At 41.3% G+C, this 52207-nt stretch overlaps 2 protein-coding genes across 2 annotated transcripts; one reads left to right on the top strand and one right to left on the bottom strand.

Annotated features, from left to right (window-relative positions):
- Positions 1–2783: 2783 nt before the first annotated feature.
- Positions 2784–12674, bottom strand: PPAN (peter pan homolog). Its single transcript, XM_070938194.1, has 12 exons — positions 12594–12674; positions 11650–11820; positions 11028–11129; positions 9793–9843; positions 9114–9284; positions 8108–8184; positions 6714–6821; positions 6273–6396; positions 5667–5745; positions 4142–4271; positions 3832–3992; positions 2784–3278 (listed from the first exon to the last, which is right to left on the bottom strand). Exons 1-12 carry the CDS (start codon positions 12609–12611, stop codon positions 2854–2856), a joined length of 1617 nt encoding a protein of 538 aa, XP_070794295.1. The 5' UTR covers positions 12612–12674; the 3' UTR covers positions 2784–2853.
- Positions 12675–15344: 2670 nt separating this feature from the next.
- KIF17 (kinesin family member 17) lies at positions 15345–50100 on the top strand. Its single transcript, XM_070935212.1, has 14 exons — positions 15345–15575; positions 16654–16800; positions 18395–18496; positions 20250–20439; positions 21522–21974; positions 27425–27534; positions 28675–28837; positions 32364–32446; positions 34358–34491; positions 39588–39819; positions 40363–40621; positions 44094–44167; positions 48582–48702; positions 49904–50100. Exons 1-14 carry the CDS (start codon positions 15345–15347, stop codon positions 50098–50100), a joined length of 2496 nt encoding a protein of 831 aa, XP_070791313.1.
- The last annotated feature ends 2107 nt before the right edge of the window (positions 50101–52207 follow it).

Genomic DNA, 52207 nt, shown 5'->3' with positions numbered 1-52207 from the left:
TGTTAGATCTCTCAGCGGCTTTTGATACCATCGACCATGGTATCATGCTGCACTGGTTGGAAGAGTTGGGGGTGGGAGGCACCGTACTACGGTGGTTCTCCTCCTTTCTCTCCGACCGGTCGCAGTCTGTGTTGACAGGGGGGCAGAGGTCGACCCTGAGGCCCCTCATATGTGGGGTGCCACAAGGATCGGTCCTCTTGCTCCTTTTGTTCAACATTTATGTAAAGCCACTGGGCGAGATCATCCGTGGTTTCGGGGTGAAGTACCATCAGTACGCTGATGACACCCAGCTGTACATCTCCACCCCGGACCACCCCAACGATGCCCTTGAAGTGATGTCCCGGTGCCTGGAGGCCGTACAGATCTGGATGAGGAGAAACAGGCTCAGGCTCAACCCATCCAAGATCAAGTGGCTGTGGTTTCCGATGTCCCAATATAGTCAGCTGGTGCCATTGCTGACTATTGGGGGTGAATCATTGGCCCCCACGGAAAGGGCTCGCAACTTGGGCGTCCTCCTGGATTCATGGCTGTCTTTAGAAGAGCATTTGACAGCCGTGACCTGGAGGATTTTTCATCAGGTTCGCCTGATTCGCCAGTTGGGTCCCTTTCTAGATCGGGACTCCCTATGCACAGTCACTCATGCCCTCGTCACCTCCTGTCTGGACTATTGTAACGCTCTCTACATAGGGCTCCCCTTGAGGAGCACTCGGAGGCTCCAACTGGCGCAGAGTGCGGCCGCGCGGGTGGTTATGGGAGCGTCGTGGCGTTCTCATGTAACACCTCTCCTGCGCGAGCTGCACTGGCTCCCGGTGGTCTTCCGGGTGCGCTTCAAGGTTTTGGTTATCACCTTTAGAGCACTCCATGGCTTAGGACCTGGTTATTTACGGGACCGCCTGCTACCACCAATAGCCTCCCACCGGCCAGTACGCTCCCATAGAGAGGGTCTCCTCTGGGTGCCGTCAGCCAAACAATGTCGACTGGTGGCCCCTAGGGGGAGAGCTTTCTTTTTGTTTTTATTCTATTTTAAATTTTTGTATTTATGTTTTATTCTGTGGCTGTTCACCGCCCTGAGTCCTTCGGGAGTAGGGCGGTATATAAATCCAATAAAAGAAAGTCTATAGAATAAAATTATCAGTTCAGAGAACGCCATGTTGTGTATGTGTGTTGTCTAGGTTTGCAACCATCTTTATGATAAGGATGTTAAGATTCAAAATTCAGTAGTGGCAATCTCTAGATTTTTTTCTTTTACAATTACATCACATTGCTTTGCTCACAAGTGGTTGCTAAAAATTCTTTTTGTTTAGGGGATAAGTTTTGTGTTGTTCATTTTATTGATTTTATTTTTTATTGATCAATGACTAAAATATGGTAGTCATTGTTTTAAAACATGTTGAAAGTAACATGTTCTACATCTCAGAAATTGTAATCATTTTTCTAATAGTAAAATATTCATCCTGTATTTTTCCACAAATTAGATGTATTAGCAGGTTTGATTTTTTTTATTTAGTTTTAGAAAACTGCATTCTACAGGTATATCAATCTTTATTAATCATGACTTGATTTACTAACTTAAAACTGTCTAAAACTCAATCTAAAAGCTTAGTTATTACATCAGATGTCAATTTGCCATATCTAAACTATAAAGTTTTATAATGCTAGAGGGCCAATATAGGGTAGTGGTTGAGGTAACAGGCTATAAACCAGGCAATTGCGAGTTCTAGTCCCACCTTAGGCACAAAGCCAACTGGATGGCTTTGGGCCAGTCACTCTCTCAGCCTAGGAAAGAGGAAATGGTAAACCACTTGCAAAATCTTGCTAAGAAAACTGTAGGAACTTTTGTCCAGTCACCTGGAGTAAACACTGACCCTCCCCCACACCAAAATCCTTCTATAAGTAGTGCTCGACTTATGACAATTGAGCCCAAAATTTCTGTTGCTAAGATAGTTAAGTAAGTTTTGCCTCCTTTTACCAGCTTCCTTGCCACAGTTGTTAAATAAATCATGCAGTTGTTAAGTTAGCACAGTTGTAAAGTGAATCTCGTTTCCCCAATGACTTTGCTTGTCAGGTCACAAAATGTGATCACATGACCCCAGGACACAGCAAAGCTCATAAATATGAGCCAGTTGCCAAGTATCCGAATTTTGATCAGGTGACCATGGGGATGCTGCCAGTCATAAGTGTGAAAAACAGTCGTCACTTTTTTCAGTGCCATCATAATTTCTGTCACTAAACAAATGGCTGCAAGTCAAGGACCACCTGTATTTACTTCCACTGATGGAATCATGTAGATCCCCCTAAATACAACTAGGATGTATTTCTGCAAACCTGCCCCTACATTTTGGATGAATAACAATTTAGCCAGGGATAATTATTTTACAAATTATTCTTTTTATGAAGAGCTGCAGCTGCCCACAAGGAAGCCAAATATATTTGGTATCTTTTGAAAACCTCTGTGGGAGAACCAGGAATTTAAAAGTGTAGAGTATTATTGCTAAAGAAAAGAATCCTGCGTATTAAAATTGGCAGGTAGAGATATATCCATTTTTGCCACTTTTGTTCTACATTATCAAACGGAAACTATTTTCTTAGAAACCTGCTGCATTGCAGTAGAGAAATTTTAACCCTCAAAAGAAATGGCCATCTGCTCCTTATTTCATCTCCTTCCAAAGTGTTCAAGTCCTCTTAAAAAAAGTTTGATCAACTGCCCTTTCCTTTTCTGGCACTTTCAACCAACCCCACATCAAAGCATATACAAGTCCAACCCAAAAAGAAGAGGAAGCAGATTGTGGAAGTCAATATATATTTTATAAAACCACCAGTACATTACAAAGACTACGCAAGTGTTTCGGGACATTATGCTGACTTTTGCTTCCTTGAATGCCTTGCTTTTCGGAAGGTGCTTTTTCCTTTGAAGGCCTGCTTCTGCCCCAGTCTAGATTTTCCCTGCCATCGTGACCCTGGAGGCCTAAAGCCAGTCTGTCTTTTGCCTCTTGGCTGTCCTGCAGCCCGGGGTTGCTTCTGCTTTACATTCTGTGGCTTCCTGTGCTGCCTTGTATTCCTCTGCTGCTGGCTCAGCTTCCCCTGGCGGTGTTGAGGAGTGCCTCTTTGTGGCTGCCTCTGACCACCAGGCTGTGAAGCTTTCTTGTGTTTCATTGTGGTTTTGGGCCCCGTATGCTCTTGACTCTGATCTCGCGCTGAATGCATGTATTTGCATTTTTTCTTGGGAGTGGTGGATTGGCTGAGCCTTCGTTTTCTCTTTGTGCTTTGTGGGAACAAGTCTAGAAAGAGTGGAGCACAATAAAAGCAGCAATTAAGAAGAGTCGTTTTTATACTCAGAACTTTTTTTTTTTAAAGAATGATCTTAAGGCAGCAATTTAGATCGTAAGGTCTTCAAGTAGGAAGTCACAGCCCACCCAGAAAGAGGAAAAACAGCTTCAGAAAAAAGACACAGCTTTTAGCATTATGAGAACCAAGAGGAAAGCTTGGTATGGGATTGTTGGAAAATCTAGCCCTCCCCAAATTCTCCCTCCTGCACCTGTATTTGGCCCATGAAAGAAGAGAAAGGACTGGACACCTACAGTTAAAATTGCCATGGCAGCAGCTCTTGCTGAGGATCAAATGTGAATTTGCCAAAAGAAGGAATGATGCTGCTTCTTGGCTCAGATCTTAACAATGACTGCTAGTCTCAATTGAGCTGAGAAAGCGCACGCTCCTCCTTCTCCAGGACAGATGCATCAGAGGGTTACTTTAGAGAACCAGGGTTCAGGTTGTGAGCAACTACGCCCACCTACAAATTGTTTTAATTAAAAAACCTACTAAATAGGCACTGACCTTCATCTGGTTCCTCCCCAACTTCCTGGCGGTAGTATTCCACATCATCATCGGAGGGCTCGTCTACATTTTGCTGCCCCTGCATTCCAGGGTCCTCAGCATCACTGTCTCCTCCTACTGCTTGGTCCGTCTTCCTCTTCATCCCTGCCAGACTTTTCTTCCTGTAGCCGAAAATAATTTCCATGAGTGCCCAGAGTGTCAATCTTCTCAATCCAAAGGGACATTCCCTGCTCCCACTTAGGCTCTGGAGAAACATACGCCTGGAAAAGAAGCTTTTCTGGCTTGGGTGCCTGCTCTTCCCGCCTCTTACCGATGAGCTTGCTTTAGTGCTTTTTTGTGGGCCACATCTGCCTCTTGCTTCTGGCGCCGTTGAGCCTTGAGTTGCAGTTTTTCTTCTTTTCTGGCCAGGGCTTCTTGGATCTCTTCTTTAGTCTTGTGAACTGGGCGAAAGCACAGGACATTAACCAATGGGAATGCACCAATGCACAGGGAAGAGCCACTAAGGTCAGGTCGCTAGCTTCCCCCCTACATTCACTTATGTGGGCCTTGAGGCACCCAAGGGGGCAGGTAAAACCTATTTGCCATGATGAGCAGCAACATGTACAGCAAAAACTAAGTTAAGTCTCAGAAATGTTTTGACTGCTGAAAGACAGGATCTATTTAAAGGAAGACAGGGAGCCACCTTGCAATGGTAGATCATTCATTCATCTAATTCATTATATTGACTGATAGCGCACTAATTCTGTAGTGTTTCAGGAAGAGTTTTATTTGCCCAACCTGGAAATGACACAGCAAGTGTTCTTTATAGAGTAGCTCAACTAGCCAGAGGTGTGGTAGTGGAAGAGTCTTCAGTATCTATATACAAATAGGTTAGAAATGATTTGTCTGGGATTGTTTAATCAGGATACTTGTGCTGCAAGTATTGCAGTATTGCAAATTGGTGCTTGATGGCCTAGATCACTCTGTCCAACTCTAAGATTCGATTAATGTACTTGCATAAAACTAGCTGTGCCACAGATGGCATTTTCTTAAAGATATACCGTGTTTTCCCAAAAATAAGTTCCTTATATTTTTTGAACCCCAAAATAAGCACTTTGCCTCATTTTCGGGGAGGTCTTATTATTTTGGGGTGCATGGAGCGAGACAGAGATCGTCTTGCCATCTTACCTGATTCCCAGCTCTGTCTCCCTAACCCTAACCAGAGGAAATGGCGGGGACCAGCTGTGCATGTGTTAAAATATTTTCAGGGCTGACTTATTTTCGGGGGGTGGGTTTCTTTTCAGGGAAACACGGTAGTATACAATCACAACATCTACACCCCAACTGCATCTGCCTAAAACTTTACAACCCTTTAAATTACACATTCTTCCAGGTTGAAAGTGATCAAGCAGTGGACCTGTTTTAAACTACAAAGTGCAGGGGGGCTATAACACTGAATTTGGCCTTGAATGTTTTGGAGGCCTAGGTTATTAGATCCAGGTGTGCAAGAGGTAATTAAGCTGTTCTTAGCCAGTGGGTCCAGTTCTCCCTCATACGCACAGCTTTGAAAAGTGCAAACATCCAAGGCTAGTCCTCTCAGGTTTCTAAAAACAGGTTTATGATATACGTTCATCAGTTCCTCCAAAGCACAACACTGATCTCCTCAAAACTTTTGCTCCAGGTGAGAAGAGTCTTGCAAAAAAGGAGAAATGTTTGCAACAGTAGTGGACTAATCACACTATCCTCCAATTATCATACAGTACACCACCATAGGAGGAGTGTTCTTTAATATGTCTCTATCAATACTCTGGTTCTGCTCTTCAACAGAACTAAAACAGAAGAGCCACAATACTTACTGAAGCTATGGTAGAGCACATTGCCTTGACCTAGTCCTTCTTCCACCTTGATGAGCTGCAATGTCATGCGTGGACCAATCTGGACACGGAGACAACACACAAGTGACACAGAAATTCAAATTCAGGCATCTTGAGCAGAAAGGAAGAAAGGCTGCAGCTCTCAGGTGGGGGTGGGGGGCATTGCAAACCCAAATGATCAGAGCAAATCATCTGGAGGAGCAGAAGAGCTGTTTTCTGCTATACCTGGCCCCATGCTACATCCTTGTTCATCCAACGTTTTTTTAGTAAAATCATTAAGAATTTTTACATAAGTAAAAGACTAATGTAAAGGGAAAAAAAATACAAAGAGCAAAAAGCAAAACCTAGAAAGAAAATAAAGAATGAGAAAAACTAAGCAGCTTTGACCTTCTTTTCAACTGTTATAAATAAATTCATCATCCTTCCTCCCTCTTTGGTTTTACAAAAGAATCCCTTCAATTTTTTACTTAGTCTTTTTTCAGTCACATCCATTTATTATCCCTTTTTATTTTCAGTGAAAAGTCCATAAAGCGTTTCCAGTCTTTTAACACTCTCACCCAACTCTCAAGTACCACATTCCTCACTGACCTCAGTGAGTCGGACTGCACTCTGCTGGGCCTTCATGTTCCCACGGCCAGCGCAGGCCTGAGGCAGCTCTGTGATATTGTGACTGCCATCTTGCTCAGCTTCACTTTCAGAGAGATTGATGTCTCTGCAGGTCAGGGCAACAAAACAACACATTTTTGTTCTTTCTAGCATGACTATCATCAGCACTCAAAATAATTGCCACTCTGGGATGTATTAGACTACGAACCCCACCAATCTCAGTCAGCATGGTACTGATTGGAGTTGGGAGGGGAAGGGGTAGGATTGGTTGAGCAAATGAGTGCACATACTGTAAAATGAAGACCCAACCCCAGCCCTGCCTTCAAACTATCCCTTCTCACACCTCTGCAGAATTCCCCCAGGTTTCAAAAGGAAGCTAAATTCTAGATGGAAGGAGCAGGTAAACAGCTTTCTCTTTCTCACCTGACCAACAATTCACTGATGTCATCCAGGCGGTTCATGTTAGGAAATTTCTCTTGCAGGAGCTTCTTCAACCCTTTGCTCATGCCCACTGGCACTACTTTCAGGCTGCTACAAAATACAGAAAATGAGCAGATTTCATCAGGGAAAAAAAGCACATTTCACTACAACTATGTTGGGACAGTGGGGGGACACAGGAGGAGAGGTAGCCCTGATATCTCTCCAAATGAAGGTTCTGTGGTATCAGGCCTGAGAAAGGAGCTTGAGAACCACAATTAGAGTAGATCCCCAAACTGATGTGGATGTTACGTGTTGCTCTACAATTGCTAATAGCCATGCCAACTGGAAATTCTGGGAGTTACAATCCAACACATCTAGTGTATAAGGCGGGGAAAGGCAATCAATATTAAATTAATGGTTTAATTACCAGCATTATGGAAGACAAGAGAGGATTACATAGCACATCAGGAAGGTCTATTCTTGTCTTCATATTAACAAGAAACAATGTATATACAAACTCTGAAATAAATAAAACCCTTCAGCCATAAGTGGAGAACCCAAGAACCTATATAGCTCTCTGACTTCATCTAATGAACCACCCCACTGTTGTTTAAGTTTTCTAACTGATGTGGTTCTCAATGTGACTGGGTCATCTGAGATAGTTATCTCACTTTCTTTCCCATTTACTTACTATTTATATTGTTCAGTAAACCGCCTTAAATGTTAAGGAACAGGTACTAGTTATTAATTCAGACACAAATATTTTGATGAGTTTCCTTCTTTGTTTTGTTGACTTTTTAGGGGAATTCTGGGTTTGTATGATAAAAAGAGGAAAGATTTCTGAGCTCATTGGAGAAAACATTGCACCCGCCATCATTAAAAAAAATCCATTTCTAACTGGCTTGGACACATCAGAGCGTTTACTGAAATATAAGATCAGAGACACATCAGCAGACTATACTCTCATCACCTGCATCCAGCTTAGACAGGACCTTGTTCGTGTCTGCAATGGAATCTGCAGTCATGTTAGAGCCACTGTGGACAGAAGGAAAGCCTTGCCTCCATACACTGATCTATAACTATAACATCTCCTCCTGAGGATGATGGGGACCGGAATTCAATTCATCTGGAGAAACCAAGTTAGGGAGAGCTGGTGTGGGACAGGAACCCAGAGGTAGCATGAAACTAACAAAGGAAACATAGGTTCCCCTCAGCTTCCAGCTTACCAAATAGTACTGAAGACCCTGCAAAGTCCTCTTTTCTCATGTTGCACTGTAGAATTGTGATCATTTTAATGAATATGAATACAACATATTTCACATCAGGAATCCCTATGCAGTCTATTTCAAACCATCAGAAACAGGAGTGGCACAGAGCAGAAATTAAAACCTACTTACTAGTGACGGAATTCCATTATCTGGGTGTCAGGATTGTAATTGACCAGGACACAGCGTTTGATGGTATTTAAACTGACCTGATAGGTAGGGAAAAAGAAAAGCACATATGGTGAGATTGAGGGTTCAGAATAGGGCTCTAGCCCTTTATTGAAAAGCAACCCGAGATTAAGATCTTCCAGCTGCCAACAACCAGTACTCAAACTACTTCCCAATGATCGAACTTCCAAGCACAAGAATTCTTATATCCAATTCTAAAATATCACTGATTTAAAAATTTCTGGGAGGGGGGATAGAGGAAAATTGGGAAATCCCTATTTTTTTCACTGAACATTTTTGAAAATGTTTCTGGAGCATCCTATCTCCATAGTTTCCAACTCCAGGTTCTCAAAAAGCAATTTTATTTCCATGTTGACTAAAACCGTATTTAACCCAAGCAGTGGGAATGAGCTTTATCCTATGTCTCTCCTCTCCGGTCAGAGTCAGAGACGACCACTAAATACATTTGAACAATATCTGTGCAACTCAAAGGGGGAACTACATTCAACTTGGGAAGAGGAGGTGGAGAAGGAAGATTCAAAACTAAATAACTCTTCCATTTCTGCATTTATAAAACTTGTACTCCAAAGTTAACAAGGACTCAGTGGTAGAAACACCAAACACCAAGCAATATGGGTGATAAAGGGATGATGCATCAGTGCGTTTACTTTGGAAAGAAATCACAGAGAACTGTCATCCAAGATACGCTATCATCACTTGCATCTGGATCAAAATTATCCCCAAGAAGTTGAACCATATCTTAAATAATTATGCCAAAATTAGGTTTCACCTACCACTGCTCTACGCCTATTAGAGGGATGAGGTCCTTCTGGATGAGATTTAGCTCTATCCCCCATGTCAATTTTTAGGCAGCAAAGTTATCACAAGGGCAGGAATCAGACCAGAGGAGTCTGAGCAGCAAACTAATCATCTAATTAGCTTCCCAATCTCCAAGCTTGAATATACTTACTTTGTGAACATTGATGGAGGGAAACATGTTCTGGAACATAGTGGCCATGACCTTGATGTGCATGCCCTCAATGCCAAAGTTGTTCAGCACTAGGAGAGGAGGATGGGTAAACTGTTGTTCATGCATCCGATGCCGCTTCAGAGATGACACAACATCTTTGATGAGTGAATACTGTTGCAAACAACAAACACAGACAAGTGAGGCATACATTCTTTTTAGAGGGAATGTCACTATTTTGAGGACTGCCTCAGATCTCAGCTTTTATTTAAAACAACCTACATAAAGTCTGTATTCTTCATGCTAGTAAGTGGGAGTTTGAAAATATATGGGGTCCTCTCTATGAAATCTTAGAAACCAGATGACAATGTGCAGCAGTGGCCAGAATAACTTATAGAAAATAAATTATGCAAGGTCAATCTATATGAATACACAAAGCTTTCAAATTTCAATTATCTTGTTACAAAAGGAAGGGGAGGAGGAAGAAGAAAAGAATAAGAATACTCTGTACCCAAGCACACAACAAACATACTAAGGAACAATCTGTGATTCTGTATACTATCCATAGGAACTGCAAGCAGTTAAAATCATAAACATAGCATCTCCTTCCATGACAAATTCGAGAGACAGTTCTAAATCTACTCAGCCTATCCCACTGTAGATAATATAATCCTTCTGGTACCTGAGTGACTCTGAAGGTCAGTGTTGGTCCACCAGGGAGGCGCAGGAGTCTCTAAGAGAGAAATCACCAGGAAGGAGCATTAACTCCCAAGTACTAATACTGCAGGATTCAGCAGCTTAAAGCAGGCCCTAACACTAATAGTTTATAGATCTTACTTCTGTTTAATTTCCAATAGTATGGAAATTCTTTATACAGATGCATCAGTGCGTTTACTTTGAAATAAGAATCACAGAATTAAATCAGCGAGACAATTGTCATCATTTGCACCTGATAAGCAGACAGAATTAAGATAATTCACTGGGCAAAGAAATTTAAAACTGTTTGTTCCGGGAAGAAACATGCTTAACATTCAACCACTGTAAAAGCAGGAGTCTTCAAACAATGTAATAGTGATTGTTAAATATGTTTGGTTCAACAATTTTATTTCTTCACCATTGTTGCCATCTGAATGTCTTAGGAAGCCCCAAAGCAGAAAAATGACCAGTGTCTTCCTGCTCATATTTCACCATATTCAGCATTTCCTCCAATATTAATATGATTACAGATAGTTCTCACCAACTGCTGACTCAGCAACTGTTTAAAGTTGATAGTGCTGAAAAGAAGGATTTACAAGCAGTTCTTCAAGTTGTGGCTGGCGCAGCATCCCAATTTAATAGATTAAAGACCTAGTGTAACTTGTGACTTCAAAATCATCTGCTCATTAGATGCAAGTTATGTATGAATGAATATAATAAAATAGTGTGCATTTGGTATGTTTAATTAAATAAGGGCCAATTTCTTTTTATATTGCAAGTCACCTATTATTTGCCTTTTTAAAAAGCAAAGTCCTGAATGTTGCATATATCCTCATGTACATACTTGTCATGAAACTATTTCACCACAGCTCCGAGGTCTTTTTGCTGCTCATTTATCAGAAGCTATAAAATTTTATTCTGATTGATTCAAGAAGACGATTAATGACAGTGAAGCTTTCCTATTTTTACTATTTTATTTAGATATAACAGGGCTGATTTGCCACACCAACCAGGGAGATGTAGGTGTATCTCCTCTTCACATTGGGTGGCAACAAGATGTAACAGTATTGCATGAAAATTGAACCTATGTGCCAGGTCAGAACATGCTCCAAATCCGCTCCAAAATACATAATTGAACAGAGGCCCAAATTAGACCAGTTAGCCTAGACAACCAGGGTCATAGGTTCTTTAAAAAGAACTTTTCCTTAATATATCACTTACAAGGTTGATGCTGGTGGGGTTTTTTGTGAAGACCAGGAAATGAGTCACACCCAGAGGCCCAGCTATCGTCACAAAATCTTTCAAAGAATTCTTCTTCCGTACCTAAAAAAGACACAACTGTGACTAGGGCCATTCCACCGTCTGGCATGTTTTGGGGACAAAATCTACGATAAAATATATTTAAATTTTACTTCATTATTAGAAGTAAATAGCACTGCAAAAATGGACTGAAGATTAGATTGGTCTGCCTAGTTGCCCTTGTGATGTTACAATATTTAGCCAAGTTTTTTCCTCCTCCTGTTTACAGCCTCTCATGGTTTTAACTGCTGTCCCCACCTCATTTTATAGTCTGCTTTGAAAATAAAATGCAAGCACTAGTAATTATAACTTGAATAAAGCGTGAAAATGTTTTGTACAACATGATTGTTTCCATAAACATGTAAATCTATGTAATTAATATTTGCTTTTGGAAGTATTATTTTCAACTGTTCAAGTGGAATTTAGAAAATGACTCCAATATCAACGATCAACATTCCAGTCCCAATTGTGGTTGTTAAGCAAGCATTACCTGTAAATCAATTATTCCCATAAACCACAATAGCCTGAAATTTAATTATTTCACCTTGAGGCTGGTAGCAGAAAAGGGCTCCATCACTCGCCGAACATCTTGGATGAGTTGCTGTATATTCTTGCCAATACGACCACGATGAAACACAAAGGAGTGAGGCACAGAGCCATATTCCTCCTGAGATCGATGCTGGGCAGATGCTCGCTCCTTCTTTTGATTCTTAGTCTGAAACGGAAAAATGAATTGAATGAAGAATAACACTAGTAGGGTTCAAGATATGCAAAACAAATATCCCCCTCCATATCAAATCTACTTTCTTATTGCAGGGTACTTTTCCATAGCCTCCTAGGATAAGTTTGCTCTGGTTTCCCCCACTCTTCTTAACAATCTAAAATATACAATAATGGAATATTCCCCTAAAAAACTCCACAGCAGCAAGGAATTTTAACTATTTCAAAACCAAGCTGGTCATAAAAGCAATTTTACACTATTATTTGCAGCCCATTTGTTTGGAATTACCCAGGTATCAGGAAGAGTAAGTCAGTTGGGGGGGGAAAAGATACTAGGTGAAACGGTTCTATTAATATGCGTGGAAAAATACCTCAGAACCTCACATTAAGAAGCAGAGGAACTTTATAATCAGGAGGGATTTCAATCAAGGACGAACAATTATTAGTTCCTCACAAAATAAGACACATCCATGTCATTTTCTTGGGCATACATAGGTGCATCACAACAATCTCGCAGCAGGCCAAATCTTTTATAAATCTTTTCTAAATCTTTTATCACTGGCTAATCGGCCTTTCCCGATTAAGACTTCGAATCTTGCTTCGTCCTTCTATCGTTCCCCAACTCGGCCGCAGCAACCCATCCCGGCCTCCATTTGCCTTTCATTCTCCATTTTCACCACCCTCGTCACCAAACCTGGGTTGGGCCCCCAAATCCAACATCTCCCAAAGTCTTTCAAGGAACTCTCCACCCGCGTCTCCAGTCCTCACTTTGCTGGGCCTCCCCATAACACTCGCGCCCTCCTCGGGGGTTCCTCTGGCCGCGACCACGCGGGACACGCTCACTTCCGGTCCCTGGTGCACCGAAATGCTTTCCCCCCCTCCTCTCCGCCTCCCCAGATGAGGAGTTCCGGTTTCCAATCGCGCAATGTGTGCTACCAAAATAATCATCCGGCGGGTCTCTTGCGTAGCTTAATAAGTGATGGGTGAATCTCGATAGATAACCCATGATGTCTCAGACGTTTTTAATAACACCCATATTAAGTTAGAGAAAGGTGCTGTGGAAAATTAAGGGATGATGATGATGATGAAAGCTATGATTTGACCCGCAGGCGTGCTTCTCCCCAGCGTCAATTAGACCAGCCAGAATTACATTGCAAAAATCCAGACCGCCACTAAATGGAAACAGTGAGGTCTAGTTTGTGTGTGCCTGCCTTCTGGATCTTTGGAGACCAAGTTGACGCTGGTACCATAAACTAGCGACAAAATTTGAATGTGTCTTTTTTTCTCTCTCTCTCTAATCTGGGGTACATTAAACAACATTTGAATATCCCTTTCCATTTAGAAACAAACTACCGGTACAAACAGCCAAGGCACAAGGCTTGTGAACGCAACGGAACGCTGAAAAATGAAGAACGGTGAAGCTGTGATTGTGAGGGTAGAAAAATGGTAAAATCATAGGAAAAGCATACTATGGGCATATATATGAAACAAATACATATATATATAGAAACTTTCAAGGATCACACACCTCAATGAGTTAGACGCTTGGAGTATAATCCTGAGACAGGAGAAAATATATATATACTCCAAGCGTCTAACTCATTGAGGTGTGTGATCCTTGAAAGTTTCTGTCGCTATAATGCTGAGAAACTTCAAAGCGCCACAAAGCTTTTTCCTCCCTTTTGCCACAGCCTAACAACTCGCGCCTTTGCAATTTGTCTTCAGGAGACTTTGTTTTTCCTCCCCAGAACCAGCAGAGTAATTGCGCGACATTCCCCGCCCGTTGCCCCGCTGATCAGCCCCAGGGATAGAAGCGATGCTCCCTAGTATCCTAGGCAACGGGGACGCTGCCGTCAGCAACCCCGCAACCTGCAAATAGAAGCTGGAAGTCGGTGGCGCCGGGCAAGGGTGCAGGCGGGCAAGCCAGGACCCGCCTGGAAGGGACGGTGAGAGGCGGGCACGAGGAAGGAAGGTCCGGGGACAGAGGCCGCGCCCTGGGTGTTGCTCTCCTTCACTGCCCCATTTTCTCTCTCACCTCCCCCCCACACCAGCCAGCAGGTTTTTTGCATGGCAAGCTCTGCCCGCTTCTAAAAGGGAACATTGCTTCCCTGCGCTTCCTACTTCGAGGGGCACCTCTGTTGCACTCGCTAAACTTTCCTCAACTTCCCCATTCATCCATTCATCCATCATTCTGCCCCTTTTCATTCAAATAATAAATAGGTTGTAGTCTCTGCTTTCCCCCTCCCCCCCCCAGTTCATCCCAGGTTAATAGAGGTGAAGTGGTTTTTAAGCCACCAACCCTCTGCCCTACATGCAAAACAGAAATACCTTTCCAGGCACTTCTTTGGTACTGGAACATGTCTTAGCATAGTTCCCTTTTGTGTGTTTGTCTCATGCCATTTTTCTGACACTGCTCCAAAGCTTCTCCATTCACTCTCTGACCACAGATTGCCAAAGTCAAGGTGGCACTCCGAAGGGGTGTTTTATTCTTTCCACTGCCATTTATCTGTTTTGATATCCTGCCAAAGAGCAGCGGCTGATGGAAGAGCTAGGTCTATTGCACCAGGCTTGAGATGGGACTGTACTTGACTTAATGCATCTTCCCACATTCCTGTTTCTGAGACACAGTGCTTAGTGATCCTTAGGGTCAAACTGATCAGGAAAAGTGCCTAATTTCTTGCCAGCTACCCTGTTGAAACCCTGTGCTCTTTCCATGCAGGCATAATTCAGAGTCCCTAATAACATTGAGGTCTCTTTGGGGGGCGGGGGGCAGCAAAGCTACATGGTTTCTGAGCCTGAAAGCCCATTTTTGAATCAGCTGCAGTCAGAGCGGTGGAGGGGCCCTGTATTCCTTTCACTGCTACAACATCAAAGCCTTGGATGAAACAAGCAGAGATCATTTGCTGGATGCCTCCCTTCCACTGCTTGGCCTTCTATGCCTCTAGGAGGTATTGTGAGGTCATAAGTGGGTTCTAGGTGTGTCCCATAGAAAACTGTCCCCAGAACCTGTACAAATTCACAGCCTAGTGGGAGATGGAAACCTGGAACATTCTGCTGTAGCATATCACTACCTCTCTCACAGCAAGACCACGGAAAATCAACTGCCGCTTTAATTCGGATTCCCCTTTACCATCCAGGCCCAACATTGCCTTTGGGGTGTTTTTTCCCCATCCTTGACATTTTTAAATTGATGTTGGTTCTCCCTTCTTTCTAGAAAGGTCATTGCCTTTTCCAATCTTGTTCAGGCACATCTCTTTGCATTGACTGTACCCATAAGGGAGTATTTGTTTTCCAATTCTTACACTGCCAGGCAAAATGAGCCAGATTCCAAGGCCAGTTATATCTGAATACAACAGCTGCCTATAACTTGCCTCTTTTATCACTTTGCTCCTGACATCCACAGAAGTGAGTAGGAACTTCATGCTCCAGAATTAATTTGACCTAGTGCGTGCGTACACACACACACACACACACACACACACACACACCCCAACAAGCCAGAGTTGATGAGTTTTTGCCATGGCCTCAGAAGCAGTGAAAGTGATTGTGCGTTGCCGCCCTTTGAATGAACGTGAAAAACAGCTTGGCTGCAAGGTAGTAATTAATATGGACAGTGCCCGTGGTCAGTGCTTCATCCAGAACCCTACAGCTGAAGATGATCCTCCCAAACAATTTACTTTTGATGGGGCATATTACTTGAACCACAATACGGAACAGATCTACAATGAAATTGCCTACCCAGTGATAGAGGTGAGTGAAAGTGATCAGATGATGTTGGTGTCAAACAAATTAATTACAGTACATAAATATTGCAAGTATAGGCAAATCATGGTAAATTGTGGCTGGATTAATATGATTTAAATTGGATCAATATGGTTAAGGTTGGCTGGGAACACCCAACATTTTAAGTTATACCTATGGTTCAGAAATTACATTATGTCTAGTTCTGCACAATATACTTGACTATGCCAAGAATGGGATAACCAATCAACTGTGTTAAAGTTTTCAATTAAAATGGTCCCTAGCTTGTTTTAGGTTAAACTGACTTTCCCTGATCAATTGTGTCACATAAACTCCTAAACTCAGTTAACTCCTACCCAGTCATCTCCAAGAAAAAAACCCTTGGACATGAATACTTACAAATAGTCCCCTTTAATTTCTGTTCCCAGATAGAAATATGACTGCAAATGTTACTTCTTTACCCCCGTAGATTATCAGGTTTATTTTCCCTCACACTTTCTCGTTCTTTCACCTCTTACTCCGATATAGAATTTTGTCCAATCTTGTTGAGGATAATGAGAATTCTAGTTCCAGGTTGGAGTAAGCTATGCTATTCTGCTTGTTTAAAATTTGTCAGTTGTAGAATTTACATGAAATTAGGTGATATATTTCTGGAAGCCACTGAATAATTTTCCTATTAATTTGCATCTTTATTTTTGTTGAAACACCTGTCCAAAGATGCTTAGATAATGGACCTCAATGTTGACCTCTCAATTTATGTTTTCAGATTCCATTTCTGTCTCTATAAGAAGAGGCTGCTGAAACTCTATGACAGTGTTTCTCAACCTCAGCGAGTTTAAGACCTGTGGACTTCAACTCCCAGAATTCCCCAGACAGCTGGCTGGGGAATTCTGGGGATTGAAGTCCACAAGTCTTAAACTCGCTGAGATTGAGAAACACTGCTCTAGGACAAGTTTAGTCAAGCAATTATGTGTCTGATGAGGTTGCTAGAAAGAGGATCCAGTAAGACAGGACAGATACTGAGATAGAAACACACAAGTCCAAATTGTTTATTGTTATTCTGATTGATCGATTTCTTCTTTTTCAGGGAGTTACAGAAGGCTATAATGGGACCATTTTTGCCTATGGGCAGACAGGCAGTGGGAAATCCTTTACCATGCAAGGGATTCTGGATCCACCTTCCCAGAAGGGTATCATTCCCAGAGCCTTTGAACATTTGTTTGAGAGTGTGCAGGTATATCACTGATAAAAAATGTACAAAAGTGTATCTAGTTGTCGTTTAGACAACTGACTCTTCTGTGTTTCTTCTTCCAGAAACTCCAATTCAACAACTTTGTATGCCTCATTAAGAAACTGTCTTATCTCAGCCATTATAGTTTAGCTGCTGTGGGTTGATGTGCTCTTATTTTCTCGTGGGTATGCCGATTTCCATCACTGCATAATATTGAGATTCTATCTAATAGACCAACCAGTCCACCTGCTCTCTTACAGATAGGTGTTACCAGTCTTTCACTGCAGAAACATTAAAGAGAGCTCCTGAACAGCACAAGCATAAGTTAGATTTAGTAACATTTAATATAATTCCTTTTTATAAAAGAGACTATTATTTATTAGTGATGTTCCCTAGTGATATTCATATAACTCTGCTCAAATATGACTGAACTCATTCATGCAACAGAGAAGGCTCAGATATAATACAATTCTCCTAAAGTCAACAGTGGCATTATGTGTTTGTGTTTGTACACATAACACACACATAAGAGTGTGTTTGTATATGTATAATAACTAATATAATATGTTGAGTGATATTTGTGATAACATAAATTAGAAATAAATCTCAAACCCTAATAATCATTGTATGATGAAACACTTCAACAATAATAATCATTGTATGATGATACACTTCAACAAGCAATTTTAGCTGTAACTTCTGACGTTTGTACGGGTCTTATTGAAAGAGAACTAACAAAGAATGTTATACCATGCTCTTGTATTTGTGTATAAGAAACCTTCCTGAAAGGTTTTGCTCCATGTTAGTTCACATGAAATATCCTCTTTAGATGTTGTTATCTGACATGTATTCCATATTTTATTCTCAGTGGGTGCTATTCTTTTTTATTTTCAAAATTTTAAGGACTACATCTTGAGAGATGGTGGATGAGCTTCAACTTATTAAAAATATTCTTCCAATATATTTTTGTGCATTTCCAAATCATTTTTTTACTCTTTTATTTATACCTTTTCTTTGAAATTAGATTTTCTGCCTCAGTCACCTTGGACTAGGGTTGCACTACACAATTCACTACACAAAATAAGTAATTAAAATTCTAGAAGTAAATGGTGACTAAAGGTATGAGGATATCTTTTCAATGATAGCAAAAGGTAAGAGCTCTAATAAATGAACTTCCTCCCTACAGTATATTTTGATAGAACATATTAATGAAGACATTCTGATTTTATATTAGACATTGGGAGTTCAAACTATATCAACAGTTTTGAAGATTCCTTTAAAATATTTTTTCCAAACATGCACACACACCCAGTGTGAGCTAACATATTTTAGAAGGTAACAGTAATGTATGTTACCCTGGCAATACTGGAATAAGTCATGAATAAATAAGAAAGTAGTATTAATAATTGTGTATTTATAAGCCGTTTTCTTGATATCCTGCGTGCATAGTTGTAGATAGTTGGAGTACAACAGTTTCAGATGTTATTAAAATAGGATCAACCTATGGACCTATGGGAAATAAATCCCCCTGCCCCTACCAAATAAATTCTCAGACTGGAAATCTAAGAAATATTTTTTTCCTTTTATTTTTTTATAGTGTGCAGAAAACACCAAGTTTTTGGTGAGAGCCTCTTACCTGGAGATCTATAATGAAGAAATCAGAGACCTCCTGGGTCCAAACACCAAGCAGAAACTGGAGGTGAGGACAACAGACTAACAGGGCAAGAACTTAGTATGAAGTAAGTCAAACAACCCAACAATGCCAGAAATTTAAGCTCTGACAATTCAGTATGAGCAAAAGAAACTATGTCAAGAATGTATGTTATACAATAAAAAAATTATTAGTGACATGAAATCAAAGATCAGACAGGTTAGGCAAATAAGTAACACATTGAATTAAGCAATATATATCAGGGTGATCAATTTCTCTGTTCTGAAGGGACAAATTCTTGAACATTCTGGGTTCTGATATCTCTCCCCATCAGTTAAAATCAAGATAGACCAGATTTCTCGGTATCTATGTCGATGTATGTTTTCCTAGAATGCGGAAATGGTTAGTGAAGATAAAACAACTTGCTGATATGGACAAATTGACATGTTGGTTAGAGAAACGACAATATCTATGTTTATTGCTGACTAGAAACCCCTTATAGACTTTTGTGTAAAATAGAAAAAAAATGAACTTATAATTAAAATCAGTTATGGCTAACCTTTTCCGGACCGAGTGCCCAAAGCATGTGTGCGCACCCATGAATGTGCATGCGTGCACCTGAACCCCCAAAATGTAATGTGTGTGCAGCCCCGTGGATGTGCCCTATGCACGCAGAGACCCGATGATTAGCTGGCTGGTGGGAGCCGTGTGCGCATGCGCACCAGAGCTGAACTGGGGCGACAGCTCACATGACCACAGAGAGGGCACTGTATGCAATCTGTGGCACATGTTCCATAGATTCGCCATCACGGATTTAGATGATTAGATGAGATATTGAAAGAAGAGTCATGATGTAACTTAGAGAAAGAGATAAAACTACAATTGTACTTGTAACAGCTGTAAAAAAGATCAGAAACCACTTTTTTGTGTCTTTTTTCTATTTTTCTTTTACTTTTTCTTTCTTTCTTGCACTTTCCTTGATTTCTTTTTCTTTTCCTTACATGATATTAGTTGTATTAGTTTTTGCCTTTGTTTTTAAACGATTTAATAAACTTATATAAGAAAGGAGAATTTATCCCTTCGGATATTCAGTAGCAGGGCATTCATTTAGCAATAAAGCACCATTATACTATACTGTATTGTATATTCAAGATCTTCCTTCCTACTCCTTGAGCCTCTAGTGGCAGTGTGGAAGACCACTGTTATTTTGATGAGTTTGGTGACTTGCTTTGATTTCTCCTTCCTAAAAAAAAAATAGTCTAAAAATGCAGAGCTCATTTTGAGCTAGCCTGTTTGTTTTTCACTCTTGCTGACTGAACGAAGGTGAAGAGATAGCTTCAAAGCTTTTCCCACCTTGAAAATCTCAGACATTCAATTCCCATCCCAGAATCATGTCCCGGGCAGGTCCTGCAGTCTCCCGACCATAGCAAGGCCATGAAGTCAAAGTGCCAAGCTTTGGAGGAGTTGTTGTTTGTTTGTTGTTGGTTTCCACATGAAACCCAGTAGTGTGGTATTGTGAAAACTGGACACTCTTGGAATATCTCTGCTGGAGCTCCTGGTAGCTTATAAGAGAGTTGAATATCACCTTGCTTGGTATATGTGCTTTTTTATGTTATGCTTGAGCTAATAATAAAACCTAAATCCCTTTATTCACTTTGTGCTTATTGTATTCTGGATCCAAAATATCCAGTTGCCTGAACACCTGATTACTGCCCTAAAACTTGACAAAACAGCTTCTGGCCACTTCTTAGTCTATACAGTTCTCTGCAGTCTTCATTGTAATTGTTGACCCTCCTTGCAGCTGAAAGAGCATCCAGAGAAAGGGGTGTATGTGAAGGGTCTTTCACAGCACACAGTACATAGTATCACCCAGTGCGAGCGCATCATGGAGACAGGCTGGAAAAATCGTGCGGTGGGCTATACCTTGATGAACAAGGACTCCTCCCGTTCCCATTCTATCTTCACCATCAATATGGAAATCTACGTTGTAGGTAAAAATGAAATGTAGATGGGTAAGGAGGTGGATTGGGATTGCATAAAGCAGAGTTCTGGATCACTGTTGGTGAATCAGGGAGAGAAGAATCAAAAGAAAATTTAATTGCTCCACAATTGATCTGTGGAAGTTGTATAAAGGTTGGGCTGCCACAAGACCATTTTCTTCTAAGCAGTAACAGCTACCTATAAGGATATTGCATAGTGGAACATATGAAATCTTTATGGAGATTATTGATTACAAATCTTAAAATCATGCTCCTGGTTCTCTGATACTATCATAGATGATTGTGCATAGCTGCTTCATGTCATTTATTCCTAGTCAGGTTATCATTTGTTTCACATAGTTAAGGCAAAATTCATTTTAATCATAGTTTGTTGAACAACTAGCAGAAACATAATTCACATGTAATACTAAATCAAAATCACTTTGGCTGATGTGTGTTACCAAGGAAACAAAATCATATTTTAACTTAACTTTTTGAAGCACAAGCTGCTCAGTTTGCCATTTCACACATCTGAGTTATTTTTAATGATATGTAACTTTTTAAAAAATCTTGTTTAATGCTCATTTTTGTTCTATACTTCCCAGAGTCACATTGGTTGAGTTGGACAGCCATATAAATGTTTAAAATAAATAAATAAAAAATAAAAACATTTCCCTTATACATTTTAATGTAGAGGAACATTGTAATAGAGGAATGGAGTGGGCTAGTCCATTCGAGCACTTCATCACTTTATTATCATGTGTTTTTATTCTTGAGTAGATGTGATCCACATGGTTCAGTTTTTGAAATGCCTGAAAATGTGCTTTCTGACACCTGAAATGAACAGAAATAATTTTCTTATCACTGGAAATACACATTCCTCAAATTTTAGAGCAGCTTTTCTGAATCTGACACCTGTTGGATGAGATTGGATTGTAATAGATGAGCTAATAACCTTATTAGCTGGGAAGTCTGGGAGATACAATCCCAGGTAGCCTGAGGAATGTCAGGTTGCTAAAGCTATAATGTACAATTTAAGAGTTACTTTCTCTTTCAAGAACTTTGATCAACCCAGATTCATTCTTTTTATGCAGATGAGAGAGGTCAAGATCATCTGAGGGCTTCAAAGCTCAATCTGGTAGACCTTGCCGGGAGTGAGAGGCAGTCCAAAACTGGAGCTGTTGGTGAGCGCCTCAAAGAGGCCACCAAAATCAACCTGTCTCTCTCAGCACTTGGCAATGTGATTTCAGCCCTGGCAGATGGAAGATGTAGGCATATCCCTTACCGAGACTCCAAACTGACTCGGGTGCTGCAGGACTCTCTTGGAGGTAACACCAAGACACTTATGGTGGCATGCTTGTCTCCAGCTGACAACAATTATGATGAGACTCTTAGCAGTTTGCGCTATGCCCACCGAGCCAAAAATATCCGCAACAAGCCTCGCATCAATGAAGATCCTAAAGATGCTCTCCTGAGGGAGTACCAGGAGGAGATCAAGCATTTGAAAGCTATCTTGGCTCAGCAGATGAACCTGAATAACTTGCAAGGTAGGGCCCATTTAGATGGGGATGGTACAATTGCTTTAAAATACTGATGATATCGCTTAGTTTGGATAATGAAACAAAAAAGGAATCAGGCTCAGAGAGTACCAAGGACCCCTCAATTGCATTAGTTCCTTGGGTCGTTTGCTTGAAAAAGAGTTTATCTGCTTCAATAATGACAGTCATAGCATTATTATAAAGGGGGGGCACCACCCACTTTCCCATTATTTGTCTCACAAGTGAAAGGAAAAATTAAGAATATGTTCACACAAGTTGCATTCAATGACTAGAGATGCAAGGGCTCCAGAGGAACAAAATGGAAAATGTTTGTAAAGGAATAAGAACACTGGGTATACTTTCTTATTTATTTCCAAGGAAAAGATCAAATCAAATGATATTATCCTGATCTTGCCACTCTAACAACACAAAGCTAATTCAACAAATTTCATTGAACCAACATTTAGAATCTGCTACACAAACGTAGTACTTTTTACACTGATATCCAGGCACAATTTATCCAAAGATCTTTATACATTGATAAATCCCAATTTTTGGAATACAGTTCAGTAATCCTTTAGCTTGTTTCAACTTTAACTTTTTCCCAAGAAAATACTGTAGTTCACCCTAGTAATAACATCTAACCAATAAAAAATTCCCAGTGAGGGTAATCTTAACGTGTACTAGAGTTCCTTTGTGTTTATTGCATCTTAAGCATGGAAAGGATAATAGCTAATTTCTTCTTTAACATACTTTGGGGAATCTAATAAACTTCCAAAAGGATGTTTGCTAACTTTTTTCTTAGATGGCCTTAATGCTGGCAAACTATTTTTCCATGATGCATAGATACTTTTAATAGTTTCTTAAAATGGTGGGGAGAAAATGGCATTTTCCCAGAAATTCAGTTCTTGTATTATAAATTCTGGGAAATCATGTTTTTTCTTCAAATTGTGGTTACAAAATTTAGATTGCCTGTCATAGCTAAATACAACCATATATTTCCCACGCTAAAATAATGAGAGAAACAAAATGTTGAAAGTTCATCTATCAGGAGTTAATGTGGACAGTATCCAACTCTTAGAAGTGATGGTAGTTTCAATCATTATAAAATAATTAGTAGAATAAGCTTGCTGCCAGGACCATTTCTGCACTGTGTGATTACCTGGTTGCCAGAATGGACCAGCAACCATTTCTTAAGTCAACACCAAGCAATGTCACTCTAGTCTATACTATCTCCTCCCATTACAAATTTGACCTCTTGAAGTGGGATTTTTCCCCCCTGCAGTTTTAAAATACTCCATTTTCCCACATAGTATTTTGAATGCTCCTTGCCATTCTACTTTCTTACAAGATAACTCCAGCAGCTCATTGATTACCGTATTTTCCGGCATATAAGACGACTTTTTAACATATGATTATACGCCGGGTATAAGCCTACGATATCTACCTTGACAGACTGATGGAGGCGGTAAGAGCAGCTACTACCATCTCTAGTCATTGCCAGAGAGCCTGGCTCTCCAGAGGAAAGCCGCCAGTGCTCAAAGGGGATAAGCCCGCTCCCTGTGTTGTCTTTGGGCAGCTTTAAGAGAAAGGCGGTAACCGTCCCACCAGTGAAATATAGCCTCTGAGGCTGTACTAGTGCACACGCGTAACCGCTGCATAATCAGTAAACAGCCAGCCTGGTAGGCTGTTTACAAGGGAAAAACCCCCTTGTGCGACTGCTATGGCGCCGTCGCTGTCACCAAATTGTCTCCTGTAACCAGGCAGACCAGCCCGAAAGGGGCGCTCCTGCCTCAACTGCCGTTATTCCCTGGGGCTATAGCCGCTAAGGGAAGGCCGAGTAGCTCGAAGAGCTGTCCTACCGGGGGTGCCCTGGCACTTGAAATTGGCGCCCACACCATTTTTTTTTTTACTTTGTCCCCGTCAACACAAGGCAGGCAGTCACCCAGGAAGCCCCCCTGTCGTGGGTGCCATGAAGTTGGGTGCCCCCTCTCGCAGGCCCGTGCCGTCAATTCCACTGTTACTCTGATGCAAGGCAGACCGGCTCGAAGGGAGCACACATCATGGCGCTTGTCGCCTAGTCGACCGATCCCTGTCAATTACAAGGTCGACTGGCCCAAGAGGGATCTGCTGCCATGGCTTTTCCAGGCGCCTGGAGCTGAAGCCGACCGCCCATAAATGCAAGGCAGACTGACCGAAGGAGCTGTATGTAATAGCCCTGCCAATAGCTGTGTGACAGGAAAAAAACCTGGTACGAAATAGCCCTCTTGCCGCTACACGTGGCCCGTTACCTTGACAGATGGGCAGCCTGGCTTGTAGGTATCTGTACCAGTTCATATAGTACAGCACCAGTACATACAGTACAGTATACAAATGGCTAACAGTCAAGACCCCATCCTGGCTCCACCAGCAAGAAGAAAGAAATATGAAGCCAGTTTCAAACTTAAAATTGTAAACTTTGCCATGGAACATAATAACTGTGCTGCTACAAGACAATATAGAGTAACAGAAAAGATGGTTCGGGACTGGAAAGCAAATGAAAAAGCATTAAAGAGCATTAAGAAGAGGCACCCCACATTGGCCAGAACTCGAAAAACATGTAGCAGACATGGTGAATGAGCATCGCCAAAACGGTTATGTAGTGACTCGAAATAAAATACGTCTGTTTGCACTTCAGTGGGCCAAATCTAACCCAGATCACAGCAACAGATTTAAGGCCACTGTATCCTGGATTCTTGGAAAGGCATAATATGGTACTGAGGCAAAAGACAAAAATTGCACAAAAATTACCTGCAGATCTTGATGCCAAAGTAAATAGTTTCCATCGATATGTAATACAACAGCACAATAAAGCGTTAAGTAGTATCGGAAATATGGATGAAACTCCAATGAATTTTGATATGGTTGGAAATAAAACTGTCCATCCGAAAGGTGAAAAAACAATTTTAATTAAAACAACAGGACATGAGAAGTCCAGTTTTACAGTGGTACTAGCATGCACAGCTGATGGCTCCAAACTGAGACCAGTGATTATTTTTAAAAGAAAAACAATGCCGAAACTCAAGTTCCCTGTTGGTTGTTTTGTACATGTGAATGAAAAAGGCTGGATGGATGAAGAAGGGGTAAAGCTATGGCTTGATAATGTATGGAGCAGGCGACCAAGTGGACTTATTCAAAAACGTAGTCTACTGGTGTGGGATATGTTCAGGGCTCATTTAACTCCCAGCACCAAGCAAAGATTTGCAAGAATAAACACAGATGCGGCAGTTATTCCTGCAGGATTGACATCGTTGGTACAGCCACTGGATGTGTGCCTAAACAAGCCATTTAAAGATCGCATTCGAGAACAGTGGAATGAATAGATGGTTAGCGGCGAAAAGTCATTCACAAAAAGAGGAAACATGCGTGCTCCACAGTTGGATGTTTTGTGCAAGTTTGTCATAAAAGCCTGGAATGATATTGATGCAGAAACAGTAATCAAGCTTTTCAAGAAGTGTGGCATAACAAATTCATTAGATGGTATGGAGGACGACTACTTGTGGCAAGATGAAGAGGAAGCTAAAGCTGAGACCACACCATCTGATACGGAATTAGATCCATACGATGACTGCCTTACAAATGTATCACAAGATGTCATTGATGTACTTATGATATCAGATGACGAACAGGAGGATTTTGAAGGCTTTTAAAGGGAAATTGTCACGCCAGCAAAACCTGTAAAAATAGCTTGCAGTTATGATGGGCATTGCTGACTCGCCAGGGACTTGCCGGGCACTGGCTCTCTATTGTTATCTTCCTCCTATCATTATCAGTTCCAGTTTGGTGGACAGCTTAGAAAACAAACAGCATGGCAGCTCCCATGAGTTTATTGTCTTATCCTTCCTTTCAGCTTTAGAGTGAATTAGGAAAAGTTTAATCCAATTGCACTGTTTTATGTTTACATGTTTGATGACAAATAGCCTTATGTTTATAAGTGACAGTCTTCCTGCTAAGTACCTGCATGTCATAAGCGTTTGAATTAAAATTACCATATTGAAATCAAATCTGATGTTTTTTAATTTTTATTTGTTGTGCGTTGGAAGAGGGGTAGTCTTATACGGTGAGTATAGCCCAAACCCTATATTTTAACAGGAAAAGTAGGGGGTCGTCTTATACGCCCAGTTGTCTTATACGCCGGAAAATACGGTAATTAACAAAATTAAGAATGCCCTCTGAACTGAATCAGGGATTACAATGATCTCTAATATCTTCTAGAGTTACTTTTACCAGGAATGTTATAACAGCACAAAGGTTAGAATCCTTGCCTTCTGAATAGAAAGTCATTAGGTCAAAACTCAGCAGAAACCTAAAAATAAACTTACTATTTTTCTTTGGGTTATCTTGCTCCCATGCTCATGAGCTGGATTCATGTAGCATGAATTCATGAGTACATCATTTCATTCTTTTTAAAAAATTCACTGTAGCTCATGGGGAAAAAATGAAATGTTTGCTTAAAGCAAATTTCTGCCGAGTTTCAAACAACCAGCCAATTAAAAGTTAAGTGTTATAACCATTGTACTATTACAGTAATCCTGATAGCTGTAAAACTCTAGAAAACATAAAGACAACAACAGGGCAATAAAAAGGCATTTTAATTTTCATTGATTGTTGTGCTTACACATATGTACACTTCAGGGGTGGGTTCTAAATTTTTTTACTACCGGTTCTGTGGGCATGGCTTATTTTGTGGATGTGGCTTGGAGGTCATGTGACTAGGTGGGCGTGGCTAGCTGGTCAGAGTCATTTCTGGAAGGTCCTTGCACTTACAACCAGTTCTCGCACTTACGACCCGACTCATTTGTTTGCTTTTAACACTGATCAGCTGTAAGACGGCCCTTTGAAGCCCCACGGCAAGAATTTAAACAGTTTTTTTCCCTCTAGTCATCAGTTGGGACTCAGGAGGCAGCAATAGATTGGGGGTGGGACCAAATAAAAAGTAAGAATAACGTGGGGAGGGTGGGGGGGTGGGAGGGCGGAGGGGGAGAAATGGTTCGGTGACGTCATATCGTCACCGCTACTGGCTCGGCCAAACCGGACCGAACCGGGAGGAACCCACCACTGGTACACTTCAATGCTTTTAATTCTCACTATTCAATTCAATGGTAGACATATATAAATATACTGTAAATATGTCCTAGAAGACGTGCTCTCAGGATCAGGAAGTATCATAAATTGATTGGTAATTGCTTTCCTGAAACAGAAAAGTGGGATGGAAGAGCAGTGGAAGAATTATGGAGTAGGAGGACATAGCAACTTGCCATTCTGGCTGAATTCCTTACAAACTGTTGCCCAAGTGTCTCAATGTCAAGCCAGCATGAGCACAGGAGAGGAGCAACTGAAGGGTTGCTCCTTATCCTGCAGTATGGATAAGCCTCTAAAACATACTGCTTTTTAGTTACAGTATTTCCTTCCTTCCTTAGTGGAATGTCCTCACTTGTTACCTCCTGAGGCTGTTCAACCTGAGGACAAGCTAGAACTTGCTCCTGAGTTCCAGCCAGATGTTGAGAAAGAGAAGCAACTAATCCGAGAAGTAAGTTGGCCATGTCCTCTGAACACTGGTACAGGAAGGAAATTCTACGCTGAAGTTTTCCATAATCTGATCTTCCAGATAGGTTAATTCACACATAAACCCTAGCCAGCATGGCAGATTGAGAGCCATAGAGGTTTCCTAGTACAGATAGCATGTTAACTGACTTTTAGGGAATAACAAAATCACCCAACAGGGAAGCTGAATCATGAGGCTCTTTCCCTTTGAAAACACATATTTCAAATTGATCCATTAAAGAGGGGTGTGGGTGTGGATGTGCATGAGGCTTCTACATGAGCCTGAAAAAAAGATGCTGCTACTTGACGAGTTTCTCATTTTGGGGGGGAGCCTAAAGATAAAAATGATGGTGTTAATAAATTTCCCTGGGAAATATTTTCTGAAGATGGCATTATCTCTGAAAACAATTGTCCTTTAGATCTCAGCTATCTGTTTTTGTTTGTGAACTTCAAGATGTGGCATTTTGAGAAAACAACAGGCACAACCAAGAAAGAAGGGGCTTCTGAAAGATTGTTCACTGTTTATTTTTTTTACTGTTTTAACATAATTAAGGCATTGTTAACTATCTGTGGACATTGACTGATGCTAGCTTTCCAGAAATAACTTATAATTTATAGCCCTGGAAAATCAAAGTGGTTTCCATCCAAAATTAACGAGGGCTAATCCCACTTAGCTTTCTAGGTTAGCCAAAACAGCATCTGCCAAGGCCACAAAATTGAGTTTCTATAAAACCCTCTGCAATTCAGCCCCCACTAAATAAATTGTAATGCAAGCCTATAATTCCTGTTCTTTTCCTAAAAGATTTAAAGTCCCTGTCAGTCACAAATATTCCCTAGAACAGTGCTGTCAAACTCCCAGCACATGTGCCGGATGCGTCATGCGCTGGCCACACCCACGCCTGGTTTAGTGAAGGAGGGAAAAGTCCCAATACATCATGTGATGCCACCATGATGTGAGTTTGACACCCCTGCCCTAGAAGATAAGGTAGTTTAGAGGGTTTTTTTAATTATTTATTTTAATTAAATTTACAGTATACGCCACCCATCTCTTTCTGCAAAGCAACTCTGGGTGGTTCAAAGATGTATTACAATAGATTGCCTTGGCTGATTTTCCTGACATTTTCAGGAGTATGAGGAGAAGCTGGCCCAGCTGAAGGCGGAATATGAAGCTGAACAAGAGTCTCGTTTCCGGCTCGAGGAAGATATCAGTGCCTTGAGGAATGCTTATGATCTGAAGTTCCACACTTTGGAAGGAAGTGTCAGGAAAGAAGTGGATACAAGTGGAACAGGTACATGTGAAAGGTTCTGTAGGTAAGGTAGGAATCCAAAACTTGATTCTGGTTGCAGAATGTAGTCTGATTATAACAATTATTATATCATAATTAAAAATGTAAATAGTTCTTAGTTAGAAAATATGCATAATTATTTATTACATGCCTTGATCAAGGCACAGTACCAATCCAAAGAAAAATAAAATACCCCGTTTCCCCCAAAATAAGACATCCCCTGATAATAAGCCCAATTGGGCTTTTGAGCGCATGGCAATAAGGCCAAGTGCTTATTTCAGGGTTCAAAAAAAATATAAGACAGGGTCTTATTTTTGGGAAAACACGGGTAGTTACAAAATTTCAACCATTAAAATGAGTTCATAATCTAACAACCAAACTAGTAAAATCAATATTTAGAACTAAAACAAATGCAACAACCGTATATATTAAAATAATGTCCCAAAGTATTCCAGAACATGTGTGCATCCATGATTAATATAAAACTAACAATAACCTGGAAAGTACTCATATTACTCTGAGTAGGGAAAAATAACCAAGCTCCATGCTAATCCACTAGTCAAATGAAAAGGGTCTTTAAAAACCATCACATTCAGTGAGATGAAGACAAGGATAGAGTTGATTTCTAGATTTTCAGGCTTGCGACCTGAAATCCCAGAGCCTAGAGATTGCAATCCTGGAATGGCAAAGTAAAAGACAACCTTGCCCCCAGGGAACACAAAGAACTAGCAGGAGAAAACAAGGCAGACAAATACAGATTTATGAATGAGGGAAGGGGGCAGTCTGATTGTAAGCATCCATAGTTTGAACTAGACTCTGACTCATGTAGGGAGCCAGTGAAGAATCTTGTGATGGAACAAAACACAAGAAGAGCATGAAAACCTCAGGCAGCCTGAACATCACTGCTGTGGACTAAATTCAGGGATGGAGAGAGGAACTGAGAACACCTATCAAGAAACTATAGTTTCTATACTATATTATAGTAATTCTATACTATAGTAATTTTACATTGAAACACCCGAAACGGATATAAATAAAGTCACAGTGTCTTCTGTTGAGCTTCTCTTGCATCCTATGAATATTATGAAATGAAAATTTGTAACTGTTTTACTGTAAGATCAGTAAATGGGTGTCAGCTACTCATCTGTCAATGGACAGAGGAAGCTAGAGAATTGTCCTGAGATGAACAGGAAAATAACGGAGAATGAGAAGGATAATGAAGCAGAAACTCAGCTGTCTATACCTTGTCCCATTCAGCCTGAGACAATAAAAATACATCCAAGGCAAAACTTTAATAAACATTCTATCATGTATTGTCATTAGAGATGACAAAAGGCTGCTAGACTTAAGTATCATCATCATCATCGTAGTCATATTGAAAATCCTAATCACAAATCAAGACACCCAAGGAAAATTTTAAAGGGGCCAGAAGGGACTGCAAGGTGACAGCTTCTCGGGATTTTAATGACAGAGGATCTGCTGGATAACATTGAACATTCCAGGAAATTAGAGATTTTTTTGGTGGTGTGTGTGTGTCTGAGAGAGAGAGAGAGAGAGAGAGAGAGAGAGAGAGAGAGAGAGAGAGAGAGAGAGAGAGAAAGAGAGAGAGAGAGAGAGACTTTGCCTTCTTCATGACTAGCAAAAACCATAATACATTAAGCAAAGTATTAAAATTGAAGAATATTTTATGCAAGTAGAACAATATGCACACTTCCTCCAGACCAACTGGAAGAATATAAGATTACTTAGATTCCAGAAAGTGATCCTAGTAGACGGTATAGTCTCTTCTTAGATTTAATAAATGTAACAGCAGAAAATTCCATGTCTGACATTTTAATATCTGTTCAAAAGTGCCAGAGAAAATTGATAGGGCCAATGTTGTCTTGAGGCATGGCAAAACTCTTTATCTTGGGCAATGAATGGTAAGCTTATGCATATGTGTGTTGCAGCCCCCAAGTAGATTCCCTGTGATATTGCAGAAGCAGATTATGCTGCCGCCTTCTTGTTTTTACTTATTGCGGTTGCCATCTGCTAACTGCTGAGTACTGCCTTTGCCAGCTGGGGAACATTCTCCCTGCCAACAGGAAGGTGGCTAGCTGACTCTGTGGAGCAGTAAGCCCAATGCCCTTCCTCGGATTTTAAACAGTGTTCTGGGGAGATCCAGTGGGGGTTTTCTTGCTTTGGCTTTTGGAAGAGATGAACAGTGCAGTTTTTGGAGTAACCAGTTGCTCCAGTTAATTTTTTTACTTCTTTTACTACTGGGATCTTGTGAATCAAGACCATTCAGAGTGAAGTGCTGATGCCTAAATAGCACCAGCTATGCCTTTAATTTTTAGCCTCAATCTTAGAGAATCTATGGCAACTGATGTCTTGCAGGAGTTATATATTAAATTAGACTGCACATAAATGAAACAAAATGTTAAAAGTTATGATATTTATGTAGTTATTTATCAAGCACATCTAAATTATATTAAAGTAATTAAACTATCTTTAAAATCCCCAAGGCATGTCCAAGCTTTTGAGCATCCTTAATGTTTGGAGATTGAAAGCTAAAAAATTTGACGGACCACTTTGACAATTCCAAGTATTTGAATTAAGAATCTAATACTATTTTTTCATTAATATATAAAGTAGAACACTATATATTCTGTTGATGACAAAAAGTATATATGTAGAATGTTGTGTGGGTTTTGTAGGTGGTGGGGGTTTTGTTTGTCTTTGTATTGTCTTTATATTTTTGTTTATATTTAATAATAAAAAATTTTAAAAAATAAAAATAAAAAATTTGACACACCTTAGACTGAGCAAATAAGCTAAACAAGATGGAAGTGCTGCTCTTTAGGTGGTTGAAGCTCCCAAACTTTAATCAAAAGCACTCATATAAAGCATATTACAATGTCTAAAAGTCACCTGGATATAACCAGGATAGACTCTGGAAAGATGATCTAGTGAATCAGTGAGAGTTGTTAAACAGCATCACCATCTGTCTCTTCATAGAGACCTCAAAGCAGTGAGGGGGCCCAAAGTGTTTGCCTAGCCCTATGATGGCGAACCTATGGCACGTGTGCCAGAGGTGACACACAGAGCCCTCTCTGTGGGCATGCGCGCCGTTGCCACTGCTCTTCCGGGTTCTGTTGCGTGGATGCTTGTCTGGCATGTATGAGCACTGGCCAGCTGCTCTCTTCCAGCATGCGTGCGCTGGAACCCAGAAGATAGCAGCTAGCCAGTACACATGCGTGCTGAACTAGCTGTCTGGCATGAATGCTCGTGATGGAACCCGGAACAGCAGGTGGCCACTGCAAGCATGCGCACTGGTCAGCTGCTCTCTTCTGGTTTCCGGTGCTCTGGCGCATGTGCGTTCCAGTTTCGGCACTCAGTGCTGAAAAGGTTAACAATCACTGGCCTAGCCCTTCAGGAAGCTTAGCTGCCTTTAAAAAATGCCTCTCTCAAATCAATTCCAACCGCAAAATGTTAACAGATCTTTCTCCTAATGTCTTCTTATTTTATCTCCACCTCCTGTTTGTTCTAGAAATGGCAGAGTCAGCTGAAGCTCTTTCTGACCAAGCTCCTTCACCCCTCATCCCTGCTGCAGATACTGAATTATTAGCTAAGGTATTCTGCCAGATGGAACTCTATGTCCTCATTATAAAACAGGAAAGGAGAAGTGGAATTATTTTTATGTCATCAATACCAGAATGTTCACAAAATGCTTTTAAGTCAGATGGAGTAGATTTAGCAATACTGCGTTCTTTGAGGAGAGAAAAAATGGGTTTTCTAATTTGAGGGTAATCTTAGAATGCATTTACTGTATATAAGAATTACTTTTTTTTTTACAATTCATATTATTTTACAAGAAAAATTTCCTCAGAGTTCTATGTCATAACTGCCAGCAGAATTGGAGAGTTTTCTCAAAACTACATCCAACAATGCTAAATTATTGCATTAAACTAGTATTAATTAGCTACTGATTTCTTGATGTTGACAGTTGGTCTTAAAGATAAGAAGCTGCCCATCACTTCAGTATCTTTCTTTGTCAGTTCTAAGGATGGTGGCAGTACCTGCTGTCATTATTTTGATCTTTTTTATATTTAATCATAGTAATTTCTTCCTGGACTCCTCTACTTTAATTACTAGAGCTTGTAGATGATTTTTATTTTCTGCTCTTGGAGTAGAGCCATCAGCACAGTAAACAAGTTATTGTTGTTTCTTTCTCCAGGCTTTAAACTGTGCACATTTTCCACCAATACCTTTAATATATATTCAGCACATAGGTTGAATAAATAACCAAATAATACAGTCTTTACTAACTGTTTTGCCAATATGGAATCTTTGTTTTAACATGGTCTGTCTTGGCTGTGGTTTCCTGTCCCGTGTCTAGATTTCACATGAGGACAGTGAAATATTCTGGCACTCCCTATTTTGCTAAGCATATTCCTCATCTTGACATGGCAAACCCAATCCTTGTATTAATAATAATATTGGCAATTTGATTTTGGGGTAGTTTGGGAATATCAATGCATAGGCATCATTTTGGTTATTTGAAAGCTATTGAATATTAGCATCCTTTGATCTGCAGAAAGTAATAAGTTATTCTCCTCCATCACTTCTGTATGTAAGCATATAGTTCAACTAGGTTTTTCTCTTAGTTAGTTAGTTTCTAACTTTGGCATTGTAGTCTCCAACCACGAGCAGCACATCTTGCTTACAAGTCTATTTCAGGTTGGACTTGACTATAAAATCCATTAACCATTTTTTCTTCTGCATCATTAGAGCGTAAATTTGGACAGCCATAATATTGTACCCAAGGGCTAGCTTTGCTATATTCTTTCCAACTGTGAAAAAAATTCCAGTCTTTCTGTGGTTTTTGTGCCTTCAGTAGTAAATTGTATGATTCTTTGACTGAAAGTGTCGAAGTCCACTCCACTGATGCATAAGATATTCATATCTAGCTGATTCATTTCATCTTTTACTGTGTTAAGCTTCTTACACTCCATGTAAGAAATATGGTAAAGTATAAGTTTACCAGTGCTTTCTCCCATATATGTAATTAGTAGCTCTGAACTGACCTAGTTGGCAGAAGGGGAAGACATGTGTATCATACATTGCATATGTAGAGGGGAGGGGCAGGGGTCTTACACATCTTGAAAATGCTCCATCTTAGTCTGATTCCAATTATATGAGCATTGTGAGGTCAACAGCTGAATGGCTTTTCAGTTTGGAGCATCTTCAACACACACAGAGTGAATTCTTTGCTCTTGCTTTCTCCTTGCAGAACATTTGGGTGGGGCTGAAGTCTGACAACATCAAAACCAAAGATAATAGGAAGCAGCTGCAGTATGCTCATGTTCCAATCAGCTTTGATTTTAGACTTAATTCTACATATTTAGAAGATGGCCACTCTTGATTCATTTTGCCCCAATTTCTTTTTGGAGGTACTTTGAAAATATAGGGTTACCCAGATGTTTGTCAACCAGATCCAATGTATATTCCTAATTGCTGCCTCCCATGTTCTCTGGTGCTCAGGAGTGCAATATAGAGGAGTCACCTTCTCCCCCAGAGGACCAGCAAGTGAGGAAAGTTTTCCGACCAGATACACCTGGGACTGATGTAATTGAAGACGTTCTTATACCTATGAACCAGCAGGAAGTACTTGCAAGGTCAGTAACTGAGAAGACAGACAGAGGCAAAGGAATGGTGTTTATGAATGCCTCTTGTTGTTATTTGAAAGGAAAACAATTCAGCTTTAAAAAAAAAAAAACTATAGTTTTCACAGTGAAAATAAATGAGACAAATTGGGGCAAATTAGAATCCCACCCTAACTATACTGAGACTTGATTATTTTGAAGTTGTGCAATATTTGAATTTGGTATATTTTCCCCAATCTCTCTAGGTATTTAGTATTCTAACTTGGAATTAGGTATCCTAGATTGGAATCAATGCTGGGCAGAAGAGGTGCAACTGATATGAACAAGGGTTGATGCTAGCTATCAGCTTAGCTGTTTCCAAGAAGGGTTGGATCAATTCAGGGAAATCATGGAGATAAATGATTATTAGATTTGATGGCAGCATGCCTGCCTCTGAAGGTCGTCTGTTGAGCTACGGTTTCCTTGTGCAGCTGGCTGTCCATTGTAAAAGAAGGTTGCTGGACTAGATACAGGGCCGGATTTTCCTATAGGCTAACTAGGCTTCAGCTTAGGGCCTCAAGATCAAGAGGGGCCTACATTCAAATTGTTAGCAAAATTAAAATTACACTTTCACTATAGGTGAAAGGGCCTCATAAGTGGAATAGCCTAGGGCCTCTTTTCATCTAAATCCGGCCCTGACTAGATAGGCCAGTCATCCAATCCAGCACAGCATTGCTTAGGTATTTATGTTCTCAGGAAAAATTAAGGACCCTCACATTGGTCTTGGTTTGCAATGCAGGAGGCTCCCAAGTACATGAGGTTGACCTCTTTTCCTTTGGAGCTGGGGAACGCTCTCTTGCAGATTTTCTCTGTAAATCTAGAATGTTTCTGAACATTGACTGAAGAAAACAGGCAAGCATATGAGAAGATTCATTCTACTTACAGCTCAGCCAGTCTTGGGGTCCTGGCATAGATATTACTTTTAAGGACTAGCATGTGAGCATTCTCAGCAATCCAGATTTATGCCAAAGTGTTGGTCACAAATAGATGTGCATCACCTATAAAAGGTGTTTCTTAGACCTTCAGCACCCTTTATGGGGAATTGCTGCATCTTTATTCACATGATGGGGAGCATGAGGTTCTTAACTGATAGTTTTTGCTCAGGCTTCAGTAGAGGAAAAGAGGAGGGAGGCTGGGCCTCCTTCTCCCTTGCCATGTTCAGAGTTAACAATTCACGGCTTTCCTCTGATTCACTACAAGAGGAGCTTTAAAAATCAACAACAACAGGGGTAGACATACTGCAGTTTGAATGAGATATGCACTTAATTTCATTGAGCAATTAGGTCAGATCTCTAGTTAAAAAGAAACTTTTCTTTCTCTAATGGTAGAGAGAGAAGAGGAGGATGAGAAGAAAAAAATAAGAAATGGGATGGTAGAAAAAAAAGAGGGAGAAAAGAAGCAGGGGCTCCCATTTTGGGCTCTGGCTTTTCTACTGCTTATTTTAGCTCTTGCCTTAGAGTACTGTTTGACCTTTGAAGGATTATAGATCTGGGATTAAAAACCGATGCCCATCCTTAGCACCTTTTCTCATTTGCACCTAACCACAGCATAAACATACCCTGACAGAATCTATTTTCTGTAGCATCCCCATGATGTTATTACGTTTGTCTCTTTCTCAGTCTATGAGTGAGGCAGACTGAAATCATTCTTAGCTGCACTAATGCTAAAGCAGAGTTCCCCCTTATTTTGCCACCATCCAAGGGCAGCCCCACAATGTGTAAACCCATTATACTTTTAGGTGACTGTAGTGATTTGAACAAGCAGTAGAAGCAGGATAAAGGATGGCAACAGATACAGTCAATTTCATGTCAGTATAATTTTCTGCCAACTCGAAGATGAATGGGTAGCACCTAACTCTGCCTTGGTGAAATGCTCTTACACTTCCAAGCTATCCATTTGGAGTTGCTGAAATATTTTATGGTCTTTATCCCAGTCCACTATTCCATCTTGTTTGAAGGCTTCCACCATTGTTCCACTGCCAAAGAAGTTCCTTATCAATAACCTCAACGATTAAAGACCAGTGACACTCACTCCTATCATCATGAAGTGCTTTCAGAAATTAGTGGTCTGGCACATCATTTCTGGTCTTCCGCATACATTTGATAAATTCCAGTTTGCATACAGAAGAAATAAATCTACAGAGGATGCTATACTGCTCTTCACACTGCTCTGACTCATTTGGAACAGCAGGGGGAGGGGCTATGTGAGGATGCTTTTTGTAGATTTTAGCTCTGCATTTAACAATAATTCCACATAGACTAATGTTTAAACTTATGGGTCTTGGGCTTTCTTATTCAATCTATTCAAGCCCGACTGGCACAAATCCGTGCCCGTCGGGCTTCAGGGCGGGTTACAGCACGGAAATGGCATTGATCGCATTGGTTGATGATCTCTGGAGGGCCCAGGACAGGGTTGCTCCTCTGTCCTGGTCCTCCTAGATCTCTCAGCAGCTTTTGATACCATCGATCATGGTATCATGCTGTGTCGGCTAGAGGGGGTGGGAGTGGGGGGCACCGTGCTACGGTGGTTCTCCTCTTTCCTCTCTGACCATATGCAGTTTGTGTTGACGGGTGGGCAGAGGTCGACCTCAAGGTTCCTCACTTCTGGGGTGCCGCAAGGGTCAGTCCTTTCGCCCCTTCTGTTCAACATTTATGTGAAACCGCTGGGTGAGATCATCCGTGGCTTTGGGGTGAAGTGTCAACTGTATGCCGATGACACGCAGTTGTACATTTCAACCCCAGGCCACCCCAATGATGCCCTTGACGTGATGTCCCGCTGCCTGGAGGCTGTGCAGATCTGGATGGGGAGGAACAGGCTCAGACTCAACCCCTCCAAGACTGAGTGGCTGTGGCTCCTGACAGCCCGATATAGCCAGCTGACACCATCGCTGGCTATTGGGGATGAGATCTTACCCCCCTCGAGGGCTCCCAACTTGGGCGTCCTCCTGGATTCACGGCTGTCCTTGGAGGATCATATGATGGCCATGGCCAGGGGGTCTTTTTATCAGGTTCATCTGATCTCCCACTTTCGTCCCTTTCTGGATTGGGACGCCCTGCGCACAGTCATTCACACCCTCGTCACTTCCCGGCTGGACTATTGTAATGCTCTCTACATGGGGCTCCCCTTAAGGAGCATTCAGAGGCTCCAGCTGGTCCAGAATGTAGCTGCGTGAGTAATAATGGGGGCGACTCGTCGCTCCCATGTAATACCCATCTTGCGCGAGCTGCACTGGCTCCCGGTGGTCTTCCGGGTGCGCTTCAAGGTGTTGGTTACCACCTTTAAAGTGCTCCATGGCTTAGGACCTGGTTACCTACAGGACTGCATTCTGCCACCGATTGCCTCCCACCGACCAATACGCTCCCACAGAGAGGGCCTCCTCAGGGTGCTGTCAGCCAAACAGTGTAGGCTCGTGACCCCCAGGGGGAGAACCTTCTCTGTGGGGGCCCTGGCCCTATGGAATGAACTGCCCCCGGACATACAAAGGATCCCCGACCTCCGTGCCTTCCGTCGGGCTCTGAAGACCCTATTATTCCAGCAAGGATAAAGGTTTTTTAAATTGGGTTTTGATAGGGGTTTTGAAATGATTTTAGTTGGATATTTTAAATTTGGCCGAATGATTGAATTATTTTAATAAGTTTTTAATTTTTGTTGTATATTGTTTTTACCATGGCTATTCACCACCCTGAGTCCCTCGGGAGAAGGGCGGTATATAAATATAATAAACTAAACTAAACTAAACTAAACTAAACTAAACTAAACTAAACTAAACTAAACTAAACTAAACTAAACTAAACTAAACTAAACTAAACTAAACTAAACTAAACTGCCTTTGGATTATGGATTTCCTGTCTGACTGCTCTCAGAGGGTCAGATCAGGTAATCATATCTCTTCAGCCCTTATTCTTAACACCGATACACCACAGGGTTGCGTGTTGAGTCCCTTACTCTATACTCTTTGTGTGCATGACTGCATTTCCACTCACGCTAATAATACTATTACTAAATTTGCAGATGATACAACAGTGGTGGGACTGATCTCTGGGGGGGGATGAGCCTGCCTATCGAGATGAGATGAAATGGTTGCTTTCATGGTGTGGAGACAATAACTTGGTTCCTAACACAAATAAGACCAATGAGCTTATAGTAGACTATAGAAGGAATAGATCAGACATCCATCCCCTGCTTATCAATGGAGACCGAGTGGAGCAAGTGGCCAGTTTTAAGTTTCTGGATGTTATCATAAAAGAGGACCTGACCTGGGGCACTCACATTTCAGCACTGGTAAAAAGGTCCCAGCAGAGATTATACTACCTGAGACTTCTCAGGAAACAAGAACTGTATGAAAAACTGCTGGTGGCCTTCTACCCTGCACCATAGAGAGTATTTTAACTTACTGCATCTGTGTATGGTTTGAGAATTGTACAGTGGCAGATAGGACAGCACTCCAGAAGGTCAATGTCATTGCCCAGAGGATCATTGGTTGCCCTCTCCCCTCTTTGGAAGAGCTTTATAGTTCCTTCTGCCTTAAGAAAGTTCAAAACATTCTTAAAGATCCATCTCATCGTGGGCACCCTTTTTTGGAGCTATTACCATCTGGCAGATGGTACAGGATAATAAAAACAAGGACAAATAGGCTGAAAAACAGCTTCTATCCCAGGGTAATAACCATATTTAATTCTACGGTATATTGCAATATCGGGTTTTCAATTTCAATTATATAGAATGTAAAGGATGTATGTTTGTGTTTTTATTTTTATAGTTATAATGTACACTGAAGACGGCATTTAATTTCATTGTACCATGTGCAATGACAATAAAGTAAACTAAACTAAATTTTGCGGGCTCAAGATTAGTAACAAAAGTCACTGAAATGACAAAATAGCTTGCCTGCCATCTTCAACTGTTTTCTGCAGCGGGTGGTCCAATCCTAGTGGGTTTTTCCATCGCATAGCACAGAGGCCACAGACTTCAGGGGTTCTCAACAGGCCCTTTATGGTGGAAGGATCCCTGAGTTTAGAAATGGTTTTAAAAGACGTGCCTAAAGTTAAGATGACTCTCTGGCCTCTTAGACTGCAGATGCTAGAGCAACAGGTGGTTGGAGGAGAACAGGCCAAGAACAAAGATCTGAAGGAAAAGCATACACGTCGAAAGAAAATTGCAGATGAACGGAAGCAGCAGTTGCTGGAAGCTCTGCAGAAATCAGATGAGGACAGCAGTGATTGGGTCCTACTCAATGTCTATGACTCTATCCAGGAGGAAGTGCGAGCCAAAAATCGATTGCTGGAAAAGATAAAGGAAAAGGTGATCTATACTTTTATTTATTTCCAGTCCATTTCCAGTATGAAATGGCTGGAAGTGCACAAGTTTAAAAAAAAACACATAGGTCATGACCCAGAAGCTGACTTCATTGGTCCTGATCCATGTGTTGGGCTACATCAGTTGCACTGTCATTCTTCTCTATTTAGGCTTTGTTATTTATTTGTTTGTTTGTTTAAGAAGCATTATGTTTTTCATGTCCATATGTTCCTGATGCCTAGTTGTCAAGTACAAAACCATCCAGCGATGTTTCTGTATGTAAAACCAATCTTCTGATAGCTTTTGATAAGGACAGCACATCTGTACTGTATTTTCTTAAACCTTGCAGTTCTTTTCCTGAGAAAAGGCAGCCATTTTGATCTAGATACCTAATTGATATAAAGATGCTGTTAGTATTACATTCGGGTGTTTATCTTTTGGCTTTTTACATGATGCTGCACCTCCATTGCCTTACCCAGAGTGGAACATATATTAAATTGATTATAAAATAATTTCTATACTTTTACCCAACGATTCTCTCCTTTCCAGCTGCGGGCAGCTGAGACTGAAATCAAAGATCTACAATCAGAGTTTGAGCTGGAAAGGATTGATTATCTGGCTACCATCCGCCGCCAGGAGCGAGAACTCCTGCTCTTCCAGCAGCTCCTGGACCAAGTGCAGCCTCTCATACGACGGGACTGCAGTTATAGCAATTTTGATAAAATCAAGCGGGAGTCCACCTGGGATGAGGAATCAAGCTGCTGGAAAATCCCAGAGCCTGTTACTCAGAAGACCAGCCTCCCTGCAGGTAAGAGAAGCTCCAGGCACTAGAGGGTCACCTGGATAGAATTGTTCCAGGCTCTCAATGCAGGCAAGAAAGAACTCGCTAGACTAGGCAAATGCATTCCACTAACTTCCTGGCCTAATTCATGTAGTATATGTAGTCCTCGACTTACAACACTTGATTTAGTGACCATTTGAAGTTACAACGACAGTGAAGAAAGTGACTTATGAACGTTTTTCACACTTATGACCATTTCAGCATCTCCATGGTCAAATGATCAAAATGATCAAAATTCAGATGCTTGCCAGCTGACTCATATTTATGACGGTTGAGGTGTCCCAGAGTCACATGACCACCTTTTGCAACCTTCTGACAAGCAAAGTCAATGGGGAAGTCAGATTCACTTACTTAACAACTGCAGTGATTTACTTAACAACTGTGGCAAAGCACACAAAATGGGGCAAAGCACACAAAGCACACGTAAAATGGGGCAAAGCATACTTAAGAAATGCCTTACTTAACAACAGAAATTTTGGGGTCCAATTGTAGTCATAAATCGAAGACTACCTGTATGCTAATCCCAAATATGAACTGCCTGACTTTGGCTTGGTTTACTGGATGAATGTAACCACTGAAGATTGTAAACTGTGATTTAAGTCAGTTTAGTCAGGTAGGATTTATAACAACAACAACAACAACAACAACATATTAAGACTTATCTAGTGGCGATGGAAACGGTGAAACGTCACTACTTCGCCGCCCTCATTGCATCTGCAGAAAACGGCCCAGCGGCCCTGTTTCGTGTGACCCGCTCCCTCCTCAATCAGGGAGCGAGGGAAGACCCTTTGCAGGGCAGAGCTGAGGATTTTGTACAGTTTCTGCATGATAAAATCGCTCAGATCCGGATCGGATTGGACTCTGACTGGGCAGAATCCAATCGGGAGACTAGGGTGGGTCTTGAGAATAATATCTGGATTGAGTTTGACCCTGTTTCTGTCAAGGAAGTGGACAGGATTGTGGGCAAACTTAGTTCCTCCACTTGCTTATTGGACCCTTGTCCCTCCTGGTTGGTTTCGGCTGCCAGAGAGGTGACTAGAGACTGGATCCAGACAATTGTCAACGCTTCGTTGAGAGAGGGGAACTTCCCCACCTTTCTTAAGGAGGCGGTAGTTCGACCTCTCCTCAAGAAGCCTTCCCTGGATCCAGACTCACTTAATAACTATCGTCCCATCTCCAACCTTCGCTTCATCGCAAAGGTTGTTGTGACTGTAGTGGCTCAACAGCTCCCACAATTCCTGGAGGAAACGGAATACCTTGACCCGTACCAATCAGGCTTCCGACACGGTCACAGCATGGAAACGGCATTGGTTGTTCTGGTGAATGATCTCTGGCGGGCTCGGGATGGGGGTTGTTCCTCCATCCTGGTCCTACTTGACCTCTCAGCGGCTTTTGATACCATCGACCATGGTATCCTACTGCAGCGACTTGTGGGGTTAGGGGTGGGAGGCACTGTCTTATGGTGGTTTTCCTCCTACCTCTCGGGTTGCTTTCAGTTTGTATGGGCGGGAGGGCAGAGATCCACCCCGAGGCCCCTTAATTGTGGGGTGCCTCAGGGGTCGGTTCTCTCCCCCCTGCTCTTTAACATCTATATGAAGCCACTGGGTGAGATCATTCGTGGCTTTGGGGTGAGATATCATCAATATGCTGATGATACCCAATTATACATCTCCACCCCAGACCACCCCAGAGATGCCCTTTCCGTGATGTCCTGTTGCCTGGAGGAGGTACAGGCATGGATGGGCAGAAACAGACTCAAACTCAATCCCTCTAAGACTGAGTGGCTGTGGATGCCGGCATCTCGGGTTTCAGAGGCTCCATCACTTTTGATAGATGGGGAAAAACTTGCACCCGTTGATAGGGCTCGCAACTTGGGTGTCCTCCTGGATGCTCGGCTATCCCTAGAAGACCATCTAACAGCCGTGACCAGGGGGGCCTTCGCACAGGTTCGCCTGGTGCGCCAGTTGCGCCCTTTCCTGGACCGAGATGACCTTCGCACAGTCACTCATGCCCTGGTTATTTCCCGCTTGGATTACTGCAATTCCCTCTACATGGGCCTGCCCCTGAGATGCACCCGGAGACTCCAGCTGATCCAGAATGCAGCTGCACGGGTTGTTATGGGAGCCCTTCGTTACTCCCATATAACACCCCTCCTGCGTGAGCTGCACTGGTTACCAGTGGTTCTCCGGGTCCACTTCAAGGTGCTAGTCTTCACCTATAAGGCCCTTCATGACTTAGGTCCAGGATATTTGCATGACCTTCTCCTGCCTGCCTCTCACCGTCCTGTTCGCTCACATAGGGCCGCTCTCCTCAGGGTTCCGACAGCGAGCCAATGTCACCTTGCTGTGCCCAGGGGTAGGGCGTTCTCTGTGGGTGCTCCCACCCTCTGGAATGAATTACCTACTGAGCTCCGGACGGCTCCTGAGCTCCGCTCCCTCCGTCAGGACTTGAAGACTTGGCTTTTCAAACAAATAGGCTGAGACTGATTCCGGGCTTTATTGTTTACTACTAATTAATTATTTGGATTAAATTATGACTTTATTGTACTTGTTTCTTAACTTGTGTTCGCTGCCCTGAGTCCTTTGGGAGAATGGCGGCATATAAATACATGTAATAAATAAATAAATAAATAAACAACAACAACAATTTAAAAACAGACTAGGAACTGAAATGAAACAAAACTGGAAATCTGTCAACAAGAGTGATTAGAATTAGGACAGCCTTTAGTGTAGTTTAGCATTTTTTATTTTATTTGCCATATGCTTATGTGTAAGCATAGTTAAAGTCCTGTTTTTATAATCCAGCAAGTGGCATTCCCTATTTTTTAATCTATCCACCCATCTACCCATCTAGTTTAAAGGCTGCCTGACTGCCAAGACTGGGTGACCTGGAATTAAAAGTAAGAAAAAGCAGAAAAGTCAAAAAGAGATCGTGGATGGCCCAAAGATAACAGATAAAGCACCCCTCCCAATCCAACAGGGGCTGAACCATCACTCCACCCCGAAGCCTAGAAAAGCCTTTAATAGCTTTCAGAAAATTCAGAAGATCCCTGCCATTGCCTGCATTGCCATTTACAAGAAGGCAAACTAAAGAGTGTGCTCTCTTCTCTAGCCCTCTAGGGCCCATCTCATGATGTCTCACACCTTCTGTTTCTACTTTTGTTCAGGAAGGCCCATTTCCAAAACCAGAGATTGTCCTTAGGGAACACAGATCTGTTCTTAGAAACAGAAAATGGTGCTTTGCTTTGCAGCATTTTAAAGTTTGTGTAATGATAAAATACTCTAAAACCATTCAAAGGGTAAACTGGAGCGGGTGGGGGGAATGTTTTGTCCACTGGATGTCCTTGTTCCCTCTCCATGGCACAATATAGGCCTGGGGTACTGATATGGCACTTTTAAAGAAGTTGAGAGCCACTGTTGCTGGGTTTTCTTTTTAACAGCAGTTTCATCGTTGTCACTGACTAAGGCGGGCAAGAAGAATTCATCGGCAGAGAATGGGGAGACGGTGACAGTGGTAAGTTGAAAAAGGGTGCTCAGCGCCTAATGAGAATAAGTTGTACAGTATGTGTTTCTTGGCGGTCCAAGTTCAGTGGCGTTGTCTCTTTGGTACTTCATGACCTATTGACCACAAGGGGACACTAGCGTGTAGATGGAGAGTTAAGGATTCTGTGTCCTCTCTTTGTCCCCCTGCCTGCTCTTAGTTTGAGATTGCTAATCTAGAATAGAAGTCATTTCCTTTTATTCTACCTCCCAGGTGCACATATATGCAAGCATGCACTCATAGCACAGATGTTTTCTGACTCCTCTCCTGATAGGATGTGGTTAGGCAGGTACTAGGTTTTATCAATCTCTATATAGATAGTCTTTGATTTACAACCATTTGTTTAATGACTGCTCTAAATTACAATGGCATTGAAAAAAAGTGATTTATGACTATTTTTACACTTACAACCATTGCAGCATCCCTATAGCCACACCATCAAAATTAGCAATGGAATTTTGGAGCTCAATTGTAGTTGTAAATCAAGAACTACCTGCAATTCCTAAAATAAATCTCCTTTCTGTTATAATTAGTGCTAACCCTTGCTCAGGTCCAGTTACACTCTCAGAAATGCTCCTATACATATATATGCAACACTACGGTCCCTAACATGTATTGCATATCCACATAATCCATTGTTGAAAGAAAAATCCATCTGGTTCTGCTCCAAGCCGGGAGAGAGACGCTGGAAATAAAATGGAGGTTAGCTGCTTAGGAAAAAAGGTCCACTTATTGATGAGCGGAACCAGCAACAGCATGCGGTTCTGGGACAGCTGACAAATTAGCTTGATGAGTGCAAGGATTTTTATACAGTTTACAGTATTTTGTAATTTTGAAGTTTGTTTTGTATGTTTATATTATTTGACTGGTTTTACTTGTTTCACAAAGGCTCCTGATGGGTCTTAATTATCACCTTCCTTGGTCCTAATCCTGTCAGGCATGTGTAATTGATTTTATCCTATTATCTATTGCCTGTTATCTAGCCTGCTTTTCTTAATAGAACTGGTATTGTTTCCACTTTTCTCAATGAATGGGATTAAAGTCCTGTCCTGTCCTTAATCTCATCACCTAAAGCTGAAGATGTTTTGTTTATGAATAAATTGGCCTGGATTTCTTATTTTTATTTTTTTTTTAAATTTGATTTTATTATAACATATAGTGATACAATCGGTACATTTTCGGTTCATTGGTGCAGTTATATACATATATACATCTACATACATTATTGCTTGTCTTTTGTTGATATTGTTTCTTGAAGCTAGATTTAATTTCAAACACTTAAAAATAATAGTGCTCAACTCCCTAAGACTAAATCTAATACTATTCATATAGATTTTGTTAATTAGTTAAAATTTAATCTCTATTACCTTCTTTATTTCTTTCCCCCATCCATTCGTACCACATGTCCCACACGCTATAAAATTCTGAATCTTCTCTGTCATTAATTTCTGAAGTCAATTTGTTCATTTCGGCACACTCCAATATTTTTCCAATAACATGTTCTTGAGGTGGTATTTGTTTTTCTTTCCAATACTGGGCAAAGGAAATTCTAGCGGCTGTCAGAATATGTATAATTAAATACTTTTTCTTTTTTGCATATTCAGTTTTCAAAATTCCCAGGAGAAAAGCTTTTGGGTCAAAATCAAAATTTTCTTTTATTATTTCTCTAATCCACACCCATATCATCCTCCAGAATTTTTGTGCCTGATTACATGTCCACCAGCAATGATAAAAAGTACCCTGCTGATGGTCACATTTCCAACATTTAGGGCTCGAATTGGGGTAGATCTTCGCTATCCTGGCTGGGGCCATATGCCATCTATAAAACAGCTTGTATTGGTTTTCCTTATAAGCCGTTGCCTTTGTCATTTTAAGGTTATTATTCCATATTGAATCCCATTCGTTCAAATTTATATTCTGTCCTATATTTTTGGCCCATGCTAACATCGGTTCTTTAACTACTTCCTCTGCCATATCGTACTCCAATAAGTAATTATATAATTTAGCTAAAATTTTGTCGTCCGTACCCATCCATATCTTATCAAATCCATTTATGCTCATTTCAATGCCAAATTCCTCCTTATCTTTTTTATATCTGGATTTAATTTGGTTATATGGCCACCAGTCTATAGAAATACCTTGTTCCATCAATTCTTCCCTTGTTTTAAGGTTCCCTCCCCCATCTAATAATTCATTGTATCTGAACGTTTTACCCATTTCTAATACATTTGGATATATTATAGCCTCCATGGTGGAAAGCCATCTCGGAATTTTCCTATAGTGCTTCTGTCTCATCTCTCCCCATATTTGTATCAAGATCTCCCTTATTTTATGTCTATGGAAGTAAGTTTTTATCTTCTTCCCAGTATCCCAGAGATATGCATGCCAACCCTTCTGGAGATCATACCCTTCTAGAGTTAACAGTCTTTTATTTCTTAGGGTTGCCCATTCTTTCAGCCATACTAGGTTTGCAGCTTTTTGATATAACTCCCATTTAGGTAATCCGAAACCCCCTCTTTCCTTCTTGTCCTGTAAATTCCTAAATGCTATCCTTGGTTTCTTTCCCTCCCAAATAAATTTCCTGATGATGCTATTGAGCTCCAGAAAGAATTTTTTATCTAATTTAACAGGGACCGTTCGGAATAGATACAATAACTTGGGTAATATGCTCATTTTTATTGCCGTGATTCTGCCTAATAATGATATCTGTAGTCTTCCCCACTTTTCCAGATCCTGTTTAATATTTCTAATCAATGGTAAATAATTATCCTCTCTGAGGGCCGAGCACCTTGATGAAATCCAGACCCCCAGGTATTTTACCTTCTTGGCGATTTGGATCTCCATTGATTCTTCCAGTACTTTTTTCCTTGCCTCCGTCATATTTTTTGTTAATAATTTAGTTTTGGATTTATTTAATTTAAGGCCTGCTACCTCCCCGTAATTGCCCAATTCTTCCAGAATTTTAGTGCCTGATTCTAATGGTTCTTCCATGATTAATACCACATCATCTGCAAATGCCTGTGTCTTATATATCTCTTTTCTGATTGTCAGACCCTTTATTTCATGGCCTGGATTTCTTAATGGGCACAAAATACCCATCTCTAAAGACTTCAGGCCTCTGCTGGAAGCTATTAAGAAAGACTAGGGCTGCGTTCTGTTTTTAAGAACATGTTTCTCCATTTCTCTTATGGGAAATATAATATTCTGCATCTTTTAAATTCCCAAAATATTTCATTGTTCTAGGAGGGGAAAGGCTTCCCACAAGTGAATTCTTGTTGGTGGGCAGCTTTTTTTTTCTCAACTTCTCTTCATCAGAGCACAGAATCTTGATAAAATGAAAAATAAACTTGGGATGATTTGATGCAAGAGAGAACTCTTCCCTTTTATAAAGAACAGAAGGGTGGAACCAGTATTCCCAGCCTTTGTCTTGTCTTGATCACTGGAAGAAGATCTTAGGGGGGAAACTGAGAAATGAGATTGATTGCTACTATCGTTCTTATATTTATCAGAGCCAGATACTGCTGCATCCTTCTGGCCACCAGACACAACTATGGCAATAGCAGTAGCTTTGGGTTGATCTGGTTGGGTTGGGTTGGGTTGGGTTGGGTTGGGTTGGGTTGCCTTCCCTTACTAAATCTTACAGCCTCTAAGATAATGTCCCAATAGCTTAAGATGTCCCTTATACTCTGCTTGCTGGTTCCATGGCTAACTCTTTTCAAGGCTGAACATTTGCAATCTCAGAAAGCCACAAAGGGATGAAGTAGGATATGAGCAGGGGACAAAGTACCTCAACCCAGCAAAACATGTGAATCAGATCTAGATGAAGACTATTGCCTCTGTTTTCACATTTGTCTTGCTGGGCTGTAGCAGGCAGGATATGAAATGTAGCTAGAACATTTTGAATTGCTGTTCTAATAAATCTAAGTAAATACATTATCATAATATATATATAATAAAGATTAATAATAATATTTCAGGGCAGATTACCATATAATCAATCAAAAGTTTCTAGTTCCTCCACTAACTGTCATTACTATCTCATTTGGAGGCAGTATAACAGAATAAATTAGAGCTTGAAAAGATAAAATAAAGATTTCTTTATGTACACTGAGAGCATATGCACCAAAGACAAATTCCTTGTGTGTCCAATCACATTGGCCAATAAAGAATTCTATTCTATTCTATTCTATTCTATTCTATTCTATTCTATTCTATTCTATTCTATTCTATTCTATTCTATTCTATTCTATTCTATTCTAAAAGATAATGCAGAGGTCTCAGATCAGCTGGAATCTGAGTCTTGGTTATTAAAAATTAGAAGAACTGTGATTCTCCTTGAACTGAAGAAGGATAAAGTGGTACTCTAGTCCCTTGTCTTTGTCCCCAGCCAGAAGAAGACCGCTACAAGATGATGCTGAGTAAGAGTGATAGTGAAAATATTGCCAGTAATTACTTCCGCTCAAAACGAGCCAGCCAGATTCTCAATGCTGACCCCATGAAGAGTCTAGGTAAATCCCTTCATGTGCTCTTTATGATTTTTTTTCTCTTGGAAACTACCTCCTTAATAGCATCTCACATGTGTTGAATAATTTTACAGAACAGTATTACAATTTCACTTATCAGAATCTCAGAGGCATCTAAAGAGAGAAATTCTTTTTTTTTTCCTTAACATTCCTGCCCTGGGGGAAGAAATCATTAGGGATGCCACTTGGACTGTAACAGAGGCAGAGCAGTCTCAGCTGGCTGCCATCACTCTACTTTAGCCCTAGCACTGTCGCCACCAAATGCTACCTCAAACCCTACGCCATGGCCTGCCATCCCAGCACCACAGCACAAAGAACCAGCCCTCCCTGCCTCCCTGTTCTCCTCAAGGCCTGCCATGTTCAGTTAGGAAAATTTTTGAACCCCCCCCCCCCCCCGGCCTCCCTGAAACATCACCAAAACAAGGCTCACAGTTTGGAGAATGGCAAGTGCAGCCTCAGGAAGAAGTCCTGGGGCAGCCAGCTTCTGTCTCAAAATGGGCCATGCCGTCTATGCTTTGTCAGCATCAGGAGGGGAATGGCCAGGGGTCAGCTGGAAGCAACAGGATCTGCAGAATGCAGGACAGTGGGCCTAGCTGGGATTTTGTGCTGTGGCACTGAGGTGCCTGGCCATGGCATGTGGCTTCCCAGCAGCAGCACCACAGGGACTGAAGTAGAGACCTGGAAGTGGTGGCAGCTGGCTATGCAGGGTGGCCAAAGTGGAAAATGGGGAGGGGAATAGGTGGGGGGAGGAAAGAATTCAAGAGGAGGCAGCTTCTTGCCTTACTGAAGCTCAGAGCTGGGAGGGACCAGCCTAGGAATGGCTTGGATTGGGGTGGGTTGTCACTTAACGACTGGTGGGATTCAGGTAATGACAGTAACAGGGACTCCTGGGATGTCTGTTGCTAAGTGATGTGGTCATGTGACATTGCACTTTATGACCATGTTGCTTAGTGACAGAAATTCCAGTCCCATTTACTATTGTTAACTGAGGACTACCTGTCTATATTACATAATTGTACAGAAATTTTAAACAGTCTTTGCACACACAAGCTGAACATAGAACATTGTTGCAAGACATTTGGATAAATTTCTCCTGGGGAGGATGGAGGATGGACAGTGAGGTTTTGTTGTTGGTATTCCTGAAATTAAACTCTTCTTTTTATTTTTTGGTTTTCCCCCTCTGCAGTTTCCCACAACTCACCTCCTTTACTGAACAACAGTACTTCCATGCTGACTTCCAGCCTGATATCTATTCCTTCTGCCCAAGCAGTGGAGATGCCCCAGCCACGCCCCTTCCGCCTGGAATCTCTGGACTTCTCCTCCCCTTCAGCCAGGACAAAACGCAAGAAAAGCAGGAACAACCTGAATGGTGACCCCCTCTGACTGATGGAGCGGTTGTCTGCCTGCTGTTCTCTCTGGTCAATAACTAGCTCTCCTTCACTGGCATCCTGTTGGTGGCCATTGCTGAAGTTCCAAGAACCCAATGCTTTTCTTTCCCATTTGGGAAGAGTGAAAGCAATTAAAAGGTGCTTCCTAAAGACCATTCGTCTGATCAGCTCTCCATGTTCAAGTTGGGACTGGCACCTCATATCGCAACCCATTCCTTTGCTATTTTGTACTCACATGCCAGTGCTTCCTCTCCAAATCACTGCTCTACCCAGCAACAGGAAGGGAAATAGTCCCAGAAGACATGAAGTGGAAGTTCCTGGCCATAAGCTTCTCTCTTCCCCTTCACACCACCTCCTGCATTTCCCTTCTTTTTTTGTCAGAAGTCCCTGGAAACTGCAAGATAGCCGGATACATCATTGGCTTACCTGCTCACTTTGATCCTGAATCTGCCATCCGTTTGGAATTCACGGGAAGAGTGAGAGGACAGACAAGTTGCTGCCTCAGCTTAAATGGAAGGCTGGGAAATAAGAGACTCTCAAGAAGAGAAAGCTTCTTGAGTAGATTGGGAACTCATCTTAAAAGATGGATGGAACTAAAGCTGTTTAATTCAGGTTGTGGGTGAAGAGTGAATGGTGATTATTACTTCCAACAGGGCAATTGTAATTGCCTGGCAAAATATAAGCGCACTGTTGATCTAGGGTGGAGATGAGATAAGGATAAGTGTCCAAGAATTACTGTCCCAAGACAGTTGCATGAGAAAGTGGAAGGACAGGAGAAGATGGCTCTTGTTGTCCTTCAGCAGAGGTTCTTGTTCTCCCGGTTCATTCTGGCACCTATTACTGATTCTGCTTCATTCATGGCTCTTACCTGAGGGAAGAAATAAACGGGAGAGAGAGGACTTGGACTTTACCTAACAATCCTTTCCCAAATCATCCTACTTAGAACTTTCCATAAAGCATTACACGTCTCATTGGGGTTTTTTTGCCTTTGGCACTTGGGTACCAGAGTGCATTCTTTTTTTTTCTTTTTTCTTTTTTGAAAGCCTTAATATAGCCAACCTGAACCTTCCAAATACTGTTTTCCATGTTTCTTCTGTAACCTGAGATCACTTCAGTCTGGAATCTGCTACTGCCTTTTTCCTCGCTATAGCAAGAAAAAAAAACCCTCTAGTAACAGCAGCACTACTGCCACGTCTCAGCCACTGCTTTCTTCTCAGCCGACCAGAGGAAGCTGGAAAAGCCAGTCTGTTTCAAGTTGCATAGCCAGCAGCAAAACACAAGCTTCTGATTTGCACAACAGTTCACCAGCTGAGAATAATAGATCAGGAGTGTTGTGTGTGTGTGTGTGGGGGGGGTAATTAGTACTGCTGCCATTTGTGTGGGATTCACGTTTAACTTTTAGACACTGGTCTGTGTTATTGATTTGTTCACATTCACCTTTCCCCTGAACATAATAAACGGTCTGTTAAGACAACTTCAGCTTGATTGCTTCACAGCCCAAGATGGCCTATTGCTGGCAGTCATCCAACAGGGGTTGCTCTTTTGATAACCTGAAAGAAGAAGCTAACAGGGAAGAAGAGACAGTCTTTGCCATCTTTACTGGTTTCTCATATTTTACCCCAAATACTTCGTGCTCATAATGATATATTTCTCTTCTTGCCCAACCAGAATGGGAGCACTGTCTCCCCAGAATCTTCTTAGCAGCACAAGGCATCTGCCCTGGCTAATTTTTGGGAAGAGAAAAATGTCCTGATTGAGAAGTAACTCACTCAACCAAAAGAGTCATTGAATTGCTATGACGAAGTTATTGCTGTAAGCCAAGAATAAATGGGATATAATATGGGCTTCCTTAGGGCTTTCTAATTCAGTGGGGTATGCAACTGAATATAGTATACAACTATAATTGATATCTCAGTGTTGCAAAGTTAGTACTGAGGTTCTAACACTACTCATTGAAATAACATTATACTGCTATTTTTTTCATGGAATGAAAACAAAGGTAGAAGATACAAAATGCTTGAGGGCCTTCTCCTCTCCTCAAAGATGCTGTGACAAAATATCTTTTCTATTGTGTCCTCAAGACATTGCCTTCATCTTAGCCT

The sequence above is a fragment of the Pituophis catenifer genome, unplaced genomic scaffold, assembly GCF_029215685.1.
Source record: "Pituophis catenifer annectens isolate HBS135680 unplaced genomic scaffold, rPitCat1.0.hap2 SCAF_2, whole genome shotgun sequence".
Classification (NCBI taxonomy): domain Eukaryota; kingdom Metazoa; phylum Chordata; class Lepidosauria; order Squamata; family Colubridae; genus Pituophis; species Pituophis catenifer.
Note: the sequence above shows the minus strand (reverse complement) of the source record. Positions and strands in the feature narration are given on the sequence as shown.

Bases quoted from the DNA above. Each gene is read 5' to 3' on its own strand.
- KIF17 (XM_070935212.1), top strand. From the start codon at position 15,345: ATGGCCTCAGAAGCAGTGAAAGTGATTGTGCGTTGCCGCCCTTTGAAT. The intron at 16,801-18,394 runs GTATATCACTGA...ATTTTTTTATAG, and splicing joins ATTTGTTTGAGAGTGTGCAG to TGTGCAGAAAACACCAAGTT. The intron at 18,497-20,249 runs GTGAGGACAACA...CCCTCCTTGCAG, and splicing joins ACACCAAGCAGAAACTGGAG to CTGAAAGAGCATCCAGAGAA.
- PPAN (XM_070938194.1), bottom strand. The intron at 5,746-6,272 runs GTCAGTGAGGAA...CTCCGTGTCCAG, and splicing joins GTGCAGTCCGACTCACTGAG to ATTGGTCCACGCATGACATT. The intron at 4,272-5,666 runs GTAAGTATTGTG...GCTTTCGCCCAG, and splicing joins TGTGCTCTACCATAGCTTCA to TTCACAAGACTAAAGAAGAG.